A 72,089-nucleotide genomic window follows, 5' to 3' on the forward strand; every position below is an offset into this window, starting at 1 on the left:
TTTTCTACTTTTAGTAGAGACGGTTTCACCATGTTGGCCAGGCTGGTCTTGAACTCCTGACCTCAGGTGATCTGCCTGCCTCGACCTCTCAAAGTACCGGGATTACATAAAAAATTTAATGTAATAGTATCCTTATTAGAAAGATTCCTTTAAACTATATATTTATGATTTTCAAGTCATTAATAAATTTTGGGATTTTCTCTTAATGTTATACTATAAGATCTCCATATTATCATAATCTATCCATTAATTTATTGGCTACATACTATTCAGTATTGAAAATTATCATCTGGCTAAGTAACAGGGATTTTTAATATTCAGTGATATATGGATGATATTTTTCCCCAAATTTTTAATATTATTCTTTAGAAATATTTTTCAACAGCCTTTCTGATATAGGGTCACACCATTAGAGTCTGTAATTTTAAAAATACTAACATGCTAAGATCTGCCACCCAAGCTGTTTAAATTATGTCTGGGGCAAAGGGAAAACCCAATCAAGTCATAGACATGTATGCTTCCCATTGCTTCAAAGTAGTTCCTTCTGCCTGTGTCTGCATCCATTTAGCAGCCCAAAATGACCAACCAAACATTTCCTTCAAATCTCCATGTCAACCTTTTTAATACATTGAATAATAATAATAGTTTACTGCCATCTTTGAGGAGCAAAGCAACTTCAGAAATAACTATAGTTAATCATTGGTATAATGCTTCACTGAATTGAGAAAATGCTTAAAATGCTTAAAATTTAAGGTTTGCCAAACATTTTTCAATCCATCCTCAAAGATTTATACCTAGGCAATAGCTGTCTCCAGGATCAGCAATGTGATTGTGATGGAGGCATCAATTCTCATGCATATTCAAACTCTTTTCATAGCACTATTTTAGGATCAGGATCCTGAGAATCAATCCTTTGGCAAAGCAAATTCCTGTCCAAGTGATGTAATACAGGACTATGTCATAGCTTTTCTCCTTCCTCTTCTTGATTTTAAAATAATCAAATAAAGATTTTTAGATAATTTGGATACATGTCCTCTTACACAGCACATGGAGGTCAAAGCACTTGATAGCTGGTAGTGAAATTAAGTTCAAAATAGATATGCTTATCTTCTCTGCATTAATCTAGTTTTGGTGATGATTAATATTAGCTTATTCTTTCTTTTTGCATTTCTGTTGTAACAGTGAAAATTCCCACTGAAGTGGAAGGATGCCTCATTTTGATTAGAAAAAATATGAAATATGCATAAGTGCAAATGAGAAACACACACTAATATACAGTATTTAAGAACACTATCCTACAGGTAAAAGCTCCCTTTAGTAAATAAGTGTGGTCCCGTAATGACTACTTACTATGACCTTGGAGTCCATTTCCTTCCAAGAAGTTGAGCGGTATGTCTTTATCCAAAATATTTTCCCCTCTTTATTATCCTGCTTAACAGCCAACTGTGAATACTGGTTGAAAGTCTCATGACTCATTGAATGATGGTGTGATCCTTCTCAAGACTCAGTTTCCTCTGCCCTGGCCCGATGTCCCCTGAGAGCTCAGATGTGACCACGGGCAAACATTGAGTGGGTTTAGGCCTTAGAGAGAGCCGTTGGCTCTATTCAAAGGCTGCCAGAAGTACAGTCTGGTCCCTTGTATGAAGGATTTCTCCCTGCCCTCCTCTCCATTCCTATTGGAATCCCTAAGTCACTGACCAGTCTCTGGCCTCAGAGACTTGGCTTGAGAGAGAAATGGGTGTCCATCCTCATGAGAAAGTTTGATTACACTCCTATTTTTTCGAGACCTCTCAAGCTTGTCCTGTCTTATGCATTACTAGCTACAGAGTTTTTTTTCAGGCTTGTTTCTAGAGTCTATCCTCCTCCAGAGTACACTTTTTTCCAATCTCTCTCTGGCTACTGTATATCTAGCTTCAGTTGCCATTGCTAAATCTTGGCTCACTTATATAAAAATGCCAGGGTCCAGGCAGGGACGTTAATAATTATTTTCCATGAGTCCTCCCTTCTTTACTTCCTCTGTTGATTCTCTGTCATTCTTTATTTCACTTGGAATTGCATCCATGAACCCAATGTACCTTGGCTCTCTAATTAAGATTACAGGTTTGTAATCAGCTGTGGATGCAGTTATATGCTCATAAATAAAATCATCACTTTCAACAGGGCCTCGTTATATGTTCACAGAGGTTTTTAAAGATGCCAGACAATGCTCCTAAAGATAGTAGGTAAATTTCTTACTCATGGCCGGGTGCGGTGGCTCATGCCTGTAATCCCAGCACTTTGAAAGGCCAAGGCGGGCGGATCACGAGGTCAGGAGATCGAGACCATCCTGGCAAACACGGTGATACCCCGTCTTTACTAAAAAATACAAAAAATTAGCCAGGCGTGGTGGTGGGTTCCTGTAGTCCCAGCTACTCAGGAGGCTGAGGCAGAAGAATGACGTGAACCCAGGGGGCGGAGCTTGCAGTGAGCCGAGATCGCGCCACTGCACTCCAGCCTGGGCGACAGAGTCAGACTCTGTCTCAAAAAAAAAAAAAAAAAAAAAAAAAAAAAAGACAATTCTTACTCATGTATTAAATACATTCAGAAAAACAGAATTTTTATAAATTCATCTGCTCTTCCCTCACAGTTGAAGAGGAAATAAATAATTATGGATTTTGGTCTAATCAGGAAATTAAAACTGTTCCTTTAGGCAATTTTATCTCTGTTTCAGATAAATCCTGTCTCTCAAGGTGGCATGAAGTGGCCTTTTAGTATATGAGGTTGCAGTTTTTTTGTGATAGGGACCTTACGCTTGCAGAGAAGATATGGGTTTTATGGATCCATGAGGCAGACTTTGGATCATGCTGGTATTTACCATCCAATAGCTAAGGATCCTCCCCAGACTGGTGACAGTTGAGCTGAGGATGACTGGCCTTGTCCCAGATAATCTGCAGGAATCTCCAGCTGACAACATTGGTGTAACTTATGTTCCACAGTAACTTATTGTCTGTCTTCTCTCAATGGAGATAGTATCTCATGGTCTTCCCCAGTGGCTTATCTCCCCTTCATCCATTGATATTCCCGTAGACATCCCTTAGGTCTGTGACTTTAATATGATTTCTCTGCTATTGGCCGCTGGACCCAGTGTTCTAGTTTTGAGAAAACATTGGCCTGCCTCAATGATTCCCTCTTGTGAGAGCCACTGGCCGTACTCTAAACATCCCCATGCCCTTCAGAAGCATGAGAAGAATTTTTGTTTCATTCTTATCATATAGGAAGCAAAACTTCAGTCTTCTGTCAGCTTAACAATGAAATTCCACTGAATTTATTTTGAGGTTTGTGTGAGGCAGCTGGGAGGTGGTCTGCCCACAGAATACTGCATGTAAAGTGGGATTCTTAAAAGCCCTTCTTTCGTTGCTTCCCACACTGAATTCTACCCTTTCCTGGGCTTTCAACTTGAGGAGTGTTGTGGGGGCGGTGAGGCACATGTTACTCTTGCTTTTTCTTCTTTTGTCAATTCATTAGGAACTAGGATAAGAGGGAATAGGTTTTATTTTCTCGTTTATGTGATTAGCCTTATCTGTGCTGCATCTGGGTCTGGCATACCGAGTTTTCACAAAGTATTGTGGAAGAAGGTGACTGAGGAAGACTGGAATAAGATGATCATTTTCTTCTACGTTGATGCCATAGTTTTAATCCCATAGCACAGTGATGGTCCGAAATATACAAAATATACAAAAACCACTGTATAGTTACTATCGGGAAAAAATTAAAATAATTTGTTATGATCTATGCCCAAAACAAAAGGTATAAATTTGGAAGACTGTCGTTGTAGATGGAATATACCAAATAACTAAACTCAACTTGTCAAACAATTTGTCTGTTGGCGGGGTGAGAGCGTACATTTGAGTTAACTTTCTTTCGGCAGGCTAAATCCGTTCAAAATTAAAACTTGTACAAATTTTACTCAAGTACTTTTGTAATACATAAAGACAATTGAATATTCCTACTTTCAAAATCCTCAAGGTCATTCCAAACATTTTTTAATGTTTTAAAATGGAAAATAATAGTGTTTAAATCATTATTTGATAATTTGAATGGATTCAAAACTATGTCAACAAACATTTACTGACCCTATCTAGAGAAAAGTTCCTATCTCACTGCTGTGAAAAATTGACTAGTACTCAAATGAGTCAATAACATGTTTCAGCATCTTCAATTTTTCAACAAAATGTCAACTTTGCTGCCTGAAATACAGAATTTTCACATCTTGAGCATTAGTAGCGATTTCAATATTAGTTATTTACTATTGACCTCCTCCCAAAAGTCCAGTTAATGTATACATATCAGAAAATTAATTTTTTATTATTTTAGGTTATCCATAAACCACTAGCATGAAATATATTTGTTATGTTATTTGAATTCTCCATGCAATGCTAAAATTAATAATATAATCTTATTTTTTATTTAGGTCCAATAAAAGAAAAGACATATGAAAATTGTGCCTTCATCTTTTAAAAATTGCTACTGAGGACTTTAGCCTTATAGCCATTGCACAATTTTCCGATATTAATATCTGTGTGCAAACTTCGTCTTGGTGAAATTACTTAACTTTTTAAAAATAAATTATTGCTTGGAAGAACACTTGTATAATCTCACATGCCCTCTCTTGCTCTGTTGTCACTATTTTGACCAATGAACAGTCACAGAGTATGTACTGTACTATATGCAAGAATAATGTGATTTTGACAAACTTAGAGTTAATAGGGAGTTTTCAAAATGAATATTCAAATCATTAAAAATATAAATTAAAAACAGCTATTCTAAATAATTACAAAGTTTTTTTTACACTTTATAAATCTAATAAATAAAATTGTAATTTCAATAGGGCTTTTAATTAATACTTGCCAATTCCCTTACTTCTGATAGAGACAGGAGACAACCACATGCCTCCTAGGTCACTGTGCGCAAGGGGCTTGCCTAAACATGCCCACGATGAAAAATTCCGGCCCTTTACACATATGCAGTAAGAGAAATAAATCAATGTGGAGTGTCTCAGACTAAGGGCCTGCCTGTGCACTGGGAGAATGGGGTGGAGCCACTGGGAATTCGCGCATTATGCAGTGGGGTGGAGCCTGGCCTCTTCAGCTCTTGTGGTGTGGCCTCGTATTCAATCCATGAGATGGGAGCCTGTTGGCAGGGCCCCCCCTTTTTTTGCTGAAAGCTTTCTTTTAATACTGTGCCCTGTTCACCTTTCAATGTGTTTGTGTGCCTAATTTTTCCAGGTCGTGAGACAAGATCCCAGATTTTAGCTGTATTAAGGAGCAAAAAATCCTGCATCACTTTTAGTTATATCTACCCCAATAGAAACAAAACTTTTTCAAATAAACTATTTTGTTAATTTAATGAGCTAAACATATAAAGTCAAACTTATTATACACATTTTAAGCTTTTTATAGGATTAATAAATGTACATTTAATCTTTTAGCATACTTCCTCAAGTCTATATTCAAATTATCAATAATACATTTTAAATTTAAATTGGAGTTAGCAAGTCTAATATGCTAGATTCCTTTAAACAGTTAATCACATTAAACAGCATAACATGTATGCACAAATTATTTCCAAAATTAACATAGAAAGGTTTTTTAAAGTTTGGTTTACTTCTCCTTTACATATATATGTCTAATTCTAATCTTTTGTAGTATGAAAAGATTCCTCAAGGAAATAATTATACTGAGGTTGCTCACCTGCCAGTGATGTCTGCTGAATACTTGATGTTTGATTCAGTTTGCAACATTTACCAACAATAGAGCTCCTTTACATAATCTGTAAGAGGGACTCTATGACCTTTAAATTGTTATAGACCTTTACATTGTTACCTGGTTTTTCTTCTCTTATTTCCTCATTCTTCCTTTTACTTAAGAATCCTGCAGCCAGATAGAGATGGTAACTAAGACCTTTACCCTTTCCTTGAATATTGCAATTTTTGACTCCCATAATGCATTTGAATGTTTTCCTGTCTGGCTTTAAAAACATTTTTACTTCTATTCCACTGGATCCTTTGTATACATATGGCATTCTTTCATAGTCTCTTAAATTTATTACCTGATTTGTGTGGGCAGAATTCTATATTCAGTATTCTTTTCACATTTTCCCTGTCTGGTAGACATTTACATACAGTAAATGTCATCAGGTTGAATTCTGTACACCTCTCATGTACTTGTTTCTGTGGTCATAACCCAAAGTCTTGCTGATAACAGTAGTGCAGAAAGATGAATGAGCTCCTTAATGATGCCCAGGGCAATCATAAGTAATGGGCCTCCCTTGTCTACACGCTCATAGGGTTTCCCTCCTTCAACTTTGCTTTCTAGGAAATTGTAAGCAGTACTTTGTTCATCACAGTGTGTGATGGTTAATACTGAGTGTCAGCTTGATTGGATTGAAGAGTGCAAAGTATTGATCCTGAGTATGTCTGTGAAGGTGTTTCCAAAGGAGATTAACATTTGAGCCAGTGGGCTGGGAAAACCAGACCCACCCTTAATCTGGGTGGGCACCATCTAATCAGCTGCCAGTATGGCAAGAATATAAAGCAGGAAGAAAAATATGAAGAGATGGAACTGGCCTAGCTGCCCAGCTTACATCTTTCTCCCATGCTGGATGCTTCCTTCCCTTAAACATCGGACTCCAAGTTCTTCAGTTTGGGAACTCAGACAGGCTCTCTTTGCTCCTCAGCTTGCAGACATCTATTGTGGGACCTTGTGACAATGTAAGTTAACACTTAATTTTATATATATGATATATTATATATATCATATATTATATATTTTATATATGTATATAATATATACATATATATCCTATTAGTTCTGCACCTTGAGAGAACCCTAATACAGGTTTTGGTACCAGGAGTGGTTGTAGAGGAACAGAATATTAAGGTTGGAGTTCTTTCCTTGGTTTTGGGGTTTCTGGAGTTCGCTGCTTAATATGATTAGACCCAAAAATGCTAAGGACTCTACTTCTAATAGTATGGAGAATTCTGATAGTCCTTGGCATTAACCGTTTAGAGAGTTATGCAAAATAAATGCATTTGACATTCCTAATTCACTGCTCATGAGAGGCAAGAAGTTTAGTGACTCTATATATAATACCTTTGACCATATGTGGAGAACCAAGGAACATAAAGAAGCTGGTTGGTTGCTCCTACGTTCAGTGGACAAAGTGATGAAAGAAAATGATAAACTCGGTGCTTCTATCTCCCGGCTTCAGAAGCAGATACTGAGCCTTAAATCTGCTAAGATTGCCCTGAGTGAGAGTCTTATCTCCTGTAGAGAAAGAGTCAATATTGTGAAAAAACAGACACAAGCTCTTATCATGCCAGTGGCTGACCTGCAATGAAAGGTGCATGCACAGCCTTGCCAGCTGTCTACTGTTAAAGTGAGGGCATTGATTGGAAAATAATGAGACCCTGCAACTGGGAATGGGGATGTGTGGAAGGACCTTGATGAAGCTGGGGACACTGAGTTTGTAAACTCCGATGAACCTTTTTCCCAGAAGAAACAGCTTCCCATCCCCAGTAATGGCTACATCCCCTCGCAATCCATGCTGCCATCAGCTTTTCCACCTTTGTCTGAGATGATAAATCCTGCGCTGCCTGAGGCAACAGTGATGGCCTCCCCTGAGGCAGGTGCCTGGCAAGATAATGTTGATTCTCCTCAGAAGCCACCCACAACAACCCTGTTTGCTTCTAGACCTATAACTGGACTAAAGTCCCAGCGGGCCCCTAAAGGTGAGGTTAAGAGTGTGACCTAAGAGGAGGAAAGGAATTGCTTGAGCTTTCTAAGTTATATAAACAGAAATCTGGAGAAAAGGCATGGGAATAGATATTAAGGGTGTGGGATGATGGTGGAAGGAACATAGAGTTGGATCAGGCTGAATTTATTGATTTTTACCCACTAAGTAGGGATACTGCATTTAATGTTGCACCTCAGGGAGTTAAAAAAGGTTTTAATAGTTTATGTGCTTGGTTAGCTGAAATATGGATTAAAAGATGACCTACTGAGTGGGATAGAAATGCCTGATCTCCCTTGGTTTAATGTAGAGGAAGGGATCAAAATGCTTAGGGAGATTGGGATGGTGGAGTGGATTAGTCACTTTAGATCTATTCACCCCATCTGGGAAGATACAGAAGATATACCTTTTTCCAATGTCTTGTGAAATAGATTTGTGAGGGCAGCACCTGCATCTTTGAAGAGCCCTGTAATTGGTCTTCTCTGTATGTCAGATCTAACAGTGGGAATTGCAGTCACTCAACTACAAAATTTAAATACAATGGAAATAATTGGATCCCAAGGTGGCAGGGGCCAAGTGGTGGCACTCAACCATCACAGGCAAGGTGAGCATAGCTACCATACTGGACAGCAGAAGCAAAGCAGCAATCAGAATAGTCTGACTGGTGTGGAGCTCCGGCATTGGCTAATTAGTCACGGTGCTCCTAGATGTGAAATTGATAGGAAGCCTACTGCATTCCTACTTAATTTATATAAGCAGAAAACTTCTAGATCAAATAGACAAAAGACTCATTTGAATTATAAAAGCAGAGAATCACAGCCCCTCAGTCAATTTCCAGATTTAAGCCAGTTTATAGACCCAGCACCCCTTGAATGAATGGGAGGCTGGGTCCCCTTGAGGAAGCACCCTACTACACTACTGACAATTTATGCTGTTAACCTTTCTCCCATCCTTCCCCAAGGAGACCTCTGGCCTTTTACCAAGGTAACTGTGCATTGGGGAAAGGGAAATAATCAGATGCTTCGGGGACTACTTGACACTGGCTCTGAGTTAATGTGGATTCCAGGGGACCTAAAACGTCATTATGGTCCTCCAGTTAAAGTAGGGGCTTATGGAGGTCAGATAATTAATGGAGTTTTAGCTCAAGTCCAACTTACAGTGGGTCCATTGGGTCCCCAGACTCATCCTGTGGTCATTTCTCCAGTGCCAGAATGCATAATTGGCATAGATATACTTAGCAGCTGGCAGAACCCCCACATTGGCATCCTGACTGGTAGGATGAGGATTATTATGGTGGGAAAGGCCAAATGGAAGCCATTAGAGGTGCCTCTACCTAGAAAAATGTAAGTCAAAAACAATATCACAACCCTGTAGGTATTGCGGAGATAAGTACCACCATCAAGGACTTGAAAGACGCAGGGGTGGTGATTCCACACCACACCTGTGTTCAACTCTCCCATTTGGCCTGTGCAGAAGACAGATGGATCTTGGAAAATGACAGTGGATTATCGTAAGTTTAACCAAGTGGTGACTCCAATTGTAGCTGCTGTACCAGATGTGGTTTCATTGCTTGAGCAAATTAACACATCTCCTGGTACCTGGTATGCAGTCACTGACTTGGCAAATGCCTTTTCCTCCATTCCTTATGTGACATAAGATTTATTGACTTCACATCAGCATTTAAGTATCGTTAACTTTATGTAATAGTATTTGGGTTGGGGATTGGTGCATTTCTGGTTGTAGGAAGGATAGTTGTATTATGTTAGGTGTAATTATAAACCTTATTATTGTCTTTATTTGAAGATTATGTATGATCTCAGGAAATGTATATGGATTCAAGTTGATGAAAGGTGGACTCATGATGGTTAATACTGAGTGTCAACTTGATTGAACTGAAGAATGCAAAGTATTGATCCTGGGTGTGTCTGTGAGGGTGTTGCCAAAGAAGATTAACATTTGAGTCAGTTGACTGGGAAAGCCAGACCCACCCTTAATCTGGATGGTTACCATCTAATCAGCTACCAGTGAATATAAAGCGGGCATAAAAACATGAAGTGACGAGATGGGCCTAGCCTCCCAGCCTACATCTTTCTCTCATGCTGGATGCTTCCTGCTCTCGAACAGCAGACTGCAAGTTCTTCAGTTTTGGGACCCAGACTGGCTCTCCTTGCTCCTCAGCTTGCACACAGCCTATTGTGGGACCTTGTGATCATGTGAGTTAATACTTAGTAAACTATTAAGTTTCTTACTTCTGTCCCTCTAGATAATCCTAATACACAGTGGTTTACCTTTTCTTGAGTTACACTATTCCAAATTCTTTACTTTTCTCTCTACTATTAATGTGCTGGATCTTTTATTTTTATTTCAATTTTTTTTTTGTTTTGTTTTTGGAAATGAAGGAGCTTCATTCAAAAGAGTAAATAAATCATTTTAAAAATCCATTATTAGAATCTGTTACTGTGTGATAGGAATTGAAATCAAATTGTATAGCTTAGTTATTAAGATATCTCACTAACCAAATTTCATATTTTAATTTTCTTTATTTAATACATATATAACTTTTGAAAGGTAAGTTTTATTGTATTATTATTATTTATTATACATTCTTTTTAGAAATATAGTTCTCTAGGCAAAATATTTCTAAGGAGTATATTGTAATATTCTTTTGGACTAGAGAAAGCATCTATTCCCAAACCAGACTCTGGTTTAGTCTCTCCTTTACTCCCGTCCATGTCCTGTGTGCCCTTGGGAAAGTCACTTAAGGATTCTGTACTTCTATTTCCTCATCTGTAAAATCAGAATAATTTAAAAATCACCAACATCACAGAGTTATTATAAAGACCAATTGAGTTGTATGTACAGAAAACAATAAGCACTCAACAAATTCTAGTGGTTATATTTTTTTTTAGTTTCCACAAAACATAGAAAAACCAAACTCAGTATATTGTATTGGAAAGATGTTAATGACACATTACATTTGATTTATGTTTTTGCTTGTAACAAATAGATGGGCTTTTATGTTTTGATATATTTGATATATATATGTTTGATATATTTAATATATGAAAACATAAAATAATTTTATGTTTGAAGGATGGCAAGTGGCTCAGAAAGGCTATGAAGTTTGCATCTTAGGAGAATGGCGGAAATCAACAGATGAGGGAGATTTGAATGTGATATCCTAAGAAGTTTGGAATTTTGAACTCAAAAAGAGAGTCACACTTACAGACTAAGAAAAAAAAAGGATTATATGATTAAATTTACACTTGAAAAATCAGACGATTGGCAATGGAGGCACTGTAATATAGAATAATGATATCTGTGTAGCAAGCATAATAACAGGAATCTGAGAATAGTGTCTTAAATGTTAAACAACACTAAAGTAAATCATTCTAGGAAATATCTCTCTTTAGTAACAATTATTTACCTAAAGTCATCAAGATGTTCTCCCAGTTAGTAAAAATCATGTCCAAATTTCCACTGAAAAATCTGCAGAATTGAGGCAGCAAATCTCTAAAGTGACCCTCAGAACAATTAATAGAAATCAAAAGCAAAGTTCACCAAAATATTCCATTGAAATTGCATATATTAATAGCAAAGATATACAAAAATGTTTATTCAAATTGAAATTTTTAAATAGATTATGTTGGTTTCCAAGGGGACTCTTGACAGTCATTAATTCCAAGTAGCACTTAACTTCATCTTCTTCACACATAAACACAAGTACTATCTGTAATAAGCAGGCACATGTTGAAAATAGACAGTCTTCACTGAGTGAATATCTAAATGACCTGTAAAAAGAATTATCTTTCCATTCTATCTCAGATTATGCACTATTATAAAAAGGTGTGGTCACACACATCTGATCTCTCAAGGCTACGAGGATACATTATGTCCTACATTTAACATTATTACTGTGATGAATGTTTGATTTCTGAATTGTTGGAAGGGAATTTGTACAAGGATTCCATGGCACAACTACTGAAGAGAAAGACACTCCTTCTTCAGCCAAATGCCTTCTCAACTCATTTCAGGGGAATTTTGACTCAGTGTGTTAACAGAAGCTCTGCATTATCTGATTCTCATCTGGGCTAGAAGAAATGGCATCCCAAATTCCATGTAATTCTAATCTCAGATAAAAACAGACATTAACGTTCACAGAATTGCCTTCTTGTTAATTTGACTCTGTCTTTACTAAGTCCATTAAAACGCAATGCAATAAAACCTGTGAAATTAATTTCTCCACTTACCGGTCATTTATGACAGAATTCATACGTTCCTCAAACCATTCTAAACCTAAGCAGGAAAAAATGGCATTGCTTTTACAGTTTTCAAAGTATTACATCTTTCCAAACACTTCTCATTTTATGGAAGCTGAGGTTTCAAAGGGTAATTGTATTTTGTCTGAGTATATAACATCAGTAAAGCAGAGATAGTGTAATTCCTATTAATAGTAAAATCAAATGGAAGAAAATTACTCAGTGTGATTTGTCACTACACTGGACTTTTGTAGCCATAGCTTGCAGTATGTAACTGATTTATTCATTCCACAAATGTTTATTAAAAACCTACCCCTGTGATAGATGGTGGGAGAAGTGCAGAGATACGTAAAATTGTCCCTATTTTCAAAGAGATTTCAAATCCACACTGTGTTATTAGGAAAGAAGAGCGTGTGTGTGTGTGTGTGTGTGTGTGTGTGTGTGTGTTTCATTTTACGAAAACCTACCATTAAAAAATAGACTACATCAAATAGTTTTATTTTTCAACCTTCCTCATGAACACAATGTTTTAAAATATTTGTGAATCCCAAAGTTGGCAATCACAACAAGCTTAAGCACATACTGGCATACAATACCTGCTTTTTCCTCTGGTAATTTTAAGGGAAACAAAGTTTAAAATATTACCTAAATAGATTCACATGTCTAAAAGATTCTATGATATGATCTATAAATATATTTAAAAAGTAACAATCATTAACAGGAAAGAAACATTTCTTCTATAAGATATTTGTTTATATTCAATGCATAACTTAGAGAAGATGAATTCACCTAGTTTTTTCCTTTACAAGTAAACCACTGTGTTTCCCAGGAGAGTTTTGTGAACCAGTTAGTATTCTGTGATTTGGCAGGCAGATGTCTTTTTAGTACAAGTTTTTAGCTTGACCACTATTGAATTTACTCTTTTATGTTTTCTCTTGTAGCCACTGTGTACCCTGGGACAGTCATCAAACAGTATCTTTGAGTAACAGTTTCCACTTTCATTCATTTTGACACACAGTATTCTTAATTGGCTTTCCTCTGAAAAGAGAACTTACTCTGAAATGCTTTTCAGTCTGCATCATTTCTCCTATGTGCCTCATTTGTAAGGAACTCCCTTTGATGATATAACCCATAAATGTGATTTCATTTCTAAAATGCCACCTAGAACATGCTACTTATCCACTATTTACCTGCACAGTGTAGAAACATTACATGCATTAAGAAGTGGTAAATACCTTTCAGTCTGCAAGTGCAGTATCATTGTCTTGAAAGTTTAAGTGCAACAATTTCTGTATCTCCATATACTATATGAAAATCTTCCTTTTAATGTAGCAAGAATTTGTGAGACAATCAGAAGATAGGCTAGTTATCTCTAAATGGTTCTGAAAGGAAGACTTACATAACTATCTTTCTGCCCTATCCTTGCTAAATGTGAGTGTTCAACAGCAGCAATTTTGGCAACACTAATCTACCAATAAGTGTTTTTGAATGCTGCTAAAATGTTAGCATTTATACTTCATTTGGGCATGAAGCATTTTTTTATGTATGAAATAACATAAGACACATACTTCCTGTTCACAGATACAAAATGAGAAGTACTAGTAGATCTATCCTTTTTTTTCTCTCACTGGTGACATAACTCTACTTCTAAAACAAAAGGCATTTATTGGAAATAATGTTTACCTTTTCCTTCTCAACTGTGGGAAACAGAAAGACTGAGGTTTTTATAGTAGCCAGGTCCAACTTTGCCACAGTCTGTTGCAATTCCATGTGATCCCACCTTGTCACAACAGGAAGCAAGTTAATAAACATATAATTTGCCCTGAGGACTTTACCTGTGAAAATACTAGCGACTTTCTTCTTTCACCAAGCAAAAAAAGACTTCTACATTGATCCCACTCCTGTTATTAACAAAAATAGCAAGAAATTCATACAAATTTGGAAATTTCCAGCACTTATTTTCAATTATTTTTTTCAAAGGTGTTAAAGTTGATACCCCAAGTAGAAAATAACTTTCTTGAGTTGTGTAGTACTTTTCTACTTATACCTTATAGCAATTTGGCAATCAAATAATAATTAGCAATTGTTAGCATTGATTATGAGGTGTCTTTATCTTACATCATTCTACCCAGAAACCTTGACTATTTCTACAACCTTCTATTTCCAATCTCATTCTTCTATTACAAGAAATATAGGGTGTGAAAAGGATGGACAAGGATGAATAAATAGTACAGTCTTCTTCTTTTAACCATTTTAAGATCAATAAGCTGTCACTTACACTTTTGTTTGTCAATACACATGAACCATAGAAAAGAAACAAAGAGAAGAAAGAAACATGCATGGGAGAAGGTGATGCTAATAAGAGCTATGGTAAATGAAGAAAAGAAACGATAGTTGGAAAAGGAGGAAGGTACAGCTGCCTCTGTTGCCAGAGTTAGAGGGAAGCAGTTTTGTTCTGGTCTTTGAGGCCAGTAGAATATTCTGGTGTGATATTATCCTGAGCAAACTTTCCCCATCACTGCTGCACTTATTAAATTTTGGTTTATTGAATTCCATTGCAACTTAGAAATCCACAAATATATTTTTACGAGATCCAAAAAAGCTATTCATAGAGCCAAATTCGTGCCATGAATTTGATGAAAACTTGCTGGAACCCACAATGAATGGTTCAAAAATGACTCCACAATGCTTTAATTCCAAAACCAGAGATCTGGCTGACCTAAACTGACCCAGTTATGTTTTTCCTGGCTACCTCTTCAAATACTACTAGTTCTCTTGTTTCAGGACTATTTCAAAAAATATTGTCTCCCTCGTCACACACACTTTTCAGGGTTTTATTGGTTTCTCAAGTGTTGCTGTAAGGCTGGAGATTGTCAGTTATAAAATTCATAGGTTGTTGGTAACATAAGCTGAATATCTCCAATTTATTTAAAAACAACTACTATACAAGATTCTGAGTCAGCCAGATTTTCAAATTCAAAACCATGTCCAACTTACGTTTGCATTTTTAATGTGTTATTATTTTCCACTGCCCTGCAAACCCTTTTACTCTAGTTCAACATCTATTCGAAGACTGTGAAACGCAGGAGATGTTACAAACATATTCACATATAAAGAGTCTCACATTGGCCATCTAATTAAAACCTTAGGCCAAATATTAGAGGCAACAGATAGATAATGAAGTCAAACTTTGTAAGAGACGTTATAAACAAAATTACTTCTGGTTTCCCTTGCACTTTCAATCATGTAACGCAATTAGTCTTAGTCTGTTTTGTGCTGCTATAACAGAACACCAGAAACTGTGTAACATATAAAGAACAAGTATTTATTGCTTACAGCTCTGGAGCGTGAGAAGTCCAAGATCAAGGCGCCATCTGGTTTACCATCTGTTGAGGGTCCGGTATCTGTTTCCAAGATGAAAGCTTAAATGCTGCATCTTCCAGAGGGAAGAAACACCAGGTCTTCAGATGGCAGAAGGCAGAAGGGAAAAAATAATGTCAAACTCCGTCCATCAAATTATTTTATAAGAGCACCTAATCCCATTCATAAGAGAGGAGACTTCCTGGCTCAATCACCTCTCAAAGGCCATGCTTCCCAATACTGTTACATTTGGGATTAAGTTTCAACATGAATATTTAAAGGGAACAAAACATTCAAGTATAGCCACAGTTTACCACTTAATTATCCTTTAATTGCTTCTAGTGAATAATTAATATTGTCCCCAATTGTTTTCTGTGGTCCTTAAGGGCAAGCAGCTTTAGTAATATTAAGGATCCTATCAGTATTAGGAAGCTAATGAGTATTCCCTAAGTACTTCTGAGTGACTCTTGATTACTGGAATACACTTATTTTTCAATATCTAAAATGACTTCCCAGTACAAACCAAACATCATCTGGGTCACAATTCACCTTAAATATAAAGATATCATTGACAAAATGGATTGAATCTCCAGTGCTTGGTTTTTAGGAAATTTCACCTCCAGAGACTTACAGTGTGAGTGTGATAACTTCTGACACCAGCACTCCTATTTCAGATATTACTATGATTTGAATTACTTAGATCCCATGAAAACTGACCCTTTTCTTTTCTTTTCTTTTCCTTTTCTTTTCTTTTTTTTTTTGAGACGGAGTCTAACTCTGTTGCCCAGGCTGGAGTGCAGTGGCACGATCTCAGCTCACTGCAAGCTCCCATTCCCGGGTTCAAGCGATTCTCCTGCCTCAGCCTCCAGAGTAGCTGGGACTACAGGTGTCCACCACCATGCCTGGCTAATTTTTTCTATACCAAGGAAACTTAAATATAGAATTTAGATCTTTTATTTGATTCACAAATACATAAATACACAAAGTCTATGCATAAATAGAAGACTCTATTAAAATATAAAAGTGGGGGATGAGTTGGACTGCAACAGTCCAAACTACTTGCAACTTAAACCTAATTGCTCCTCTTCCAAAAATTCATTTGGCCCTCACTGTAAGTAGTGCTCAAGCCATCTAATTTTCTTTTTAGTTCCTTTTTCTCTCTGCTATGCTGTCTCCTGAATTCTTATTTCCTAAGATAATATCCTTATATATCCTATGGTATTATTCCTAGAGCTACAACTTTTTAATATTCTATGATTAGGAGAAATTAAGCTCTCCAAGTTGAAGTTGAAAAGTAATGTCCAGGAGCTTAGCTGCATAGACACTAAAATCTTCAGACAGTTTTACCTAGCAATCTATTTTTCTTGTCTATTCCAGAATTTCCTTCATTATCAAAAGTTCCAATTGCTAGGAGAAATGCAGGGGAAATGTTTGGAATATTTCTTAATGTTATAAGAGATATCACTAGACTTTAAGAATATCTTTCTAATCTTAAAAAATTAAAGAATCACAAGATCAGATGCAAAATCACAGATTATATAATATCCCTCAGAACCTGTTCATAATAATCTAAAGGAAAGGATAATTCAGGAGCGTCCAGGACAGCCTCTGCTATAAGAGAAGGGAAATGAGAACCAACATTTCTTGAGCATACCCAGTGTTCCAGGCTTCATCTTTCACAATGAGGGTGAGGAACAACTGAAAAGATCAAATATGTGAATCTTAGTGCAGCAAAAATTCAAACAAAGTCAGGATGATGAGATGTATGAATTTCTCAGCCAGTAATCACTCAGTATTTATTCAGGAGCCAGTTTTATACTATTACATGTTTCCCTTAAACTATTTTGTTAGGTATATCCTGCTGCTATATAACCAAATTTGAAGTGAGTTGTGATAAAATAAAAAATAAAATCAGAGGCCTGGAAATTTAACTAGATGAAGGCAAAGTTAACCAGAAGAAACACAGAAATATAAGTCAGAGGGTGCTCTAAAATAACAAAATATTGATACAAAATTGGCACTGAGCCTTTTGGCTAGAACAGTAAAAAGTCAATTAGTTAAAAAATTCACATTTTGCATTATTAACATATGAATCAGATGCATGAGAGAAATAAAGATTTTCTTTCATTTATTTCTATAAAATTTTGATGATTAATGTAGTGGATAGCCATTCAAAAAAATTCTGACTAACAACGCAAGAGCAGCGTGTGCATATAAATACTTTATGTACTTCAATGAATAAGAATGCAACTCACTAGCATAAATTCAATAGAAGAACTAAGAAATCAGCCTAAAATATGCAGCCACCTGTTGCCAAAATAATCAAGAATAAAATGAATAAAATAAATGTCCTTTAAAATATCCTTCCTTTATAACCAGTCTTGGTAGAAGATGGTTTTTGAATGACTTCAAAGACACAATCTCTAGCAAGAATTTAAAATTTAGGTATTGACTCTACCTTATAAGGACAGAGGCATATGATTTTCATGCACGTGAATGCATTTGGAAAGATATAATACGAAGTGTCAATAATGTTTGTCCAAGGAAGTATAATTGTAAATATATTGTGTTTTGTATTTTTTTGTTCTAATTTCTTTAAGATTTAATGTGAAGAGGATTATCTACAGGTATGCCAGAGACCCCTCACCTTGTTCTGACTGTTTGAGACTTTCATCACTCCTTAATAAGGTATCATCAACACAGATATCAATTATGTTGATAACATGTAGCTGCATGCTACAGACAAGTGCACTCTCCATGCTGTAGCCACATGCATTCGATATTTCAGAGGAGCCAAAAATACTTGGCTCAGCTTAGTGGTGGGCCACAGTTAACAAACAAACAAACAAACAATAAAGGTAAGCATACAGAAATGCACCAAGGTAGGGAAAAAAAATAGTAAAAATTAAAGATTATGATGTCCCTACATAAGAGCAATATTTACTTTAAAAAAACTGAAGAAAAGTAAAAGGTCTGTGGGGTTTAATCGATTATAAGGTCAAAATGAGTCAACAGTGTAGAACAATAGCCAAAAATGTTACTGTAAGTATGACCTACACACAGCACATTCAGAACAAAAGAAATGAGCACCCTGCTGTATTCTACAACTAGCATACTGCAAATGGAGTACTGACTCCTGGTTAGGGGTCTACAATTTGAAGGACAATCTGGAGAGAGTCCATTGAGTAAATAACCAACATATTAATAAAAGAAAGCTAAGGCTGGTCACTGTGGCCCATGCCTGTAATCCCAGCACTTTGGGAGGCTGAGGCAAGCAGATCACGAAGCCAGGAGTTCAAGACCAGCCTGGCAAACATGGTGAAACCCCATTTCTACTAAAAGTACAAAAATTAGCCAGGCATGGTGGTGTGCATCTGTAATCCCAGCTACTCAGAAGGCTGAGGCAGGAGAATTGCTTGAACCCAGGAGGTGGAGGTTGCAGTGAACTGAGATTGCACGATTGCACTCCAGCCTGGGCGACAAGAGTAAGACTCTGTAAAAAAAAAAAAAAAAAAAAAAAAAAGCAAAGCAAAGAAAAGAAAGCTAAGTAGGTATTGGCATTAGAAATTTTAAGTCTGAAGATGTGAAAATTTAGGGACTGGGAAAAATGATCAGATTTTCAAACATGAGAAAGGAGGGCATGACGAAAAGGGGCACATAGTCTTACTCTACTTAACCCAAACATAGCGCACCTAGGCAGTGATAATACATGTTGTCTCAATGAAAGAAGACCTTTGTCCTCTGATTTTAGTTAGGTTTCATGACAGTTTATGTCTTTGTTTTTTCACTTTCCACTATTTTCAAACTGTTTAGTCTGGTATTTATCCTCATTACTATACCAAACCAGTTCTTGAGAAGATCTGCATGTTAATCAATATTTCAGAAGTTATTATCCTCCATTTCAACAATGTTCGACAGTGTCATTCACTTCCTTTTTCTTGATGCATCTGCTTTCCTTAACTTCCATGAAACCATACTAACCTAATTTTCCTCCAAGCCCTCCAGTTACTGTGTAACTGTTTTGAATCTTATTCTCCCACAATATTCAAGTTAAGAACCTCTTTCTTCTTATCATTCTATATTCTCCCCTTAAGTGACAAGAAGAGATCTCACAAATTTAAATATAGATCACATACCTCTCTTCTGAATTCCAGATCAATATATGTTAACTGCCTACATGAAGTCTCCTACTGTTTCTCTTAAAGATACCTCAAACATTACATATCCAAAACTAGACTAGGATTCCCTCCTCCCTTCCTCCCACCCGAAAATCTTGCTATTCCTCTAGTATTCCCTGAGTGAATAGCAACACCAACAACTCTATTATACAAGCTAATACCTTTTGTATAGCCTTGAAACTCCCTCTTCCTCTCCACTCATGATCAATTCCTTACCATGTTCTATAGATTTAATTTCCAATTATTTTGGAAATAATTTCACTTGTTATCACCTCACCAGCACTCTAGGACAAGTCACCACCATGACTCATCCATACTTTTAAAAATGTTAGCTTCCCAGCAGGTCTACTATGATTCTCTGCATCCACTCATTATGCCACCCATTTTGAATCATTCATGTTTGTATTCCTTTTCTGTTGCTCCCAAACACATTACCACAAAGATGGAAGCTTCAAACAATGCTCTTCTATTAATTCATAGTTTCTCTGGGTTAAAAGTGTGGCCAAAGGAAGGTTCAGCTTGCTCCTCTATTCTAGGTCCACACAATCAAAATCAAGGTGTAGACATGGCTTTGGGGAAGAACCTGTTTCCAGTCTCACTCAGGTTGTTGAACTAAGTTAGTTTCTCTGATTGAAGGACTGAGGTCTCTGTTTCCTTGCTGACTCTCCCCCAAGGGCCACCTTTAGCTCCTTGAAGTCTCAGTACATTCCTTCATGTGGACTCCTACATCTCAGAACCAAGTGTCAATCCCTACTCCCTGGTGGAACCTCTGACTTTCCCTTCTGCTGTATCTGTCTGCCTCCAGTCAAGGAAAGTTATGCACTTAAAGCTCTTGTGATTAGATTGAATGTACCGATATAATCCAAGATAATATCTCTATTTTAAGGCCCATAACCTTAACTATATCTGCAAAGTCTCTTCTGCCATCTAACATAGCATATACATAGGTGCCAGGGGTTAGAACATGGACATTTCTAGGGGGCCATTCCACCTACCAAAATGGTCCATTCAATGTTTCCAGTCTAGACCAATTATGAGGACTGAAATAAAGATGTCAGAACAGTTTTGTGAACTTTGTCTGACATGTATCTTGACTCATAAAGACAAATCTCCTTGACAGAGTCAACACAGCTCTGTAATATATGAACTAAATTTACTTCTCCAACCTCAACTGATACAATGTTCTTGTCATTTTCCTGAGCCCAGCTACTACTGGTTTTCTTGCAGAATCTCACACTTTCTAGGCTTCTGCGCTTCATGAGGATGTTGTGCATACTAATTTCTCTTCCTAGAAAATCTTCCCATCACTTTTTTTTTCCTCAGGTAACTTTTACTTTTCCTTCCGTTCTTACCTCGAGCCAGATTTCCTGACTAAGTCTAAATTCTATTTGTAGCCCTGTGTGCCAACTCTTTGTAATCTGTCACATTTACAAGTTTACATTAGTCTGTGATTATTTAACTATCATGTCTCCTCAGTCAACAGCACCATGTGGCAGGGGGAATTTCCTGTGTGTATGCACCTCAGTGTCGCCAGTGACTGGCAAAGTGCTTGTCACCTGAGAGATGATCAATAGACATTCTTTCAGTTAATGTTCTGTGAAGAGTAACAAGTAAAATTGCTCCATCACAGAATGGCTAAATTGACATTCATAAATTTCCTGTAATGGATTTTTCATTAATAACATATTTCAATATCATATCATAATGATATCATATTACATGTCTATTTTAATATCATATTGCATATACAATAATAAGGTGCCATTAGTCCTATAAATCTTAGACTATACCTTGACCATAGTCAGTTTTAGTTTTGCCTTATAATATTTAAATGGGTTTTTTTGTTTATTTTTCAACTGAAGAACCAAGAAAACAGGTGCTAATCATTGCAACATTACAAAGGAGGTGCTAGACCACGTATGAGGACTGAAATAGAGATGTCAGAACAGTTTTGTGAACTTTGTCTGACATGTGTCTTCAAGTTATACAGCAAAGACTGAGGATTCAGCCAGGAAATTGAAGAAAAGATATTTACACAGAGAATTGCTCTTAGGTCCTCTCCCCTACCCACTGTCCCACTGGGAGTGAGAAGGGCAGAGGATTCACTGGGAGAACTTCAGTGGCTTCACTCAGATAATTTAACATGTGTCTTCTGGAATTTGGGGAACATAGTGGAGAGCTGTCTTACCAAACTTTCAGGAAGCCAAACGGTAAAACAGCTGATTAAAGTGATAAAACCAGTGGAATAGGGGCCAGAGCTGGGAAGTCGACTGCAATCTCACAGAGAGCCACAGAGCCCTGGAGAGCAAGCAGACTGCACCAGAAAGGTACACAACTGAGCCCACAGGATGAGAGGGAACACAAGGCCCAGGTGAAGGAGAGGCTTTTACTTGTGTCCAGAAATTTTCAGAGATCCTCCATGATGGGGGAATCTCCAAGTGCCCATGTGAAAGCCAACCAGCAAGAGAGCCAAAATTATACTGAGTCAGGAAAAGTTGAAAGCATTCTCCCTGAAAACTGGAACAAGACAAGGATGCCCACTTTCCTCACTTCTATTCAACATGGTTGTGGAGTCCTAGCCAGAGCAATCAGACAAGAGAAAAAAATAAAGGGCATTTAAGTCAGTAAAGAGGAAGTCAAACTATTGCTGTTCACCAATGGTATAATCCTATACCTAGAAAACCCTAATGATTCATCCAAAAACCTCCTCGATCTGATAAAGGAATTCAGTGAAGTTTCGGGATACATAACCAATGTACACAAATCAGTAGCACTGCTATACACTAATAACAACTAAGCTGAGGATCAAAGCAAGAACTCAATCCCTTTTATAACAACTCTAAAAGAATAAAACAAAATACTTAAGAATATACCTAACCCAGATGGTGAAAGATCTCTACAAGGAAAACTACAAAACACTGCTAAAAGAAATCATAGACAACACAACCAAATGGAAACACATCCCATGCTTATGGATGGGTAGAATAAATATTGTGAAAGTGACCATACTGCCAAAGCAATCTACAAATTCAATGCAATTCCCATCAAAATCCCATCATCATTCTTCACAGAACTAGAAAAAACAATACGAAAATTCATATAGAACCAAAAAAGAGCCTGCATAGCCAAAGCAAGACTAAGTAAAAAGAACACATCTGGAGGCATCACATTACCTGATTGCAAACTGTACTACAAGGCTATAGTTACTCATATTCATGTGAGCATTTCTAAAACACTGCAATAAGGTTATAAAGTATATGCATGTTGATATAAATGTTCAGTTTCCAAGTACAAAACAAATGCAAATGTGCTAATTTTTTTTTTGCTTAGTTTCAGTATTTGCTAAGAAAAGCATAAATCAAAGACAAAGTTCATATGGCATTTAACTCTTGCTTTTGTGTTAGGACATAAAAACACCTTAATAACGTGATGAAAGTAAGTATCTGACATCCTGGTGTTTATTTCCTTAAGAAATATGTCTGGGGTGGGGGGTGGGGCAAGAGGGCTGACTAGAAACAGCGGAGTTTGAAGGCGCCCATTGAAAAGAACCATAATAAGCATGTGACTCATTCACCCGCAACATAGGCATCAGGTTGTCTTATCAGATCTGACTAGGAGGCTGATATGATGCACGGAGAGGAAGGAAGAGCAGTGTGGTGTGGCGGCCCACCCGAGAGCCACACGGGGCAGGAAAGCCCCCACCCCCCCCCAGCCAAGGGAGGTCCCAGATGGGGAAACAGTGCTTTTTTAACGGAACTGTGCAACCCATGGATTAGAAGATCCCACTTGCGAACTCATGCCACCAGGGCCTGGCATCCCAACACCAGAGCCACACAGATTCTCAACAGCCTCTCAGCTGGAATCTGCTTAAGCCTACCAAGCTCCTGCAGGGAGGGGCAACCAGCACCACAGCTGTAACTGCGTGCTCTGTAAGCAGTTTGAGCTCCTTGGGGGAGGGGCAGCAGCCAGCACTGGGACTCACAGCCGCCTAACATGCTAAGCTCCCTGGGCGGGGGAAGGGTGGTCTCCATCTCCACAGCTCCTGGTCACTTTTTTCTCCCTGGCTGGAGCCAGGAAGACTAGACAGCTTGGTCCCAAGAGATGTGCCCCACAGCCCACCACACTGGCTGTGGCAGACTGTGGCCAGAGTGCCACATCAGGCCTGACCCTGACTCTTCCTTCCTCACTGAGTGGGGATTCCCTGCAGGAACTCCAATAACTCCAGCCAGAGGCTCGGGGACAGAACCCAGATCTCCCTGGGTCTGAGCCCCTAGGGAGAGGGGTGGTCACAGTATCTGCAGACCAGTAGACTTAGCCTTTCCTCCTGGTAGTTCTTAGGAATCCAGGCAGCCCAGACAAGTGGGTTTTCCCTGAGGGAAGCATACCCCCTCTACCAGGGACAATCAAAGTGTATTCTTAAATGGGTCCTGATCCCTGTGCCACCCAACTGGGTGAGATCCTCCAACGGGTTGTCAGACACCCTGTACAGGAGCAATCCTACTGGCTTCAGATTGGAGCCCCTTGAGGTCAGAGATCCCAGAAGGAGCAGATATCCATCTTTGCTGTTCTCCTGCCTCCTTGAATGACATCTCCAGGCACAGTAGCAAACCAGATGAATTGGGCCTGAAGTGAACCCCCAACAAACCACAGCAGCCCTACAGAAGAGGGACCTGACCATTGAAAGAAAAACAAACAAACAGAAAGTAACAACAACAGCATCAACAACAACAAAAAAGTCCCCACAAAAACCCCATTCAAGGGTGAGCAGCCTCAAAGATTGAAACTAGACAAACTCATGAAGATGGCACAGAATCAACAACAAAAAAAAAGTGCTGAAAACCCAAAAGGCCAGAGTGCCTCTTCTCTTGCAGATAATCGCAACATCTTTCCAGCAAGGGCACAACACTGGTCAGAGGATGAGATGGATGAATTGACAGAAGTAGGCTTCAGCAGATGGGTAATAAAAAAGTACACTAGCTAGCTAACCCAATACAAACAAGCTAAGAACCTTAACAAAAAGTTACAGGAGCTGCTAACTAGAATCACCAGTTTAGAGAGGAACATAATGACCCAACAGAGCTGGAAAACACAGCACAAGAACTTTGTGAGGTATACACAATAATAAATAGCCGAATTGGCCAAGTGGAAGAAAGGATATCAGAGTTTGAAGACCACCTTACTGAAATCAGGCATGCTGAAAAGATTAGATAGAAAATGATGAAAAGGAATGAACGAAGCCTCCAAGAAATATGGGACCTCGTAAAAAGACCAAACCTATGATTGATTGGAGTACCTGAAGGAGATGGGGAGAATGGAAACAAGCTGGAAAACACACTTCAGGATATTATCCAGGAGAACTTCCCCAACCTAGCAAGACAGGCCAACATGCAAATTCAGGAAATATAGAGAGCACCACTAAGATGCTCCATGAGAAGATCAATCCCAAGATACATAATTATCAGATGCAGGAAAAAGTGTTAAAGGCAGCCAGAGAGAAAAGCCAGGTCACCTACGAAGGGAAGCCCATTAGACTAACAGTGGCCCTCTCCGAAGAAACTACAAGTCAGAAGAGATTGGGGGCCAATATTCAACATTCTTAAAGGAAAGCATTTTCAACCCAGAATTTGATATCCAGCCAAACTAAGCTTCATAAGCGAAGGGGAAATAAAATCCTTTCCAGACAAGCAAATGCTGAGGGATTTTGTTACCACCAGGGCTGCCTTGCAAAAGCTCCTGAAAGAAGCACTAAATAGGGAAAGAAAAATCTGGTACCAGGCACTGCAAAAACACACCAAAATATAAAGATCAATGATACTATGAAGAAACTGCATCAACTAGTGTGCAAAATAACCAGATAGCATCATGATGACAGGATCAAATTCACACATAACAATACTAACCTTAAATGTAAATGAGCTAAATGCCCCAAATAAAAGGCACAGACTGGCAAATTGGATAAAGAATCAAGAACCATACTTGTGCTGTATTCAGGAGGCCCATCTCACGTGCAAAGACACACATAGGCTCAAAATAAAGAAACGGAGGAAAATTTACCATGCAAATGGAAAGCAAAAAAAAAAAAAAATGCAGGGGTTGCAATCATCATCTCTGGCAAAATAGACTTCTTTAAACCAACAAAGATAAAAAAAGTCATAGAAGGGCATTACATAATGGTAAAGGGAACAATTCAACAAGAAGAGCTAACTATTCTAAATATATATGCACCCAATGCAGAAGCACCCAGATTTATAAAAGAAGTTCTTAGAGACCTACAAAGAGACTTAGACTCCCACACAATAATAGTGGGAGACTTTAACACCCCACTGTCAATATTAGATCAATGAGACAGAAAATTAACAAGGATATTCAGGACTTGAATGAGCTCTGGATCAAGTGGACCTGATAGACATCTACAGAACTCTCCACCCCAAATCAACAGAATATACATTCTTCTAAGTGCCATATGGCACTTATTCTAAAATCGACCACATAATTGAAAGTAAAACACTACTCAGCAAATGCAAAAGAACTGAAATAATAACGAAGTCTTTCAGACCACAGTGCAATCAAATTAGATCTCAGGATTAAGCAACTCACTCAAAACCACATGATTACATGGAAATTGATCAAACTGCTCCTGAATGACTCCTGGGTAAATAATGAAATTAAGGCAAAAATCAAGAAGTTCTTTGAAACCAATGAGAACAAAGAGACAATGTACCAGAATCTCTGGGACACAGCTAAAGCAGTGTTAAGAGGGAAACTTATAGCACTAAAATGCCCACATCAGAAAGCTAGAAAGATCTCAAATTGACACCCTAACATCACAATTAAAAGAGCTAGAGAAATAGGAGCAAACAAATCCAAAAGCTAGCAGAAGACAAGAAATAAATACGATCAGAGCAGAATTAAAGGAGATAGAGACATGAGCACCTTCCAAAAATTCAATGAATCCAGGAGCTGTTTTTTTGAAAAAATTAACAAAATAGATGGAACACTAGCTATATTAATAAATAAGAGAGAAGAATGAAACAGACATAATAAAAACAATAAAGGGGATATCACCACTGTCCACACAGCAATACAAACTACCATCAGAGAATACTATAAACACCTCTATGCAAATCAACTAGAAAATCTAGAAGAGATGGATAAATTCCTGGACACATACACCCTCCCAAGACTAAACCAGGAAAAAGTCAAATCCCTGAATAGAGCAATAACAAGTTCTGAAATTGAGGCAGTAATTAATAGCCTACCAAACAACAACAAAAAAACCAGGACCAGATTGATTCACAGGCAAATTCTACCAGAGGTTCAAAGAGGGGCTGGTACCATTCCTTCTGAAACTATTCCAAACAATTGAAAGAAGGGTCTCCTCCCTAACTCATTTAATGAAGGCAGCATCATCCTGATACCAAAACTGGGAAGAAACACAACAAAAGAAAGAAAACTTCAGGCCAATATCCCTGATGAGTATCAGTGCAACAATCCTCAATAATATACTGGCAAACTGAATCCAGCAGTACATCAAAAAACTGAAGCCACCACAATCAAGTTGGCTTCAACCCTGGGATACAAGGCTGTTTCAACATATGCAGATCAATAAATGTAATCCATCACGTAAACAGAACCAAAGATAAAAACCATATGAATATCTCAGTAGATGCAGAAAAGGCCTTTGATAAAATTCAACATCCCTTCATGTTAAAAACTCTCAGGCCAGGTGCGGTGGCTCAGGCCTGTAATCCCAGCACTTTGTGAGGCAAAGGCGTGTGGACCCCCTGAGGTCAGGAGTTCAAGACCAGCCTGGCCAACAAGGCAAAACCCTGTCTCTACTAAAAATACGAAAATTAGTCCCGTGTGGTGGCACATGCCTGTAATCCCAGCTACTCGGGAGGCTGAGGCTGGAGAATCGCTTGAACCTGGGAGGTGGAGGTTGCAGTGAGCTGAGATCCTGCCATTGCACTCCAACCTGTGCAACAAGAGCAATACTCTGTTTCAAAAAACAAACAAACAAACACTCTCAATAAACTAGATATTGATGGAACATACCTCAAAATAGTAAGGGCCATTTATGACAAACTCACAGCCAATATCAGACTGAATGGGCAAAAGCTGGAAGCATTCCCTTTGAAAACCGGTATAAGACAAGGATGCTGTCTCTCACCACTCCTATTCAACATAGTATTGGAAGTTCTGGCCAGGGCAATCAGGGAAGAGAAAGAAAGAAAGGGTGTTCAGATAGGAAAAGAGGAAGTCAAATTATCTCTGCTTGCAGATGACATAATTTTATATTTAGAAAACCCCATCATTCTAGCCCCAAAACTCCTTAAACTGATAAGCAACTTCAGCAAAGTCTCAGGATACAAAATCAATGTGCAAAAGTCACAAGCATTTCTTAACACCAATAATAGACAAGCAGAGAGCTAAATCATGAATGAACTCCCATTCACAATTGCTACAAAGAGAATAAAATACCTAGGAATACAGCTAACAAGGGATATGAAGTACCTCTTCAAGGAGAACTACAAATCATTGCTCAAGAAAATAAGAGAGGACACAAACAAATGGAAAAACATTCCATCCTTATGGATAGGAAGAATCAACATCGTGAAAATGGCCATACTGCTCAAAGTAATTTATAGATTCAATGCTATTCCCATCAAACTACTATTGACATTCTTCATGGAATTAGAAAAAACTACCTTAAATTTCAAATGGAATCAAAGACCCTGTATAACCAAGAAAATCCTAAGCAAAAGGAACAAAGCTGGAGGCATCATGCTACCTGACTTCAACCTATGCTACAAGCATACAATAACCCAAACAGCATGGTACTGTTACCAGAACAGACATACAGATCAATGGAACAGAACAGGGACCTCAGAAATAACACCACACATCTACAACCATCTGATCTTTGACAAACCTGACAAAAACAAGCAATGGAGAAAGGACTCCTATTCCATAAATGGTGCTGGGAAAACTGGCTAGCCATATGGAGAAAACTGAAACTTGACCCCTTCCTTACACCTTATACAAAAATTAACTCGAGGTGGATTAAAGACTTAAATGTAAAACCCAAAACCATAAAACCCCAGAAGAAAACCTAGGCAATTACATTCAAGACATAGGCATGGGCAAAGACTTCATGAGGAAAACACCAAAAGCAATTGCAACAAAAGCAAAAATTGACAAATGGGATCTAATTAAACCAAAGAGCTTCTGCATAGCAAAATAAGCTATCATCAGAGTGAACAGGCAGCCTACAGGAGAAAATTTTTTCAATCTATCCATTGGACAAAGTCTAATATCCAGAATTCACAAGGAACTTAAACAAATTTATAAGAAAAAAAGCCAAGCCCGTTAAAAAGCAGGCGAAGGATAGGAAGAGACACTTCTCAAAAGAAGACATTTCCGCAGCCAAGAAACATATGAAAAACACTCAACATCACTGATCATTTGATAAATACAAATCAAAACCACAATGAGATACCATCTCATGCCAGTCAGAATGGCAATTATTAAAAAGTGAAGAAACAATAGATGCTGGCAGAGAAATAGGAACACTTTTACACTGTTAGTGGGAATACAAATTAGCTCAACCATAGTGGAAGCAATATGGTGATTCCTCAAGGATCTAAAACCAGAAATACCATTTGACCCAGAAATTCCATTACTGGGTATATACCCAAAGGCATGTAAATCATAATAATATAAAGACACATGCACACGTATGTTTATTGCAGCACCATTTACAATAGCAAAGTCATAGAACCAACCCAACTGCCCATCAATGACAGACCGGATAAAGAAAATGTAGTATATATAGACCATGGAGTACTATGCAGCCATAAAAAGGAATGAGATCATGTCCTTTGCAGGGATATGGATGAAGCTGGAAGCCGTCCTCCTCAGCAAACTTAACACAGGAACAGAAAACCAAATACCACATGTTCTCACTCATAAATGGGAGTTGAACTATAAGAACACATGGACACAGGCAGGGGAACAACACACACCAAGACCTGTTTGGGGTGTGGCGGGCAAGGGGAGGGAACTTAGAGAACGGCTCAATAGGTACAGCAAACCACCATGGTACACATATAACTATGTAACAAACCTGCATGTTCTGCACACGTATCCTGGAATTTAAAGTTAAATTTAAAAAAAAAAGAACAAAAAGAAAATAAAAGGAAAAAACAAAGAAAGAAAAAAGAAATATGTCTAGGGGGTAGGCACTTATTGCATTTGGACTTGTATGATGAATAGAGGTGACAGAAATCTGACTCCAATTGGAGAGTCCCAGAACTCTGTAGAGGTGCACCTGGGAGAGGTAAGAAGAGCAAATGCTATCTTTCTTGTGCACAGCCATTCACAGGACTACCTAGAGTGTGGCCAAATGGAAAATTGTGCTAATCAGCTGCTTGATTTGTGTCAGACTGGAATCTAACAAGGAATAATTGCTTTGTTGTTTTATTTTTAATATATCGCCAAATATCAGCTAATCACAAGGTCTAAGTTTCTCTTTTACTATATATCAAGAACTCAAATGATGATTAAATAAGTATAATAAAGAGTTCCAAAGTGTAAAATAGCTTCATTATCAAACATTAAACTTTTTATTTTACCTTTGCCCTCATCTCCACTTTTCTGCCTATTTTAGTTTAAAAATGTCAGTGACAATCTAGTGCCATTGTTCAAGAAAATTTGAAGGTGGAATCATTCATTTGTGCATTTATGTGCCAGAGTCTGAAAGTCTAAAATTTCTATTATTACAAATAAGCATCAAAGTATGAGTTAAACAAAAAGTTCACAAAAATCTAGACTGATAATGATAAAACTAAACTAATAGTGATTTATACTGGAAGGAAAAATAAAATGAAAGCAACGACCTACATGAAGCAGGTTTTAGGATGTACCATGTGAAGTTTGTTCTGTGCAAAACAAAAGTGCTGACTGCCTGTGTCCGCACAAGCATGAGAGCCACTCTGTAACACTGCCAAGTATCATATGTCAGCAGGACTTCCAAGTACAGTACACTGAGTTGAGTTTTTGGTAAACTCTACAAACAAATTAACTTTGGTTTACACATTAAAAATTGTTAATTCTCAATAACTCACATATTATTATACTAACTCTTATTCATGCTCAAAACAAGAAAATACAGAATTTTAGTTTGTTCATCAGCAGAGAGGACCTGCCTTCATTTTTCAGAAGTTGATATTAGACATACAACTTAATTATTCAAATTCCAATATCCTGTGTTTTTTAATAGAATAACAAATGCATGGCAATGATCCGTATTATATAAGGCCTCTCTGTGAAGCCATTGATTGATGCTAAACACGCATGTCTAAATTAAGAATTCCGTAAATTTTGCTGCTATGAATAAAATCTGCATCCTTTTTTGTCTTCTGAGTGAAATCCTTCTGAAGTACCAATTTGAATCACAAACTAAACTTGTTTTTTTGAAAATGTAGTGGATATCTGACTAGATTGGGGTAAGGAAGATAACAAGGTGTGAATTAAAATTATGATATGCGTTTTTAAAAGATATGTAAAATTTTATATTTAATTAATTATGCAACTGTAATATTATTTGACCAATTTAAATAACTTTAAATTTATATTTGAAACATCTTGAAAGGACAGGGGATAGCTTACAAACTTACTGTAAAAGTTTAAGAGATAAATATGTAATTCGTATTCCCATCTGCTGTATCCAAACTTTCATTTTATCCAATTATTACATCTTTGTTCATAAGTACATATAATTTGCTGAAGTTTTGCTTTTTTTACTTATATCATTAAAAGCCATTATTGAATCTATGTATTCACTTAAAATAGACTATTCTGTGCTATCAGTTAACTCCATGATGTTAGCAGTTTATAACCAGAAAGGTTCGCTTCTCACTCACTCTGAATGCCGATTATGGGTTTTTGGGGCCTCTGTTTCAGAGCTTGTCATTTGGAGATCCAGGCTGAGAAAGGTTGAGCGGAGAGGAGACTGACACACAGCTTCGAAGCTCTGCCTGCAAGTGAAGCACAGAACTGTCACCCACATTTGCTTGGCCACCTAACTTCAAAGGAGCAAGGAAATGCAATTTTACCACAAGCCTGGAAAGGAAGAAGAACATATATGTTTTTAGTAGTACTAATGATTAGACTGCCTATAATTAAACACTGAATTTTCTTTTAATCTTTCTACAATCATGCGTAGTGCTACGATGAATATTTTCACATAATGTTTCCTGTTATTTCTATAGAACAAATTCCCAATAATGGAATTACTGGATCAAGAATATGAATATTATAATGACCCAATACATATTACCTATTGCTTTTCAATATTATAGTAAATAAAAATCTTATTCTGCCAGGAGCCACTTGTTATTTATCTTTATATCTCCAGTCCTACCAGTGTCCCAGGGTACAGCCAATGAAATCTTCACTAATAAATAAGACATTACATTCTAGCTTATGATTCTGCACTTGAATTTTATTTGTCTTGAAATATTATGTCTTTAAATGGAGAAATTTAAATTATTTTAATTGAGAAAAAATATTTTGGAGAGTCATAATTGTTAGAAATCTACCATTTTTTATTTACACATCAATTTGCAATGCCAAACACAGATTGTTCATAGAGGAGGCTTGACACAATCTTATTAGTACTAGTATATATATATACACACACACACATATATATGTACACATATAACTGAATATATATATGTGCATGTCTGTGTATAGCATTCATACACACATACATAAAGTATATATTAACATACATGAATGCTGCTATTTTAAGAGCAAGAAAATCATATCTAGATTTACCTAGAATTTCTTTGATAATGACACTTAGGGTTCTTACTTGCATTCAAGAAAAACAGACTGTAATTGAAAAAAATATATATTTTGAAAGGAAATTGGGTAGCTTATTAAGTTACTAGGAAGACTGTAAAAAAAAACTTCAAAAAATAAGTGGAAATTCTTATAGCCAAAACATGCCCATGTGAATATCAGCGTGAGGACTTTGCTCACCCAGACAGATTGCTGTGTCCACTGCATCCCAGACACCACAGTTGGCATACATGCCACTGTTGCCATATGACATGGGTGCATTTGCTTCCTTTATTCCACTCCTGCCTTTGGAAACTGAAAGGTGATGCTATTGCCTCTGCACTGTCTCTTGGTTCATTTCCTCTAGATGCAAATGTCTAGGTGGGAATAGGTAATGAGCCAAGAATAGGTCAAATGCCCAAAACCTGGCTGCAAGAGGGGAGGACTCGATATCTGGGATTTTCTGCTTGTGTATACAGAGACCAGACCTGTTCCACCAACGTGAATGCAGGGAGGTATTCCCCAGACATAGTCAGGGAGTTCAGAAGCAGGACAGCATAAATAAATAATTACAAAACTGAAAATAAATATTGACTACAATTAGTCTAATTAGACATTTTCCGCAATTCAATTCATTTTATTCCATTCCACATCCCCCCATTCAAGCACCATTGAGATTGCTCTGTTCATTTTATCTGTCCTTTAAGCTTTAGGGTTTAAAAGTTTTGCTGTTTTGTTTTCTTCATATGACGGGATTATTCATTTTAAATTTCCTTTGATGAGTCATATCCTACAGCTTTTAGAGTCTCTGATGCACTTCCCTTTTTACATTTGATTATGTCATTCCCTAATGACATAATCAAAATCTATACAGTATATCAAAAAATGTGTTGCCAGTCTTTCAAGACATCTTCTTTCTATGGTTTGAGGGAAGAGAAACATGTAGGTAGTATTGCTAGTAAGGCAGGAATGAAGATACACAAAACAACAGGTCGTTGTTCTTAGAAGTTGTCTATTGGAAAAGACAAAAAATATCTCAATACAAACATACATGTAATATAAAAGAAGCGGGTACTGAATATACTGGGCACACAAAAAAGACTATGATCAGTCCTACTTAGGAAAAGTTTGAGAGTGGATAGTTGAGCTAAATATTTCCTTTTGTCTGAAGTCTACAATGAATAACAAGGAATAAGCATTTATAAGAAACTTTGCCACACTCATTTCCTTAAGAAAGCCCCTCTAAGATAAGAATTTTATTTTATTTTAGTTTGGGGGTTTTTTTGAGACAGGGTCTCATTCTGTCACCCACGCTGGAGTGCAGTGGCACAATCTCAGCTCACTGTAGCCTCCACCTCCTGGTGTTAAAACAATTCTCCTGCCTCAGCCACCCAAGTAGCTAGGATTATGCATGCACCACCTCACCGGGCTATTTTCTGTATTTTTAGTAGAGATGGGGTTTTGCCATGTTGTCCAGGCTTGACTTGAACTCCTGAGCTCAAGCTATCCACCCACCTCGGCCTCCCAAAATGCTGGGATTACAGATGTGAGCCACTGCATCCGGCCTGAGATGTGAATTATATAAAAGAAAAAAATTGTTTAATAAAGAAAACTCAATGAATTTGAGGACATCTCTCCAGCAGGAATTATCAAATGTTAAACAATTTTCTAACCTTTAGCATAAACCCTTCTAAGGCTAAAGAAAGTCATCTTTAATTTTTTCTGTCGTTGTTGTTTGTTTTTTAATTTTTAACTTTTCGAGTACTTCATAGGTATAATTTTTATCATTGAAATAATGAGGTTTATTTTCAATACAAATATATCAATACCACACAATTCACCAAAACAATTGTAAACAAGCTCAAGGTGGAGTGTACAAAAATCTCAAAGTTTCAAAACTAGAGGTGATCTTCCCTATGGCCTCAGGCTAGCCAATTTAAAATATTACCAACAACACCCAGATTTTTGTTCCCTTTCTTCTCCACTATCTCCTCATACTTTCTCCCACTTATTACCATTAATAATTACTTTGCAGTACAGTTTGAATTTAAAAACATTGATCTAATCCAACTGTCTCAATTCTCAGAAGATGAAACTCTAGTTGAGAGACATTAAGTGATTCAAATCTTGGTTGCAAAGTCAAGTCTAAAGCAAAGATGGTGAGAACTATGAAGGATTGCTCACACTGAGATTAGGTGAAAGTGCAGCGCAGTGTTTACTTAGGAATTTATTTAATTTAGGAAAGTATTTGTTAGATAAGCAAAATTGTACTCAAAAGTGTGACTCCTTCAAGAAGGTATTCTCAGCTAAACTTTAAAAATTATTCTAAAACTAGAGGTTCCCTGCAATGAAATGAATCACCTTATATGACAATGAATGCCTATATGTTGGGTGTATCACTGTAGATGATAAAATACAAGGACCAACAGTGCCTTGGAAGCAATCATTACTTTGAAGTGAAGATTCTTCTGGAAGACTCTAAAGTGAGGAGATGACATCTCCTGACTCCTGGTCAGATGACCATGAAAGAGCTCCATTTCTGCCACTGCCTAATTCTTTTTTCTGGGGCAAATCACTTACTTGTCTTCACTAGAATATTATGATGATCACTTGAGGTTGTACATATCAATCATAAGAATATTTATACTATACTTAACAAATTGAAATTTTTATTTAGTCACCCAACACTCTATCGAATATATTATTATTTACAAATAATTGTTATGAAACTTAAAAGATTTTGAGTGTTTGTGCCACTGCAAGAATTTAACAATAACAAGAATGACAGCAGAAGGGTCCCTCTTTTCTTTAGAAATGAATTCTTTCTTCCCATCCTTTCTTTAGAAATGAATTCTCAGGGCATATATTGAGAGATTCTCTTTCAATCTTTGGAAGTCTGTTGAACTCCCATTCACTGTTGCTAAATTAGTAGTCCAACCTGTGCAGCTAATGAATAACACAATAAGGTGATGAAAGGTTTATCATTATCTTTACCTCATTACCCTTATTATTTTGATTTCGTGGAGGTATAGCCTCCAGCACAAATCAGCACCACTAAGCACAGCATTCTACTTTGTTGGAAGGGCAGGAATTTATACCTGTGTGTAAATAGGATCCTGTCCTTTAGAAATTATAGGAGGGACAGAGCAAGATGAGAGATTTTTTTATTCTTTTAAATCCAGAAACATGGAAGAGAGAAAGAAAGAGAAAGGAAGGAAGGAAGGAAGGAAGGAAGGAAGGAAGGAAGGAAGGAAGGAAGGAAGGAAGGAAGGAAGGAAGGAAGGAAAGGAGGGAGGGAGGGAGGGAAGGAGGGAGGGAGGGAAGCAGGAAGGAAAGGGAAAAGCAAAAAAAAGCATTTAACAAAAGAGAACTTGAAGAGGCTTGTTTTTATGAATGTATTAAATTCAATGTTTATTTTCCTCCAGTGTGCAAAAACGGAACCCAGCATGTAAGGATTAGTCAAATTGATTTGAAGGTACCAATCTTTTTATGAATGATCTTTCAAAGAGAAAACACGGTATGTTCTGGCACCAGGAAGGCATTGCCAGGAAGCATATTTAGCAATTTACTTTCAAAGTAGGAAATATTCATTAGATCCAAATACCAAGTAGTTTGTAGGACATGTTCATGCACAAACTTGATCCTAACACTGCTGAACATTATCTTTATCTGATCTTAATTCAGGTGTTGCTTAAAATATTGCCTTTCAGCTTTATCCCTGATAGATATTAGTTCAATATATCAACACAGTGCAATTAAACTTGTTATCTTGTCCTTTAGGAACACAGAGAAAAACTATAAACAGAAGAAAATCAACAATTTGATTATTTAGTCAATTATAAGCTCTTCCTGTAATATGTAAAATAGATAAAAACTGCCACTGGTAAAACTAACAATAACAATAAAATATATTACAGTCGCATTTTACAAAAGAAAGGAAGAATTTTATCTTTAAAAAATTCCTAGAATAATTAAAACTTAATCTGATTTTTTTTGCTTGAAAAAAGAGTGAGAAAAAAGTGAAAAAAGTAATTTGGATCAATCATACAAAGGAAATATCATGAATCTCACTCTTATAAAACATTATGTATATACTCCAGCACAATGATTTATTCATAATTAGTTACCTATTAAAATTAAATTTCTAAAGGTGCGACAAGATTTGTCATCCTCACTATCACATACCTACATCTTTCCAATGTGTCTTCAACAGAAAACTACATACCTCAAAAATCGAGATCTTAGAATCATGCTTCCTGCTTTGGTAATACCCAAAGGCATGATTATCTATTACTGAAGAAAACACACCCTGTTTTATGTGTTGCTACTGCTAACTTGGGACAGTTTTCTGCTCTGATTTCTTCCACAGTTATCAGAGCAAAGATAAGAATCAGATTATGTAGTTTCCAAGGGAAAAAAATAACAGATTTGAATATTGTGGGAAATAGATAACCTGGCTTCCAGGGAAATAAATATAAAATTGTGTATATTTATATAACTAAGCAATAGTAACACTGGTAACATCAGAACTTTAAAATAATGGCATACTTAATGTGCTTAAAATTTATTTCCTTCTTTGCACCAATTATCCTATTCCAGAAACTGATAACTATGTACAATATAGACAAGTTCTCACATGATCACAAAGTGAATGCCATGTTAACATATACTTCCATCAAGTGGTCCTCAAAGGGAATTAAGTGGTCAGGATGCTGAGTGCCTGTAGTTTCACATTGTTCAGAGTGTGCCTTAAAACTTAGTCTTCCAAATGTATTTTTATCCATCATTTCCTCACTTCATTTCATACTGCCCTTTCTTCCAATTGAAAGCAACATAAAGTAGCAGAGCAGCAACAATGACATAAACTTGCCCATATCATTCATTGATTCATTCACGCAAAAATACTTAGACTTCCTACTATGTGCTGAACACTGTTCTAAATGCATTGCAATCATTAATGGAAAAAAGCAGACAAGGGTTTCTGCCATCATGGAGCTTATATTCTGCAGGAGACTTGCAATAAACAATAAACAAAGATAAATTACAGATAAGTTAGAAAGTTGTAAGTTATTGAAGAAAAAAGGATGAAATTAAAAGAGATCAAGAATGCTTGTGGAATGGACACAGTTTGTAATTCCTAATCGTGTGTTTAGGATAGTGTTTTTTAATCCAGCAGGCACTCAGTACGCAGGTGACATTTAATCAATGAGTCAAAGAAGGTTAGTTATAGTTGATGTGGATTAACTTGTAGGAGAGCATTTCAGACAGAGAAAACAGCCAGTGCAAAAGCCCTAAGAGGTCGTTGTACAGAATTTGGCTTTTACTATGGGGGAAAGAGGAAATCACTGCAAAGTTTTGAGTAGGAGAGGGATATTATCTGCTTTACATTTTTAAATGATCACTTTGGTTGCTGTAATGAGACTCTAGAGGGGAAGTTAGAAGCAAAATGACAAGCTGGACGCTGTTAAGTAAAGCAGGTGAAACGTAATAATGGCTTAAACTCAGATGGTAGAAGTGGAGATGGTGAGAAATGACTAGATTCCAGGAAATAAGTGGTCATGAGAACAAATTTTAAAGTTGTATTATTTGGAATTCATAAAGAGGGCCCTAATGAACACAAACTGGAGCCTTGAGTTACTGATTCTATTTTTCCGGACAATCGCATGAATGTTGTTGGAAAAGTCAAAACCAACTTCACTTGTGTGTGGTCAAAAGCTTTAAACATTTTGAATCAAATAGAATTTCTTATCATCAGCATGTGGAATCATTTTTTATTTTAAGTAATTTCCCAGTAGTTCCTATGTGGCAGGCACAATGATACTGAAGGTATACAAGGACAAATCAGAAGTAGCTGCTGGGAAATGCTTCAGTAAAGAACAAAAATTATTTAAATAAGCAAGAGAAATAGAGTGATGTTATTCTGGTGCTAGAAGTTTGAAGAGGGTAGTTTAGAAAACAAAGAGGAGCAGGATGGTTAGTGATAGAGGGGGAAGGTGTAAAGGGGAATTTAAGAAGAATTCTTTGGGTATGATACCCTTGAAAAGAGTCTTAAAATGTGAATAATATTCTCCACAATGATTGGTGTATTTGGGAAGGAAAAAGGAATGTAAACACAACACAGATACATGATCTGGAAGGTACTTTGAAACAAGTGTAGGTAGCTTGGTGATTGAAGCATAGAATTGTTGGAAGACAATTCTCCATGGGCTTCTCCTGTTTCTGTGCATCACGCAAAAGAAGCATTAATTGCACATTCTTTTCAAAACTGCTTTTTCAAGGATCCTTTTATAGCACATAACATTAGAAGATAGAGATTGTCATTCCTTCCAGAGCAAATGGCTACTTTGTGCATAGCTTTGGAAAATAAAGATAGTGTCTTCTGGGAAGGCATGCTTATCCAGTATAAAAGATTAATGTTCCCTGGCTTCAGAGTTCCTCAGCTATGCTACAAGCCCACTCTGTGAGCAGCTTCCACCTGGGATCCCTCCATAATATCCCCATGGGACTTGGGGGACAAAAGGAACTGGTGCATACTTGAAACTCACACTGCCCACTGGGTCTTGATTTCTAATAAAGTTCTTTATCTCATGTAAAGTCAGGGAAGAGTCCACATGACCATTCTCATTTCTGACACCAGTGTAAAGTTTCGGGGTCACTCAGATGACACTCAGTTTTGAACATTTTCTGGAAGGACTCAGAACTCACAGAAAGCAGTTATATTATGGTGTATTACAGCAAAAATAAAAATAGAGATTAGAATCAGCCAAGAGAAGACATGCATGGGGCAGAGTGCAAGAGTGCTTCAAACATGGGGCTTCCAGTTGGAGTCACAGACAGCATTCACCCCTCCAGTAATGATGTGTAATGATATGCACTTATTGCCAACCTGAGCCTTGGTGCCAAAGTCTTTACTGAGGTTACACCATGTTGATATGGTTTACTGCCCATGTGGTTGACGTCAGTTTCCAGGCCCTGTGGAAATTTAGATAATACAACATGACCCCAAATCCCCACTATAAATTAGGTTGTTACACTGTCTGGCATCTTCCAATGCCCCCAGGTAAATGAAGATACTTTAATCTGGTAGCACATTCCAAGTGTTTAGAGATTACCTCCCAGGAGCTGAGGGCAAAGCCAGACCTCTGTTTGCAGGAGGTTAAATTCTTTACTGTACACGCTAGCCTGGGGCTCTCATGTTTTCTCCCGGTAGCCATGAAACTGTGGCAGGCTAACTTAGCTTGCAAATAGGGTAAAATCTCAGACTCTACACAGTTTTTGACAGGAATATAAAGAAAAATTTACTAGAAAATGTGCCTAGGAAAAAAGCTAACCAAGGGCCACATCATGGATTCTTTTTATCCTTACTAAAAGGTTGAATTTTATTCTCCAGTTCATTAAAATTGCATGTGTTTAGAGACACCAGTCCACATTAGAAATATTATTTTTTAACTATCACATAGCATCTCTCTCTCTCTCGCTCTCTCTCTCTATATATACACATATATATAACCATTTTATATATATACACCCTATGTGTACATATATATAGCCATGTATATAATGGCAAAGTTTGCAAGTAATTAGAACGATTCAAGTTTATGAGTTTTTAGAGATAGTATTCTAGAAAACTAGAGGGTGAAGGCATTGAAGATGTTGGTAAGAAAGATATTGATTAATGATCCAGACTATCAGCTGGATCAGAGATTCATGAAGGGATGCCTACTAATGTTAGTGTAGAAAAAGATGGGTACAGGGCAATAGAAGACAAAGGGCAGACATGAAAAGAATAAAGGAGAGAGTTATGGACTGACAGAAGAATGTAATGAAATATTGATTTGCTAGAGGTTAACACTTCATAAATGGGTCAGCTAAACTAATAACAAAATTTACTTCAAGAGAGTTGGTTCCAAGTTAAGATTGACTATGAGCAAAATTTTAGGCCAGAAAGAGCTTAGTAAATTTGCAACCAGCATGAGCCATATACATGTGAGGCATTATGACACAATGAAAAGAATACATGCTAGAAGCCAAAATTCTAAATGAATAGGGGAGAGTAAAGTTGGTATGTGATGGGATGGAAGTGTTATATATCATGACAAGAACCTCAAAGAAAGAAGGATAGAAAAGTAATTATCTGCAATTCTCAATTGAGAGTCAGATCGATACCCATATTTCCCTTGTGCTGTATGAAAGATTCAACAGCTTTGATTTCAGTGGGCTTCAACGGAAAGGTCTTTAAATTAAAAAAGACCCAGGTTTCAAAATAGAAGAGGAATGAGTGAGGAGAGGGGATGTTGGGTATTCTCTGAAGAAACTAGAGACATAAGAATGTAGGAATGTGTGCTAACAGTGAAACTGGCTTACAGCAATCATCAATGGTGTGACAGTTAATTTTATGTGTCAAGTTTCCTGGGCCACAGGATGCCCAGATATTTGGTTAAACATTATTTTGGATGTTCCTGTATGGATGTTTCTGGATGAGACTAACATTTGAATCAGTAGACTGAGTAAAGAAGATTGTCCTTCTAATGTGGGTAGTCCTTCTCCAATTCATTGAAGGCTGGAATAGCAAAAAACAAGAGGCTCAGTAAGGGATAATTCACTCTCTCTGCCTGCTTCATTGTCTTTGACCTGGGACATCACTCTTGCCTTTGGACTCAGATTCAGACTGGAACTCCACCATCAGCGCTCCTAAGTCTCTTAACATAACAGCTGCAGATCATGGAACTTCTATTACTTGTTCTGTTTCTCTAAGAACCAGACAAATAGAAAAGGGGAGATTTATCAGTGGAAGGCACAATGAAAGAGAGATTGGAGAAAGAGGTACATCTAAGAAAATGAATGAGAGGTCACATGGCTATGTGGCACCAAGAATGAGAGGCCTACTAAGACTTACTTTCTGCAAGCTTCTAAGCTCACTAAGCATATGGTCCTAGCTGCAGACTAAGTCTTATTGAGTAACCAGAGTTTAATCTTCATCAACGTTCTAAATAGGATAGTACTAAAAGGATGAGCCGGTTTCCTAGATGTCATCTCCTGGTTAAATTATCTGACACAGTATCTTGATTGTCTTAGCGTTAACAGTAGAAAGTATAGTGGCCTGGTATGAGAAGGTCAAACATCTCCCATGGCAAAGGGGGAGAAATATAGACTTTAAAAAGAAGCACTGCAACTGGAAGCACACATATAGCTTAATGTATTGAATAATTCAGGAATGTGATAATATCTACCTGAAATAATCAGACTAAAGAGGAATTAAAGACATTAAGTGGGGAAACATTAAAATAAGAGACAGTTTTCTCAAGTGTGCTGTTACTAAGGAAACTGAACAATATATCTTTCTAAGTCCTTCATGTTTTCCTTCTATTTCTACTTATATTTGAGAGCCATAATGTGGCTCTTTGAATGATGTGACTATGCTACTCACAGAACTGTGATCCCTAAGGAGATCTGGGCTTAAGCAAAAGCAGATCATTAAGCATCGGGCTAAAAACAAGGTGGCATTACTTCATTTTCAATTAGCAAATTGTCCCTGCAGACTTGACATTCCTAAGTACATTAAGAGGTTCAAGTAAGGCCTGCCAGGGAAAGAAAAAAAGCAAAGAGAAGGATTAAGAACTAACATTTAATGAAGTTCTTAACCTTTCTTGTTTCATAAACCTCTGGTGAATCCTATGATCTTCTTATCAGGGTAATGCATAAAAATGCAGAGGATTACAAAGGAATTCAAGTATACTGAAATGCGGTTATCAAAATATGTTTTTAAACAGTGATGTTCTAATATGTGTACTTTATTAAGACATCAAATAATAAAATATAGTGGCATCTCTAATAATTACCATAATTTTGAAGTAGTGGTATATATAAGAAATATTTTAGGCATCTGAAACAGAAATAATGTGATACAAAAGTATCCGTGACTTCTGTTAGTGGCAAAAATCACAGGTAGTACTAATATAGCTTGGAAGTATTTTTAGCTTATATTTATGATGTAATAAACATTCAGTTTCATTTAGAGGTTAGGAAAAATACAGATATAATTTTTCCCATGCAACACATATACCCTCTGAATTCTATCCATTAACAGCAAAGAAGCTAAAAAAGAAAACCCACTGAATGGAGCCTGTTCCGTGCTATAGAAGATACAAAATGATTGAGAACTTAGCCTTGGCTTCAGGCATATTGAAATCTAACAAAGCAACCTAGACCACAGTGATCTAGGTAATAAAGAATAAGACAATCCTCTTGTAAAATTAACAACAGGGATATTACATGCTCCAGATATTATATCTCGGTATGCATTTAAGACTCTAGACCTAGAGAAACTGTCTTACATGTACGCCAGGGGCAATTATGTTATTACAGTATTCTTACCAAAATTATAAAACTGTAAACAACCTAATAGTCCATCAGTAAGAAGAGGTTTTATATAAAGTGGTATTTATTAATGAAGTGAAACATTACATGTTAAATGGTAAAATATTGGCTGTGACACTGGCATGACAGTGATATAGGTATTGACATCACTGATCATAGCTACATATTCATGTAGGTATCAACATTATAGTAATATCTATGGAACCTATGGGGAAATCGCTAAGACATAAGATGCAGGAGGAAAACAGAAAGGAAAAGGAGGATGTAGACAGTATAATTCATTCATGTAACTTAAAAAATCAAAGTCAAAACAATGCTATTTATTTGTTATGGAATCCAGCCATTATCCGGGGGAATGATGGGACTAAGGATGCCATGGTAAAGTGACTTTAGCAATATTTGTAAAACAGTATATAGTAAAATATTGATAAGTATATATTCTGGGATGTAGAAATATGGACGTCTGTTATAAGATCTGAGGAGCAGATCAGAAGGAACAATGTAAAAAGTCTGATGATTCAAAAAAATAAAGATGAAGAAAAAAAGAAACTCTTTCCATTAGAGCATCCCAATGCTTGGTCTAGGGACTTTCAGAGGCAGAATCCGTAACACAAGGCTGTTTTTCACAGGCAACTAGGATTTTAAGGAGTCATAATACTACCACAAAATATAATCATTAATGATATTTGAATGCTCTATTTTCATGGAATATAAATGTGATTTAAAATATGAGTTTGGATGACAAACTATAATAATAATTTTTTTTACAAATTATTATTGCATGCAGTGGGCTTTGTAAACATTTAATCCTGACAGAAATCCAATGAGAGTTATTTTATAGATTAGGATATTCAGGTCAGATAGGTTTGATGACTTGCCAAAGCTCACACAGCCTATGGTAGGAGATAAGAAGTAAACTCATGCAGACACTCCAGAGCTCATGCTCCCAAGCACAGTTCCGTACATGTGCGAGCACACCCATGATCGACCAAGACTCAGAGCTCCCGAGGAAGCAATCAGTGATATGTCAAAAGCCTGAGGTTGCATCTTTTCTGCAATCAGATCTTTATTGAGTGCCTATCCTATGCTAGGTTCCATCTCAAGAGGTTTTATGTATATGTGTCATTTCTTAATTATTAAAAAATACATTTGAAAAACTACCATTTGCAAGATACCATGAACGAATGCTGATACAAATAAAGATGAAGTATGAGGCCTGAAATGAAGGAGATTGTAATCTAGAGCAAAACCAACGTATAAACTGCTAATAATATTACATGCTTTAACCAATTTGTTGGAAATTTGTCAAAGGAGTTTAAAATAAAATTTAAGGTGGAAATAAAATCCTCGCCATAGTAAAATGGCAAAGCCCAATGCTGAGGGGGGAAATATAATATATAAGGATAAAAAGTAAAATAAGAGTTACTAAATAATTCTTAGAAAAATGGTGATTTCTAGAAGCCAATAAGGGTTTTTATTTTAAGAAAAGAGTTGTCATAACAGGACTGTGTTATAACAAGCATTTTGATTTAACCAAACACTTAGTCAAATTCACCTTAAGGACCAATGGAGTGTCAGATGTCATGGCCTGTCAAAAGGGACAGTCCTCTTACAACAGCCTCTAGCATAGTTTCTAAAATAAAAACAAAAACAAACAAAATTCTTCAACCACATATATTCACTAAACAATTCAGATTCAAGTAAGTAACAAATAAATTTCCATTAAAATTTGAACACGACACTTAAAATGTCCACTTAAACTGTATGTTTAAAAATACTTTCTAAAATATTGTACTCAAATATGTAACTAAAAGTAAACTACTAAAATTATATTCCCCAAAGCAACTCTTCATAAAAATCTGTAGATCCTTATCTAAGACAGTTGCATATTTATTTCTCATTTTATGCTCCACATTTATGTATGTTTTAAATTTCAGCCTAAAAAAATCATACAGCCTGATGGTTATTGATCCTCAAGCCCTGCCCCCAAAGGCTGTGTAGACACACTGAATATAACTGCTTTGTTTGTATCAAATGGGACTTTTTGCTTCTTGAAGAATGAGTAACACTCGTTTTATTTTTTCAATTTGGCGATTTCTGGTTTTTATTTATACACTTTGATAGAAAAGCCAATTTAAGATAATGAAATTTTTCTACCATACCAGTAATGTAGAAACACATATATTGAATGGAAAATTAGTAGGACCATGATAGTTAAAAATGCATGCCTTTACTTAATTCATCCAACAATGTAATGAGTACCTACTACTTGCAAGGTAATGAATTGCACATATACAAATAAGTCAGAAATAGCTCTGGCCCTCATGGAAAGTTTCATATTGTTACTATGTTTTATTCCTTTGGTTTATGCCTGTTATTTCCATGGTAATTAACTGCTCTTATAAAATCAGAGGATATTACTCACTCTTGTATCAATACTAAAAATGTAAATCCAGCCTAGTAACTTCAGGTAAAACAGAACAAAACCAACATTCATTCTTAAAATGGAACTATAAATTCTGAGATATTCTCATAATTCAAACTATTCCTGCTTATTGTCCACAAATATCTAAAAGCCCACAAGAAATAGTTTTTCAGCATCTGAGGCTGTGTTAAAATTCTTCCTCATAGGAATTTACAAATTTTTCTAAAGTTTCTTCCACCAAAGTTTCCGAATAATAAGAAAGGGAGGCTCTATGGTTAAGTAATGTGGGGAAAGAATGTGTTGAAATCATCTAAAACCAGTGTATTTACTGTATAATTTCTCAGACCTTTGAGTATGCTAATGTGCATTGTAACTCACAACAAAATATATCGAATGCAGAATGTAGCATTTCATCAACTTATTTGACTTTGAAACTCTTTATTCAAGTTCTACAAGTACTATTTCTGAGAAATATATTTTGGGGAAAAAATAGGCTAGACAAGCACTTAGGAAGTTGATGAATTCTAAGAGCAAACATGGCTTCACTAAGAAGTCATTTCAGTTAAGCCATTTCCAGTTTTAAATTACTGAACTGTTGTGCCTAGGAGTAGCAGAAAGCATATCTGAGTTTCAGGAAAGTATTTCTTCATGACAGCAGGAAATGTGGGCTAGATGACAGTTTAATTATTTGCCATCACATCAGGTGAAATGAATTAATGCAAATTAATGAATTCATTATTATTTATGAATGTCCAGTTTGTGGACTGACCTTGTAATCCACAGTCTTCGTGAGAAGACAGATGAATTATCACTAAATCTGCAGGAAACAGGAAGAGACAGCTGATATACCAATTCAGTTGTAAACAACTTTTTCTGTAAATGACAAGAGAGTACATATCTTAAGTTTTGTGGGCCATACAGTCTTTGTCATAAGTACTTCCCTGTTACAGCAGAAACGCAACCATAGACAGTTTATAAACAAATGAGCATGATTGTGTTACAATGAAACTTTGTTTACAGAACACGCAGTGAACTGGATTTGGCCCACAGGCCATAGTTTTCTAACCCTTTTATTAGTTGTCAGAGATGGACAAAAAGAATCAGTGGTCTGGCACAATTGACTAGATCAATGAAAATGAAATTTAACAGATTTAACATTTTTGCATTTCAAGCCAATAATTCAACTTCATAAGTATTAGAAAAAGATGGATGGCTTAATAGTACAGTTTAACATAATTGGAAGCTCAATATTCCTCTATTTAATGTGTCTCCCAAGGAAGACAGTGCTCCATCTGTAGCACCAGAGAAGCACCAAATAAAACATTGCCTGGGTCAAACTATACTGGGAGTGTTGGATCAAATTCTAGATCATCCATTTGAAAAGTGCTTTGCAAACAGGAGAGCATACACAAGAGAATGGTTGTTTTCCTGAGACAGTAAGGCATGTTATAAGATAAATTGTTTTAAAGAAAGGGACAATTTAATCTGGAGAATGGAAGACTTCAGTGTACCATACCTCTGTCTTCAGACATGCTAATCCAGATGGATTAGATTCCTCCTCAGTTTTTCCTGAAGTCAAACTGGGAATCATTAAATGTTGAAAAAGTAGGGCAAAATTTAGATTCAACAAAAGAAAGAAATTTTTAAACAAATGTAGCTGTCCCCCAATGAAATAGATAGATGTATTTTCCCTATGGAGGTGTATTTGTCTGTTCGTGCACTGCTTTAAAGACATACACAACACTGGGTAATTTATCAAGAAAAGAGGTTTAATTGACTCATGGTTCCACATGGCTGGGAAGCCCTTTAGAAACTTACAATTATGGCAGAATGCGCGAGAAAATAAGTTTGTGTCAGTGCAGGAAAAACTACCATTTATAAAACCATCATATCTCATGAGAATTCACTCAATATGATGATAACAGCATGGGGGCACCCACCCCCATAATCCAATCACTTCCCAGGTCTCTCCATAAATACCTGGGGATTACAATTCAAGATGAGATTTGGGTGGGGAAACAAGCCCTAACCATATCAGGAGGAAACCTTCAGGTATTGATGAAGTCTCTCTGACTACTTGGGGAGACATTACAGAATGATTCAATTACTAACTAGGAGATGGGTGCTAATAGTTTATTTTCAACTCTAAAAATCTCTAACTTTATCAGTGTTGAAGTTCAAGTCATCAACTCTCTTAATCATGCAATTTTTAAGCTAAGTTTTTAAACTACCATTTTTTAAACTAAGTTTTAATTTCTAGACTGAATGTCAATAAATTCCTTTGCTAATTCGAATTAGAATTTTACCTCTATTACTTGTCTTGCACTTGTTAACTTTTTAGCACAATGTCTACTCAGGTTTAAAATAAAATGTTTGTGATGGAGCATAATAAAGTATTGGACATTAATATTGGTATTTATAATGGTTAACAGTAACTGTGATTGATTAAGGACAACAGCATGCCCTTGGTTTCTGTCTTTGGTTTTAGTATTTACAATGCAATATGACTTTTTAAAAAGCAAGCTATGCAGAAAATGTGTAAATTTTTGATGTGTAATGTGTAAATGATGAGAAACTGCTATCTCACCATCAAGTTGCAATCGAGCTAAGCTACAAATAGCAACATTGATTATAATAAGACTTTGAACTGACCTTGTTCTGCAGATAGATTTTGCATCAGTGTTCTTTGCAGTGTTTACTGGTATATCTGAAACATTTATTCTTGTAATTTGACAATTTGTGCACGTTGAATTAATAATTAAATCGACATGATTAATTCAACATGCACAAATCTTCAAATTAGAAGAAATGTTGAAATTAATGTTGAAATTATTATTGTGTGATATCTGTACAAGTTAGCTACCTGTGGTTAGTATTCTTACAATTTCTCTCTCCCTCAGCCCTATCATTGGTTTCTGTTCTTATCTCACTGAAAAGTACTACGAAGTTTAGCGAGTATTTACTTTCAGGACTTATCAATTTAAATTACAAATTAGTTTTAACTTGTGAATTCAAAGATATGAGAGTTGAAAAAACTTCACAGAAAAAGAAAATCCTTGGAAAAGACTATAAAATACAGAGAAGAAATATGTTATCTTAAAAGGAAGAGGGAAGAGTGTTATTTTTAAGTTGAAATAGTATTTTTCCCTGAATCTGCAACTGAGGAACTATCCCATTAGAGGAAGTTTACAGAGTAAAACTTTTTTCTCCTCTAGACAAAAGTCAGTCTATGATAAGAAGATATCAGAATTAATTTGTATACTTCTTAGCTGTTTTCATTAAAACTGAACATGGCCTATAACTGGAATGGAGGGAATTGTCTCTTTTAATTGGCTGAATGATTCTTTATTCTCTTACGCAGGTGTCAGCCTGTGGCAGGGGGCACATTCAGTGACATAGTGTTGAGTATAGAAATGGTATTATCTTGCTGTCCAAAGGAAAGTTCAGGAAAAAACATCACAAAATTAAAAATAGAAAATATGGTTACGTTATTTTTATCTACCTTCTCTTTAATCACTGAGAAATAAAATTGTTTAAAACAATACTGAAAACATCTTGGATAATGTGAGGAATACATGAAGATATGAATGTTCTTTGCATGAATATTGTCGGCTGTGACAGCTCATTCCACTTCTGGATTATAACGTGCTTCTTTAGGTCTTAGTATTATTGGTTTGTTTTAAATTTTATCATCTGGCTGCACTGTATACAACTTACTCAAAGGAATCTTTTCATATTTTAGTATTGTATATCATTTAAAAACATGATAAAAATGTTTTCAATACAATTTTTATTTCCAAGATAGTGTCAGAAAAGTATATTTAGTATAAGTAAATATTATGCTCCATTAAAAACAGTTAAGCTTTTAATAAACTTGCCTAGTAAAATTCTTTATCACCATTTTCTTATTGAAAACTGGTTTTTGGAGGATGTTGTTCCGATAGATATTAATAAAGATGCCTTTATATCAAAGTGTTCCATGGCCATCTTCTTGAAAATTTACGTTATTAGATTCCAGGAAGCCCTATATGTTTAACTTTATTTTTTCCCATAATTTCTGGGCTTATTTTAGGGATAAACATTATTTAACGGTCTTCAGTTTAGAAAAGCTAAAATAAAAGCTCTTTTTCTGTAACAAACTGAATTCATTTACTGAGATATTCTGTCTAAATCAGGATAAGCAATGCTAGCTGTTCTAATAAAGAACCCTAAAATTACAGTGGTTTAGTATGGGAAATGTTTATTTCTCGTTAGCACAAAATCCAAAGTCAATGAGCTTCATCCACTGTTTCTTGTAGGTGGCTCTTCTCCAAACAGTGTATCAGAGATTTGATATCCTTCTATCTCCAACTTCTTAGATTCTTTGCTTAAGAACCCAATCAACTAGAGAAAAAGCATGGCAAATTGCATAGGATGATCTTTGCTTAAGAACCCAGCAAACTAGAGAAAAAGCATGGGAGATTATATAGGATGTTTCATGTCTGGGCATGGAAATGCAGGAGTATGTCACTTTTCCTCATGTTACATGGACCAAAACTTAATCACATTGATCTATTTAGATACAGGGAAGACTATAAAATATAGACTACTGTGACTTAAGGAGTAGAAGAGAAATGGATATTTGTAAATATTGACAAAAATTGTTTATGCTGATTTTGTAAATTATGGTTCAATCAATATTTAAAGTGTAAATGTTGTCTTTGGAAAGTGTAAGAGTATCAAACCATTTGTAACTCAAAGGTCAAGAAGAAATTATTTTTAGATCTTATATATATAGTCTCATTACCTATTAACATATTGTGTATGTGTATAGTAATTTCAAGTCCAAATTTTAAAACCTGTTTAATAAAGTCTCTTGACTATAACATATCTAATAGCATTCTTTATAAGTACCTGATAAATTATCATGGTAATTATCAATATTTAAATTATCATGGGCATTTTGATCATAGCAATTAACTGATTTGGGAAGTCAAATTAATTTAGATACAACATATAATATGAACGAATAATTATGATAGATTCTAAGGACATGTTATATATGGATATACATATACATGGAGCATTTATTTAAATGGATAACCATAATATATTATATGGCTAATTTTTTTAATGTTGGTAATATGTGACTTCATCCATTCTAAGGATTAAATAATTACATAAAGAACATATGCACAAAGCAAACTCAAGCAAAAAATATTTTTAAAGTCTGACCAAAATTAGCAAAAGGAAAAAAAAATCAGTATCTTTATCAGTAAATGTTTATCTCTTTGTTTTCACTAATGGGATTCACTAAAAAATTAACTTATTATTTATATGCTGTGGCATAATCAAAAGCTTGTAACCCTAATGAAGTGGAAAATAATAATAATAAAAATCAAGAAAAAACATATCTTCAGTGTGGCCCTGGGCTGATGCTTCTTATATCACTTTTAAAAACCTTGTCCACAAATCATCAGCCTTACGCAGATCACAATAAAATCGGCAGGACCTTATGCCCTACTTTACTGAGATTGAGGTCTCTTGCATAGGGCCATCAACTAACACAGAAAAAAACTATCCATTTAATTTACAAATACACACACACACACACACACACACACACCTCTTTATATTCACTTTCTCTCTGAAAAAGAAATGGTATTCTAATATATAGTTCATCTTCCTGTACTCTGTGTCTCTCACTGTTTAAAAACTTTGTTATTAAACTATACTTTCTATTATATCTTCTAACTCTGTGACTTTCTTATGCATTGTCTTTCTAAATGCTCAGGTATCTTCATCCAATAAGTAGATTCATGCAACCCTTCAGCTCTGCTGCTCCTTCAAGCTCAGTCTTTTTTCTCCTTCATCAAATTAGCTGAAAGGTATTGATCTCCAATACGCCTAGCACCACACCACTCCCTCTTTCCATTACTTTCCTATGCTCTGTCTTCTCTGTTTATCTAGTAAAGCTCCTCCTGCTAATGTACCTGCAGCTTCCAAATCTCCAAGCCATAAGGATTTTCCCAGTTCTTTTCAACCTTATTCTCTCTATAGTTTATCTTTCCCTGGCCTCTATGACAGAAGATCATTTGATTTTTTTTTTCAAATGATTTTAGCATTTCCTTTTTGTATTTTGTTTTTATTTGTTTTAATTGGGGACAGGCTGGAATGCACTGGCATGATCATAGCTCACTGCAGCCTTGAACTCCTGGGCTAAAGCAATCCTCCCACCTCAGCCTCCTGAATAGCTGAGACTCCAGGTGCATGCCAACACACCTGGCTAATTTCTTTTTATTTTTTGTAGAGGGGGGTCTCACTATGTTGCCCAGGCTGGTCTTAAACTCCTGACCTCAAGTTATCCTCCTGCATTGGCCTCCCAAAGTGCTGGGATTACAGGCATAAGCCACTGTGCCTGGCCTGCCATTTCTTTTTTGAGTGCTATGTAGGTCCACTTTTTCTCACCCCACCTCCATTTAAACATATTTCTCAGAGTTTACTCTCTCAGTATGCATGTTTTTCACTCCTTGCCCTAGCTCTTAGGTTCTCATCTATTTTTATGGCCTTTAGCTATCTTATCTACAGAAATGACCCCCTCATCCATGGGTCTGCTCCAAATGTCCTCTTTCCAAGTTCTAGATATACAGTTTAAGGAGAGTGCTACTCCTTGTCTCCCGGATGCCTCCACTGCAACCACAAACTGAACATGACCAAAGAAAACTGCACTTTGTCTCTCAGAGGGGACTCCTCCTTCTAATCTACTTCTTTTAAAGATGCCTCTATTTGCTCATTCACCCAGTCAAAACGCTATCATTTTTGACTTGTCCATTGTTGACCATGTTCACGTAATTGAAAAGTCTGTAGAGTGTATGTCCACAATGCTTTTCAATCCCACTTAAACTACAATGCTTACTGCAAATCCTCATCAATTGCCCTTTTGCCTGCAGGCCTTTCTGCTCTAATCCACTGAAAGCACAAGTGCCCAGTTATTTTTATTTTTTTGAAGTTACTAGGTCTCTCTTTAATGCACTCAATTACATCTTTGAGTACATATAATTGAATATTTAAGTCCTCTACCAGGTGGACTTTTTCTCCCCTTCCAGCTTTATATCCTGGTGATCCCAATGAATATCCAATAATCCAGTTAGGCTCAACTACCCATGTGCCCCATCATTTTCCTCTTCTGAGATATTACTCATGCTTCATCCACTACCAGGAATCTCTGCTACCTCTTTGTCCTTCCCAGACATCATGTCAAAATTCTACTTATTTCTAAAGACCACCAGTTCAAATTTCACTTCCTTCAGATTTGTCTTTTCTAATCCTTTCAATCATTTAAAAACCCTTATATGATGGCAGTTAGCTTATTCTGACTTGTTTCTCTGATACAATGCCCCAGTTACATACCTCATAAGCTTCTTGTGTGACTATTTTTTGATTTGCACTTGCGGCATTAAACAAAAAATGTTGAACACAATAGTTACTCAGTCCATCTTTGTTGAATTTACAAATCTTTTCCTTTATTCACTCAAATTATGATCTCCAAAGCTGGACTTTAGTTTCAGAAACTTTGGGTAACAAAGCTGTGATATATTTAGTTAAGAAAGCACTGTAAACTTTTTCAATAAATTTAATCAAGTAAAGATTTATTAAGATAGTTAAGAATCCAGGAAGAAACCTCATGAACCAAATGAATTGAAAGAAGCTCCAAAATATAAATATCTAAAAGGCAGAAAATGTGCCTAACAAAAGAAAGTTTTGAAGTGAGAAAAACAACTTTCTTTAAATTGTTACTGGAATTTTTTTTTTGCCTCTAATAGCTTTTCAATATTAGCAAGAGAGAGATTAAAAATTAAAAATACATGAAATTTAGACAATGATTTCTGCTTTTACTTTTTTTCTTTTATAGATCTCATGTTAGACTTGTTGCCAAGAACGTCTGTGCTGTTTAGGGTCAGAAATTTATTTAGAATCTTAAAACTTCATAACTAATCTTAGAGGCATTCCCTAAATTAATGTCCATGACAAAGTTTCCAATGACTAGAATCAAAATATCATCCTTCATTTCAAAAGTTTTGGAAATTTCAAGCAGTTAAACATTTTAAGTAATTATAATAATGAGCTTCTAATAGAGATAAGTGATATTAGGTAGTGGTTGGAGTTTACAGATGACACCTTCATTACACTTTGGTACATTTGAAAAAGGTTTTTGGTTTTCCTTAACAATATGTAGGTTTGAATAACATATTCTGTAGTGATAAGATTCTGCCTCATAATGCACGTTTATGTGATTGGAACACGTCTCACAACAGAATCCTGCGGAGCCACTGCTCAAAAGCAACAATTCAGCCTCTGCAACAATAACATTGTCTAAACATTCATATAAAAAACACTCTGGATAACAGTGTAGAAGCCATTCTAAAAATAATTCTCGAAGTTCCATGGAATTAACCCTGCTCCGTTTGAGATCTTGTTTCTATGTAAAAATAAAACTTAGATTTTCATTACAATAGATAATATTAGAAAAATGTATTTGAAAATAAATTAACAACGTTATCAGTTTGTAGAAGCAAACAAATCTGTAGTTCTCATGGCAGTCGTATCAGGCAAGACAACCAGAGTTTTAAAGCTATTCTAATTTCCTATAATTCAAGAGATTTAGTAAAACTCGGTAGTAGTTAGCTGTGACTTAACCTGCTTCTTATCATAAATGGTCTAAAGTATTTCCATCTCATTTCATTCCTTTTAAAGCAAAAAAAAAAAAAAGCTGTATCTTTTTTTCCATTTCAGAAAGCATTTCAAACAAAATATTATTTGAATTTTTTGCAAAGCTCATTTTATTTTCCTTGATTTTCAATTTATGCGCATTTTAACCTTTAAATACTTTCCTGGAACCTTCTTTCTGGTATATCAAAAGCAGAAGTGTAGAGTATTTTATATCATGGCCTTTTTTCCTCTCGAGTCTCAAGCAACAGGGGACTGTTAGAATTTATGTAATGTATACATACAGGATGGATTTTGGATCACACCTTTTAAAGTCCTTTCTCCAAAAGTAGATTTTTAAAGGTCTCCAATACTTTCTTTAACAGACTGGATAAATCAAAGAAACAATTTTAGCTAATTGCTCATTCTTTTTCCTTTTTTATAAAATCCAGTTCATGAGTCAAGGTTTAGGAACTGGGCAAAATATATTATATAGAAAACTGAAGATGAGAACATTCCATCAGTAATGATCCAATAAGTATTTTTTTTCTCAGGGCTGAGATAGATAGCTCATTTATAAATTGTCTGTTTTTTTAAAGACAGGCTGAATCAAGAACTTAGTGTATCTATCAGTTTTGAAACATGCCCTGAAGCACAAACACAAAGAGAGCAGATCTCAGCAAGAGGAATGAGGTCTGTGTCACACCTGGCTGTGAGCCTGATGGAAGCTTCAAAGAGGGAAGGAGCTGTTTTCAGGTTGCAGAGAGGGCAAGTCGACTTCATAAAGCCATTTTTCTAAGCTTTTAAAAAAATTCTTCACCAAAGTTCTAAAAATTTTCTTGATTCTCTAATGTGCCTGAAGCCTGGGAAAAAATTTTACTTGATTTTAATTAAAATCTTGTATGTTTTATCAGCAAAATAGGAAAAAATTCTGATGGGAGGTTTCCCTTCCTTTTTCTGCCCATATTCCCTGAATATGCTTTTTATGTGTGTGTGTGCTGCATTGTATAGATTTCTTAACATCAAAAATATGTCTCTGGTAGAGATATTTGCTGTATTCCCATTGAAAAATATCTTGAATTCTTATAATCAAAAGCTGAGCATAGAAACATGAAGATAAATTCTTCAAAGCATTCATCAAAGAAATGGCTATAAAGTGATAATATTCAGTAAAGTACAGGGGTCATGAGTGCTATCACACTCTTAGCTACTTAAGGCCATATTAAAATTTCTTATATTGACACACTTGGAGAACTTGTCTCTCTTTGCAGCCATAGGTCTGGAATTAAGATCTCTTGTGGTCTGTTAAGAATGCACCATTATATGAGATCATGTAAACCCTACCCTCACAAAAGAATAACCATACTAGAATGACACAGATCACAGGAAAATCATAAACCAGGCCATATTTACATACTACAGCTAGAAGATAAGTCAGAAATTTAAAATATAAGACTGTCATCTTTAGTTTTGTCTTGAACCCCATGGTCTTCCAATTTCTGCTACTCACACAAGTCTATTACATTTTTCTTTTTCCATCGAAACTTTTTCAAATGATAATGTATACATTCTCCTTAAACTACTTTCTACTTAAACTATAGCTCTATACAATCTTTTCTCACCTGAACTGCAGGAAATCTGATATCTGAAACACCACCAAACATCCAAATGTATTACTAGTCATGTCTTAATCCTTATCCTCCAGTTGATATGATTGACAAACCCTTTCCTTTCTATAAGGTTCCACATCTCTTGTTCATATCTTACATACTGTACTCTCATTATTGTCATTCTAATTTCTTCACCTTCTCTTTACTATACATTTCCAAAGTTTGTATGGGTTTTCAGTTTTGTTTTTGTTTCTGTTGTTGTTTTTTTGGCTGCTTGCTTGTTCTCCATTTCCTTAAAAACCATTACACTATCTTCTCATCAATCTTGATACCACTCTTTCATGATCTAGCGGTCTCCAAAGTTTCAATGTGTCAGTGTAGCTTATCATCACATTTTCATATTTTTTCCTAATTTTTTTCCTTGAGATCCAGCTTTACTTTATAACTACAGGCTGGGGAGCTCTCCCTGAATGTTTCATGAGCAAATCAAACTTAACATGATGAAAAGGACATCTAAAAGGATATCCTCTTAACCATAAATTCTTCTTGACTTGTCAAGTCTGTAATTGACATCGATATCTTCTCAAGCCTCAAGGCTATTCATTACCTCAATGCTCATGCTATTCCATGATCTCTCAGTCAGAAATAAGCCACTGAATTCCCAAGAATTTTTCTGAACATTTTTGTGATGCTTATCAAGTCTTGATTTACTCTGCTATTTGGCTTCATCTTACATACCTTACTGTGCTAAAAACTTGTCTAATATCATATTTTTTTCGAACACAGAGTTTCCCCAGAAAGTATTCATATGATGATTGTTATCTAAGTAAATATAATTGATAATTAATTCTGTTCACTCAGAAAGCCACTCATAGAAGGAATAATTAATTCTGGACTAGTTTAAATGCACAGTCTTTCCTAAAATACCTATGACCATGTGGACCCTGTAGTAGGAACTAGCTTCAGGGAAAGGTGCAGTTCTCACATTCCAGAAGATTCACTCCAGGGCAGACACCAGGTTAAAAGAAGGATTTTGAATAATAACAGATTTGCTGACCCAGGTTAAAAATATGAATCTGTGCTATTGGCCACATAATTGATTTTAAAGAAAAGGCCCTGCAGTTATTCATTCTTGCTGATATCTCTGAATGGTGAAAACTCATATTTCAACACAACCACTGCCAGTCAGGATTCTTCACATCTAATCTTTGGCTCCTATTCATTTTACCTGGTGATGATGACATACTCTTTGTCTGAAAGAAAAATAAACAGCTAAGTCAATGTCTTTCTGAAAAGGATTAAGAGCATAATTATATGGCAGAATGGGAGTGAATGGATGGATTCCATCATCTCACTGTGTAGGTGAAAAGTACAAAGGCTAAAGCAGGAATTTAAGGAAGAGTGAAGGCCCTTAACAGAACTGACATAACTCGAAGGGGCAGTTATTTACATGAGTAAATCTAAAAGACAAGTGCAAGTTCACAAGACACTTCAAAATAACAGAACCATGTGGCAACTTGCTGAATACTTGAAAATAACAGTTTAGTAAAACAAAAATAATTCAGTTTTTCAGATTGTGAGTTATCTGCATTAAATACATTAAGTCAAAAATGTCTTACTGTTTCTCAAATGATTTTCAAATATTAGTCATCAGTATAAAGGATAGCATATTCATATTATAAAATATTAATTTGGATTTCATAAGCAGTAAAGATGTCTGTATCTGTATCAGCGTCTGAGATGCTGTTATATATAGCATGATAGCAGATGTGACATTTAGGGGAACACAAAACATCTAAAATGCTGTTTCCATGGCAACAGTTTATAAAAGAGAATACAGGGACTTAATAAGCTAAGACAATTTTAAATTCAAAAGAAGCATATTTGACTTTTAGTCACTAAATTATGAAATAAAATTTTTTTCTGTATAAATTATTCTTTGAAATACATAAGGAAAAGCTTGCTGCCATTGCATTTAGTGACCTCCAGGAGAAATTTATTAATTTATATCTAGGACAATAACACTGAAATGCTTTTGAATCTTCTTACTTCTCAGCAGATGGTCTGTAGCACGATAATTTCATGTTCAGTAGGCATAGACATTTGCACTGCCCACTTGGATTTTAAAGACCAGGCTACATTCTTAATTTTTCATCTTAAACACAAATTAATATTCAGTTCAATAAATGTACAAGGCTTTGAATTAGATAATGAAGAAAATGGAGAAATCAGTGCTTATCTAGTAAGAAATAAAAGACAAAGGCTACCAATAATAAAGTACAGCTCAAAAGACATCAAGTTCCTAGTATGGAACTATCATAGTAGAAAGATCAAGACATTGCTACGGACTAATAATTAAATCAAATCAGCCTTCATGGAGGAGGTTGTAGTTAAACTGAACCTTAGCAGATATGATGGGATTTGAAGAGGTAGAGATGCAGGTAAGTATATTTCGCAGATGGTCTTATAGTACAGACAAAAAAAAAAAATGGCTCATTGGAAAAATGGTTTAATTAGGAGTAAATAATGGAAAGCATTACAGAAGAAAATTTAAGCCTTGAAAATTATAGACAGTAAATCTTGGTTAAATTGAATGTAATTCATTGAATCTAATTGAAATGAATTAAAGGTTTGGGTAGTCATTGCTCCTGGAAGATTTTGGAGGTCAAACTATGCAATTTATTCTGTTGGAAGGTAATTTGCTCATTTAATACATATTTGGCTGGGACTGGTGGCTGGCACCTGTAATCCCACCACTTTGAGAGGCCAAAGTGTCTTTAGACTCAGCAACTTATTGGGGGCCACATGATGGAGGATGTGGTGATGGAGGCAAATAATTAAAAAAAGAGAAGCTTTGGGGGACAATTAGATATGATTTTGCCACCTTGATTTCAGGGATTCTCAAGGTGACTCATGGATGCTCTGAAGAAGATCTTCAGCAAAGAGTTAAAAATATGAAGCTGGACATCAAGGAAATGTTTACCTGTTGACTATGAGCCAACCTTAGAGATATACTCAACTCCATCAGAATGAATAGCAACCATTACTAGAAGGAGAACAGAGACCAATGAGAAAATAAATAACATTAAAAAGGCATTAGGAAGAGAAAATGTACGAATAAAACAAGATGAAAAGTAATTACAAAAGAATTAAAAGTTTTCCATGCCATGAAAGCCCTAAGTGGCATCCCATTAAAAATTGACATCATAATACGACTGCGTATTATTTATGACACCAAGAACTATATTTTTAATGAAAGCAATTATTTTACTTAATCATAAATTGTCGGCCGGGTGCGGTGGCTCACACCTGTAATCCAAGCACTTTGGGAGACCAAGGCAGGTGGATCACGAGGTCAGGAGATCGAGACCACACTGGCTAACACGGTGAAACCCCGTCTCTACTAAAAATACGAAAAATAGCCAGGTGTGGTGGCGGGCACCTGTAGTCCCAGCTACTCAGGAGGCTGAGGCAGGAGAATGGCATGAAATTGGGAGGCAGAGCTTGCAGTGAGCCAAGATTGCACCACTGCACTCCAGTCTGGGCAACGGAGCGAGACTTCGTCTCAAAAAATAAATAAATAAATAAATAAATAAATAAATGAATAAATAAATTGTCAAAGACAAGAAGTCAAGATTGACTTCTTGTCTTTCACCTTCCATATCTGCTCTTTCACCAAACTTTGTTAAATATACCTTTGAAATCCAGTAAATTTCATCTAATATGTTGGATACTTGCATTCCAATAAAGAGTAGCCTGGGAACATAAATTATAATTAAAAATAGATTAAATATTTCACTTTTTCTAAAACAGAGAGAATTCTAAAATTTTCATCGGAACTGGTTTTTAAATATGATAATCAGTTTTAATAACCTTAGTGTGGCAGACTAACTAAAACTACTGTGGATACATGAGTTTGCATAAATGGAGCTCACATACATGAATTTTCAACTAAACTAGCTTAAACACACTTGTACTCTTAAGCCAAAACTGTATAACTGAGATATTAATTGAAATTAATTGTAAACATGAGTTTACATCAAATGAAATGTGGCATAAATGCAGCCTTTTAATTATAAGATTGGATAAATTTGTTTTCAAAAACTTATAAAAATGCTTTTCCATTAAACTAGTTCAGTTTTAAAAACAACAGATTTTTTTTTAAAGTGAGAGTGTACATGTTTTTGTAAAAGCAAAATTTTATGTATGTACTTTCCATTCATACTAGCTTAGAAATGGCAGCTTTTTCAGTTGAATTAAAATGTAAGGTTTCAGAATAAACTTACTAACAATTTCTCTCAAAAATAGTTTAAAATATGGCAATATGGCTTTAAAAACAATAGATGAATCATATTTAGAAAAAATAAATTTTAAAGTAATTTCCAAATACATGATTTAATCTACACAAGCTTAAATAAGGTTAATCATATGCATTTCCTTCCTTCCTTTTATATTGCCACTGCCAAAGTTGACCACAGTGCCTAACATAATGTGTGGTATAGAGTAAGTGCTCAATAATGCTTATTGAACCAATGAATACACTGTTTTCCTCTCCTATTCTCTATTTATTCTCACAGACTGCTCTGCTATGTGTATCATTATTTGATGGACTCAAAATATATCTGATGTATCTGTTAATTTCTTTATTTAACGCTTCATTAGAATTTATTGGTTTAATTTTCTTTGTCATGTTTTCTTTATAATATTCAGATACGGTATTAGTCAAGGTTACCTACAGAGGCAGGACTAATAAGATAGATGTATATATGAAGGCGAGTTTATTTAGGAGGACTGACTTACACGATCACAAGGTGAAATCCCACAATAGGCCGTCTGCAAGCTGAGGCCTAAGGAAGCTAGTCCGAGTCCCAAAACTTCAAAAGTAGGGAAGCCAAAAGTTCAGTCTGTGGCCAAAGGCCCGAGAGCCCCTGGCAAATCACTGGTGTAAGTTCAAGAGTCCAAAAGCTGAAGAACTAGGAGTTCCATGTTCAAGGGCAGGAAGCCTTCAGCATGGGAGAAAGAGGAAAGCCGGAAGACTCAGCCAGTCTGCTCTTTGCATCTTCTGCCTGCTTTATTCTACCTGCGCTGGCAGCTGGTTAGACGGTGCCTACCCAGACTGAGAGTGGGTCTGCCTCTCCCAGTACACTGACTCAAATGTTTATCTCCTTTGACAACACCCTCACAGACACACCCAAGAACAATACTTTGCATCTTCCAATTCAATCAAGTTGACGCTCGATATTAACTGTCACTGGTATGTTGCTTCTCAATAGCTTTAGGTGCTTTACGTTTTGTCACCTCAACAAATGAAAAATTTTTGAAGGCAAGGACCTGTTTTGCCTTTTGTATGTGTAGCTTCACACTGCACTTTGCGTGCACTTCATTTCCACTTGGTAAACACCAGTTATAAAATTATTCAAACAAAAAAAATTGTTTTCAAACTTCCATAATCAAATTTGCATTTATCTTGAACAATTAGGTACATAGTTATTTGTAGAGCTGCATTTTAGGCTATGTACTTCTTAGACTTATTGGAACTGTACTCCCAGACTTGTAGATATTACCTGATGAAAATATTACACTAAGTATTAATATATTCCCATGTTAGACTTGCCTTTTTAATATTCTTTATACCTTTAGATGTCTCTGTTGCACTGAACTAGAGGAGAAAATACTCTAGTAAAATTTTAGCATACGTATGAATTTCCCTTTTAGATATTCATTTATTTAACCATAACTCGCTTGTTCATTTAGTCAACAAACATGAATATCCACTCTGTGCCAAGTACTATTGTAGCGACTAAAGAATGAGATACAGCAATAAACAAAATTATGTTCCTGCTATGCTAATGCTTATGTTCTAGCGAGTATATGGAAAATAATCAAGCAAAGAAAAATACATATCTAAAACATGGGGTTGATAATAACTGCCACACAAAAAAGAAAACAGAGGAAGAGAAGTAAAAATACCAAGGGAAAGCAAGGTATTGCAGTTTCATTAAGGGTGTTCAGTGAAGGCCTTAAATGAGATAGCATTTGTGCAGACATCTAAGGAGGTGAAGGAGTAAGGCATGTGTATATCTGGAAAGGAGTATTTCAAACTGTGAGAACAGAAAAGACTTAAGGGAGGCACATGCTTAGCGTGTGCAAGGAACAGAAAAAAAAAACAACTGAAGGGTAGGGATAAATGGGGTACAGCAATCAAGGGGAGAGTACAGGACAATAAAACCAGAGAAGTACCAGCAGAAGGACCCTAGAGGTCATGGTACAGACTGGGATTTTACTTTGAATGAGACAGAATGTCTTGAAAAATATTGTAGAATACCTCTGCCTTTAGGGTGCCAAAAAGATCATAGGGAGCATGAGTAGAAGCAGAAAAACAGGTTAAAAGATTTCAGTTTAGGTACAGATAACGGTGGCCTAGAATGGGGTTGTTTATGCTAGCTTTTGTGTACACTTCCAAAACCAAACAAGCAAATCATGGAGAGCTGAGAAGAGTGGATGAATTATATATGAGTTGTGACAGAAAGAGAGGAGTCAAGGATGACTCCAAAAGTTTATGGCTTGAGAAAATGGAAAAATGAATTTGCAATATTATGGATGAAATCGAATTGTAGGAAATTTTAAACTTCAGAAATATTAAGTTTGTGAAGGCTATTAAGCATTCAAATGAGAATGTCAAAGAGGGAGTTGGATTCAAGAAGCTTCTTCACTAAACTCCTCTTTTCTTTCCAAAATTAAGCTCATGTATCTTAATGCAAAATTATAATATGTGACTGATGAGACTAAGCTTTGTTCAATGAAAGCCCATATTTCAATAGCTGTTATTAGAATATTATATGTTAAACTGTGTTTATAATTGAAATGTCTTCAGTTTTCCATTTTAGGAAAGGGTTTTCTAACAGAAGTTGGTTGCGTAAGCTTTTGAGGCAAACTCTTTTCTGAAAGCCAAAATATCATCTAAAACCATCTCTATGAACTGGATCTTCATATTAATCCTCTTCACAGATAGAGAATTTACGTTGTGTTACTGAATGCCAGATGTAAGGCTGGCACACTTTCCCTGTCAACAATGATTATTGTCATTTAATTCGGTATTTATTCTGAGACTTGCTCTGTGAGCAGTTCTCACAGGGAAAACTCTTAATGTCACAGACCTACTGCTCTGGTGTTATACACTTCCTGAAAATTCACATAGGTCTGGGCCCTGTGTTTCCTTCCTAATCCCCTTATGCTAGGCTAAGAGAGTATTTTCCAGAAACTGTTTATAAGGTCTGTAACTTCTGTGCCTGTGTTTCTCAAACTTATGTTTCTTGGAGTGCCTTTGTTTTAATTGGAGACCATTTTAGGGCTTGAGCAACTTCTCTTAGAGCTACTTGCTGCTGTGGTTTGTCTTACATTTGTAGGCTTGCTGTCAGCCAAGATGTCAGAACTAGTGGTCCCAAGGCAATATGCTGCTGAAACATTCTCCCACTTTCTTGTTTACAAATCTTCTCCTTCCACTTGACACAGTGCAGTTATGTGTTTCTCATGGTTTTGTTCATGTTTCTTATATGAATGACCTGGTTGGCATAGCTGCTTTCAATAAAATAGAGTAGTCTACATGAGACACCCAACGTCAGACTGGCTTGCTACTTTAATTCCCATTGCAGCCATCAAAATGAAAACATGTCTGTCGGCCAGAGGAAATCAACAAACATACAATAGGAAAGCAAAATATTTTCTCTACTATTTTCTCTTCACTTGGAAATAGAAAAGGAGGTTATAACTTGCTAATCTCTGTGGCTCTGTTGTAACAACTGAATCACTCTCTGGGGAGACACAGACTCCTGTTGGAGAAACACTGTGATAATCAATGGTTTAAATGTCCTTAGCTGACTGAAATGAAGAACAATCAGCCATTCCAACTTTGCTGTTTCCTGAAGGTTCCTTGCTTCTCAATCCTTAATGCTTTTGCAGTTGAAGTTATCCCTAATGGTTCATCCTTCCCTTTCACCTCTCTACTTCCTTCTTTTTGATCAAGCATCAGCTGAATTCTCATCTACTCTGGGACATTTGTCTTACTGCTCTGCTTCAATCTGACATGCTGTGTATTGAATAACCTGACCCTGAGAAAGTCTGCTACACATATGCCTTCATCTACACTTCCTGTGCACAGATTCTTGTCAGTCATGGTCAAATTCTGGACCATGTGGCTATAATATGCTTTTATTTTTTCAACCCAGCCATACAATTAGACCAGGGGTATGCACAAGGCTCAAAGGCAGCCAAAACATCAGTTTTACAAGGATCCTTGATGTTCCAATGAATGTGAAATGTTAAATGGGACTATCAGACTCTTCTCTACAATTTTTAATAAAAGAAATACAGAGAGGTGAGGTGATTGACAAAGCTCACTCAAGAAGTACTTTATGTTATAAAAAAAGACCCAGAAGGGCCTTGATGGACCATGATAAGACAAAGTTTTGAAAAAGCAGAAATAAGAGAAGAAGCTTATTTGCAGATAGAGAAGAGAGTGGACTTGATGTACAGAAAGAACCAAAAACAGTCCAGGTGCAGTGGCTTATGCCTGTACTCCCAGTAATTTGGGAGGCCGAGGCTAGAGGATCACTTGAGTCTAGGACTTCAAGACCAGATGGGCCAACATGGCAAAACCCCATCTCTATGAAAACTGCAAAAATTAGCTCGCTGTGGTGTCGTGTGCCTGTAGTTTTAGCTACTCAGGAGGCTGAGGTGGGAGGATCACCTGAGCCTGGGGAGGTGAAGGCTGCAGTGAACCATGATTTTGTCACTGCACTCCAGCCTGGGTGACAAAGTGAGACTCTGTCTCAAAAATAATAATAATAAAAAAAACTAAACAGAGCTCACTGTGGAGAGATGGAGATAGATGGGGCAGCCAAGTCCAATTCCAATTCCAGGAGATGTGATTGACAGTAAGTGGCAGTTGCTTGAGATAGCTAGGACAAGGCACTCTTCTTTACGTGCAAATGCCTATCAAGAGTTCCATGAATATCTCCTTTGTACACTCATCCTGCTCCATCTCTAACTTAGTTGTCAGTGTCTTTCAGAAGACTGTTACTGTTGTGAGAAAGAGATCTCAGTCATTCTGACTTAATCTATATATCTAACAGGCTCTCAATAAACATTTGGCCACTGTACCAGGGCTAGCGCAAAAATGTCATGGCAAGCTAGAACTTTCAAATCTATCTGTCTTCATTGACAGACTTTTAAGACTTTTCAGAATAAGAAAAGCATTGACTGAATGCTAAGAATATTCCTACTCTAAAGCATTGTGTTATGTCTAGCTCATGCTAGAATTTAAGGCCTCCCTTTCTCTATCTATTAGACCTAATTAATTACCAAATCTGATTCTTTCTCTGACTCTAAATACCTGTCTCATTTCCTTCCCACTACCGGACCTCACAGTACTTCCCTTAATTCAGGCCACTATTTTCATCCAGATCAGTTACCACTATCTTCTCACATGTCTTCCGGCCTCAGTTGTGACCCCCTCAAGTTAATTTTTTCATTCTGCCACCAGAAGATTCTTAAACACAAGTCTGATCATTGCACTCCAGTACATAAAATCTTGCAAGGCCAATCCCCCTTGTTTGTAGGATAAAATACAAATTCCTTTATACAGCAGACAAGGTCCTTCATGACCTGACACTCGTCCTCTTCAGCATCATTTCTTTTCATTATTATTTCTTTCCCTCTGCCTTTCTCTGTTCCAGCCCAACTAGCTCTTTTGGTTCCTTGAATATATCATGTTTTTCTCAACTCTGAAACCTCAAGCATGCTATTTCCTTGGCCTGGAACTCTGTCTGCCACAAACTCCAATGTCCTTAAAACACACATATTTCATCTGAGTCAGGCTGAGTCATCCTTCAGTATAAGCTCAGATACTTCTTCCTCAAGTGTTTCAATTACTACCTTATTCAGTCCCAAATTGAAGCTGGGTTTTGCTTCTGCACGCTTCTAAAAACCTTCTTGTATTTATAATATTATATTTGGCTGTAATACTCACTTTTTATATTATAAACTCATTATAAATAGGAACTCTATATAATGTCTAACCATGTTATCTGTAGCATCTAATGCAAAGCAAAGACACATAGTGGGCAATCATTAAATACTTTTTTAATTGAATGAAGTAGAACACCAGGATTCATTTGTACAGAGAGCAAGATAGGTATACATGCTGGCATATGACAGAATGATAAATAGACAAGCGTTAAGAATCTGGAGTTTTTGTGAGACAGGAAGCATAGTAAGATTTCTCTGTGTGTTTCCCTCCAGGAGTGATTCAGAGCAGGAGGATAGGAAAGGAGGATCCTATCTATTCTAAAAGACTGCCCCCAGTTCAGGATTACTTCACTCAGTCTATGGGCTAGTAAATAGATTGCATTTAAAGTAGGACTTTGTAATGTTTCGACAAATACAGAGAAATCCAAATGAAGAAAAGACAGAATGGTTTCTACTGGTATTGGAAAGGCTTATTTTCACTACTACATTTGTCCAAACCCTACAGATTAGTGATTAACTGAGAAATTAGTTTTGTCCTTCTTGTGTTCTAGAATAAGGTGAATAAACAATCACAAATAAAGTTTTGTCTCAAGATTTTAATTGTTCTACTGTTCCCACAGTATATGCCATTGTATTTTTAAAATATCCCACTTTCGTAAAATTGCAATAATAGCAACTAATCTTATAGATGGAGAAAATATAGGTTGGTACAAAAGTAATTGTGGCTTTTGCCATTATAAGTAATAATAAAAATCACAATTACTTTTGCAACAACCTAAATATATATATATATATATATATATATATATATATATATATATACACAAATAATGTCAAGATACCACTAACCACGCTGTGAGTAGAAGAGCAAGTATTAATATTAATCTTTACTTTTTAGCCTGAGGCCTAAGATGACACTAATGTTATCATTATCATCATCAGCATCAGCATACCCTTCCTTCTAAGAGCTGAGATTTGTTGAGCCTTTACTTTGTACTTTTCATGCATTATCTTATTTAATGACAACAATAACCCAGTAAGTCAGTACTCTTATTACTCCATTTTTTACGTTTAAAAAATCAAGCTTAGACAAGTTAATAATATTCCCAACGTCACACAGCTAGTGGAGGGAAGTGTTGGAATTCAGATCTAGTATCATATTGTAACCTGACAGTGCTTTTAACAATTGCTGAGAATTTCCTCGTAGCATAATTTTGTTGTTTTTTAATTCCCTCGTAGATGCTCGAACATGCAACTCAAAGATTGAAATAATCTTTATAATAGTTGGTTACTGAAGCTACTTCCCTCTTTTTCAGTTTTCTGTACTATGACCTCATCCCCCTTCTACCTTCCCTCACTTCCCTTCCCACTCTTCCTTTAAGATTACAGGAAGAAAACCTATTCATGCGTTGCTAGGTCAGTTTTAAGAATAACTCTAGATAAACCTAAGGTCCAATTTTATATCCAAATTTGAAGACCAGTATTCATTTCATAATCCTTCCATCAAAGGGATTTTGTGTTTGCAATATAGATAACAGTGTTCTAATCCAAGAAGTGTTTCTTGGAGACAAAGACTATTACTCTTGTCACACCAACTAATGACATTGTCCTCCTTATAGTCTTTGGAATAGGAGGAGATAGTGATTGTTTATAAGCTCAGAAAAGAGCATTAAATTGCTGATCCATTAGGATTTTCATTTTCAAAGTCTTTGAAACAGCTTGGTACACATTTTTTTTACCATCTTATTTTCTAAACAAGATTAATGGTTCTTAGATTTTTTTTTTTTTTTTTTTTTGAGACAGAGTCTCACTTTGTTGCCCAGGTTGGAGTGCAATGGCATGATCTCAGCTCACTGGAACCTCTACCTCCCAGGTTCAAGCGATTCTCCTGCCTCAGACTCCTGAGTAGCTGGGATTACAGGCACACGCCACCATGCCCAGTTAATTTTTGTATTTTTAGTAGAGACGGGGTTTCACCATGTTGGTCAGGGTGGTCTCGAACTCCTGACCTCGTGATCCACCTGCATCAGCCTCCCAAAGTGCTGAGATTACAGACGTGAGCCACCACACCCAGCTCTTCAATGTTCTTTAGGATCATGCAGATTAAATAGTGAGAGTCTATTTGCACTTATGTCCATCAAGTTGCAATACTGACTAAAGTCAAACTAGAAAATTAAACACCTATTATTGCCATATGTGACCAGAATATAAAGCCAATAAAAGCCAAACTGATATTTTGGGTCATCATGAATTTGTTCCATCTTTAGGTGATAGGAAGGTTTCAGCTTTGATATTCTTTATATTTGGAACTGAGTTTCTGCTACTCAGTTCTAAGAGTAGTAGGAACTCAAGAGCATGACTTTTACATTAGTAGGCAAATGATTTTATATGGCTATAAGTACTGTAGTTATATATATTTGATTATTCAATATTAAAGCATCAATAGTTAGGTTTAATCAACCAATATTCTCTGTGAAATACATTGAATCCAAATAGAGGACACTTCTACCTAGAAAAGAGGCAGCAGAACAGAATACAATAAGGGACCTAATCATTTTCACTTGTCACCTGTAAGTCTCTTTATTGTTATTATTGTGATCAAAACACATAACATGAAATCTACCCCCATAACAACTGTTTTCAGTGTACAGTACATATAGTTAACTATAGGTACATTTTTATAAATCAGATCTGTAGAACTTCTTCGTCTTGCATGACTGAATCTTTATATCCATTGAAAAGCAATAACCCATTTCCCACTCTCTGCTTCCACTGGCAACCATCATTCTACTTTTTGCTTCTATGAGTTTGACTATGTTTGATACCTCATATAAGGGGAATCATATAGCATTTCTTTCCATGACTGGATTATTTCACTTAGCATAATGTCTCAAGGTTCATCCATGTTTTAGCATATGACAGGATTTCCTTCTTTGTTGAGGTTGAATAATATTCCATTGTGCATATACAATAAAACATATACATTATATATATGTGTGTGTGTATATACACATATATTTTTTAAAAGTTTGACTTACAGTTCTGCATGGCTGGGGAGGCCTCAGGAAACTTACAGTCATGGAGGAAGGCAGAGGAGGAGCAAGCACCTTCTGACATGGCTGTGAGGGAAGGGAGAAAGAGTGCAATGTAAAAGTGTTCCCTGTTCACTACATCCACACCAAAATCTATTATTTTTTGATTTTTAGATTATGGCCATTCTTGCAGGAGTAGGGTGGTATCACATTGTGGTTTTGATTTGCATTTCCCTGATCATTAGTGATGTTGAGCATTTTGTATATGTTTCTTGGCCATTTGTTTAACTTCTTTTGAGAATTGTCTATTCATGTCCTTAGCCCACTTTTTTATGGGATTGTTTGTTTTTTTCTTGAAGTTCGTTGTAGATTCAGGATATTAGTCCTTTGTCAGATGTATAGATTGTGAAGATTTTGTCCCACTTTCTAGGTTGTCTGTTTACTCTACTGACTGTTGCTTTTGCTGTGCAAATCTCTATAGTTTGATTACATCCCTTTTATTTATCTTTGTTTTCATTGCATTTGTTTTTGGGTTCTTCATCATGATATTCTTGCCTAAGCCAATTTCCAGAAGGGTTTTTCTGATGTTATCTTCTAGAATTTTCATAGTTTCGGGTCTTATATTTAAGTCCTTAATCCATCTTGAGTTGATTTGTGTATAAGGTGAGAGATCAGGATCCGGTTTCTTTCTCCTAAATGTGGCTTGTCAGTTATCCCAGCACCATTTGTTGAATAAAGTGTCGTTTTCCCACTTTATGTTTTTGTTTGCTTTGTCAAAGATCAGTTGGCTGTAAGTATCTGGGTTTATTTCTAGTTTCTCTATTCTGTTCCATTGGTCTATGTGTCTATTTTAAAACCACTACCATGCTGTTTTGGTGACTACAGCCTTATAGTATAGTTTGAAATCAGGTAATGTGATGCCTCCAGATTTGTTCTTTTTGCTTAGTCTTGCTTTGGGTCTGTAGGCTCTTTTTTGGTTCCATATGAATTTTAGGATTTTTTTTCTAGTTCTGTGAAGAATGATGGTGGTATTTTGATGGGAATTGCATTGAATTTGTAGATTGCTTTTGGCAGTATGGTCATTTTCACAATATTGATTCTACCCATTCATGAGCATGGGATGTGTTTCCATTTGTTTGTATTGTCTATGGTTTCTTTCAGCAGAGTTTTGTAGTCTTCCTTGTAGAGGACTTTCACCTCCTTGGTTAGATATATTCCTAAGTTTTTATTTTTATTTTTGCAGCTATTGTAAAAGGGGTTGAGTTCTTGATTTGATTATCAGGTTGGTCACTGTATAGGAAAGCTACTGATTTGTGTACATTAATTTTGTGTCTGGGAACTTTGCTGAATTCTTTTGCCAGTTCTAAGAGCTTTTTGGAGGAGTCTTTAGAGTTTTCTAGGTATACAACCATATCATCAGCAAACAGTGACAGTTTGACTTCTGTACTGATTTGGATGCCCTTTATTTATTTCTCTTGTTTGATTGCTCTGGCTAGGACTTCCAGTACTATGTTGAATAGAAGTGGTGAAAGTGGTCATCCGTGTCTTGTTCCAGTTCCCAGAGGGAATGCTTTCAACTTTTCCCCATTCAGTGTTATGTTGACTGTGAGTTTGTCATACACGGCTTTTATTACATTGAGGCATGTCCCTTGTATGCTAATTTTGCTGAGAGTTTTAATCATAAATGGATGCTGGATTTTGTCGAATGCTTTTTCTGCATCTATTGAGATGATCATGTGATTTTCATTTTTAATTCTGTTTATCTGTTTTACGACATTTATTATTTGCAGATGTTAAACCATCTCTGTATCCCTGGTATGAAACCCACTATATCATGGTAGATTAACTTTTTGATATGCTAGTATTTTGTTGAGGAATTTTGCATCTATGTTCATCAGGGGTATTGGTCTGTAGTTTTCTTTTTTGGTTATGTCCTTTCCTGGTTTTGATATTATGGTGATACTGGCTTCATAGAATGATTTAGGGAGGATACCCTCTTTCTCCATCTTGTGGAATAGTGTCAACAGGATTGGTGCCAATTCTTCTTTGAATATCTGGTAGAATTCAGCTGTGAATCCACCTGGTTCTGGACTTTTATTTTTCTTGTCCTTGGTTTAGAGGAGGCCATAAAATCTTTGCCTAGACCAATGTCCTGAAGTGTTTTACCTATGTTTTCTTTTGGTAGTTTTATAGTATTGAGTCTTATGTTGAAGACTTTAATCCATTTTGATTTGATTTTTGCATATGGTGAGAGATACAGGCCCAGTTTTATTATTTTGGATGTGGCTATACAATATACCCAGCAATATTTATTGAAGAGAATATGGTTTCACCAAGTATGTAGTTGGTATATTTATCAAAAACAATTTGGCTGTAAATACATGGATTTATATCTGAACTCTCTATTTTCTTTCTTTGGTCTATGTGTCTATTTACATAACCATAACATGCTGTTTTGTTACTATAGCCTTATAATACATTTTAACATCAGGTAATGTGATGTCTCCAGTTTTGCTCTTTTTGCTCAGCTTGTTTTGGCTACTAAGGCTGTTTTTGGTTTCATACAAATTTTAGGATTTCTTTTTAATACTGTGAATAATCACATTGGTAGTTGGATAAAAATTGCATTGAATCTGTAAATTGCTTTGGGCAGTATGGTCATTTTAATGATATAAATTTTTACAATCCATGAATATGGGGTGTCTTTCCAATTTTTGTGTGCTCTTTAATTTCTTTTTATTACTGGATTATAGTTTTCTGGTAGAGATTTTCAATTCCTTGATTAAAGTTATTACTAGATATTTCATTTTTCTGTAGCTATTGCAAATGAATTACTTTCCTGATTTTTTCTCAGCTAGCTAATTATAGATGTATAAAACACTACTGATTATTCTATGTTGATTTTGTATCCTGTGACTTTAATCAATTTATTTATCAGTTCAAAGTTTTTGGAAGAGTCTTTAGGTTTTCCTAAATAGATCATATCATCAGCAAAGAGAGAAAATTTCACTTCCTCTTTTCCGACTTGAATGTCTTTTACTTCTTTCTCCTGCCCAAATGCTCTGGATAGGGCTTCAAGTACAATACTGAATAAGAGTAGTGAAAGTGAGCACCTTTGTCTTGTTCCAGGTCTTAGAGGAAGGACTTTCACCTTTTTCCCATTCAATACAATGTTAGCTGTGAGCTTATCATATATAGCTTTTTTAAATATTGAGGTACATTTTTTTATGCCTTGTTTGCTGAGAATTTTTATGATAAAGGGACAGTAAATTTTATCGATTTTTTCTGTGTCTATTGTGATGATCATATAGCTTTTTGTTCCTCATACTGTTGATGTGATGCATCATGTTTATAGATTTGCCTGTCATGAACCATTCTTGCACCATGGGGATAAATTCCACTTGATCACATTGTAGTTTGTTGTTGTTATTGCTGTTGTGCTGTTGGATTCAGTTTGCTAGTATTTTGTTGAGAATTTTTACATCTATGTTCATTGGGCATATTGCCTGTGGTTTTAT

The 72,089-nt window shown here is 36.1% G+C and overlaps 4 annotated features.

Annotated features, from left to right (window-relative positions):
- Positions 2,752-2,921: an enhancer, noted in NCBI's record as "experimental_75023 CRE fragment used in MPRA reporter constructs". NCBI's record gives its function as "activates a minimal promoter by MPRAs in K562 erythroleukemia cells, with activity observed for both the introgressed and non-introgressed 4:157406256 or rs79104594 variant alleles {active_cell/tissue: K562}" and the evidence as "EXISTENCE:reporter gene assay evidence [ECO:0000049][PMID:34662402]".
- Position 2,837: a transcriptional cis regulatory region, noted in NCBI's record as "Neanderthal adaptively introgressed variant 4:157406256 (GRCh37/hg19 assembly coordinates) or rs79104594 in the experimental_75023 CRE". NCBI's record gives its function as "modulates activity of the experimental_75023 enhancer by MPRAs in K562 erythroleukemia cells {active_cell/tissue: K562}" and the evidence as "EXISTENCE:reporter gene assay evidence [ECO:0000049][PMID:34662402]".
- Positions 22,943-23,649: an enhancer, noted in NCBI's record as "H3K27ac-H3K4me1 hESC enhancer chr4:157426362-157427068 (GRCh37/hg19 assembly coordinates)". NCBI's record gives its function as "activates a minimal SCP1, AML or CMV promoter by ChIP-STARR-seq in primed H9 embryonic stem cells {active_cell/tissue: H9 hESC(primed)}" and the evidence as "EXISTENCE:reporter gene assay evidence [ECO:0000049][PMID:30033119]".
- Positions 30,805-30,974: an enhancer, noted in NCBI's record as "experimental_75051 CRE fragment used in MPRA reporter constructs". NCBI's record gives its function as "activates a minimal promoter by MPRAs in K562 erythroleukemia cells, with activity observed for the introgressed 4:157434309 variant allele {active_cell/tissue: K562}" and the evidence as "EXISTENCE:reporter gene assay evidence [ECO:0000049][PMID:34662402]".

This window comes from Homo sapiens, chromosome 4 (assembly GCF_000001405.40).
Source record: "Homo sapiens chromosome 4, GRCh38.p14 Primary Assembly".
Classification (NCBI taxonomy): Eukaryota; Metazoa; Chordata; class Mammalia; order Primates; family Hominidae; genus Homo; species Homo sapiens.